The following is a 71,415-nucleotide window of genomic DNA, read 5'->3' on the forward strand; positions in this document are numbered from 1 at the left end:
CCTGTCAGAATGGCTAAAATCGAAAACACAAGAAACAACAAGTGTTGGCGAGGATGCAGAGAAAGAGGAACGCTCATGCGCTGTTGGTGGGAATGCCAACTGGCGCAGCCACTCTGGAAAAGAGTATGGAAGTAAAATACAAAAATACTACGTCAAAGGGATACATGCACCCCCGGGTTTATAGCAGCATTACGTGCGATAGCCAAATTATAGGAGCAACCCAAGTGTCCATCCATGGATGAATGGATAAAAGGATATACGTATAATGGAACATTATTCAGCCATAAAAAAAGAATGAAATCTTGCCATTTTTAACTACACGGATGGATCTAGAAAGTATAATGCTTAGCAAAGTAAGTCAGAGGAAGACAAACACCATATGATTTCACTCCTATGTGGAATTTAAGAAGCAGAAAAAATGAGCAAAGGAAACAAAAAGAGAGAGACAAACCAAGAAACAGACTCTTAGCTATAGAGAATAAACTGGTGGTTATCAGAGGGGAGGCGTGTGGAGAGATGGACGAAACAAGTGATGGGGATGAAGGAGGGCACTTGTGACAAGCACGGGGCCACGTACGTGACTGTTGAATCACTATATTGTACACCCGGAACTAATACAACACTGTGTGTTAACAACGCTGGAATTTAACATTAAGTTAAATTAAATTAAGAAAAGAAATCCTGAGGGGGAAAAAAAAAAGAGAGGACCTGTGCCCCAAAGAAGAGGAATTATATGTTCTGCATATCACACAGTTCAGAAATATATGAAGGGGGCGCCCGGGTGGCTCAGTCGGTTAAGCGTCCGACCTCGGCTCAGGTCGTGATCTCACAGTTCGTACGTTCAAGCTCCACATTGGGCTTGTTGCTATCGGTGCAGAACCCACTTCGGATCCTCCTCCCCTCTCTCTGTCCCTTCCCCACTTGCATACAGTCTCTCTCTCTAAAAAAAAAACAAAAACAAAAACAAAAACAAAACAGAGACAGAAACATTTAAAGAAAATTGAGCCCGGGGCGCCTGGGTGGCGCAGTCGGTTAAGCGTCCGACTTCGGCCAGGTCACGATCTCGCGGTCCGGGAGTTCGAGCCCCGCGTCGGGCTCTGGGCTGATGGCTCAGAGCCTGGAGCCTGTTTCTGATTCTGTGTCTCCCTCTCTCTCTGCCCCTCCCCCGTTCATGCTCTGTCTCTCTCTGTCCCAAAAATAAATAAACGTTGAAAAAAAAATTTTAAAGAAAATTGAGCCCTCCAGATATTTGTGAATAGTGCTGTAATAAAGCCCATGCAATGGCTTCGGTAACCATGGCAACATGGGAAGGGATCTGGAAGTGGTCCAGGTGGCCCTTCCAAGAGATGTCAGGCAACGGGGGCAAAAGAGAACCCAGTCAAAACCATGGGAAAGAGATCTAGACCCAAAGGAAACTCGGCAATACCAATAATGGCGAGAGACTGAAAAACGACCTAAATGTTCCCGGATACAAACACCGCTTGTCTCGAAACAATGTGATTCAGGTCACTGTTGTTTTTTCTTTTTTAAAAAAATATTTTTTAAAGTTTATTTATTCATTTCAAGAGAGAAAGAGTGAGAGGAAGAAGGGGCAGAGAGAGAGAGAGAGAGAGAGAGAGAGACAGAGAGAGAGAGAATCCCAAGCAGGCTCCGCACTGTCAGCACAGAGCCCGCCGCAGGGCCCGAACTTGCCAACTGTGAGATCTTGACCCGAGCAGAGTTCAAGAGTCTGAGGCTCAACTGACTGAGCCACCCAGCCCCTCCAAGCACACATTACTTTTAAAATCAAAGGAAAGTGAAAGCTACTTAAGGTGGGGGAAGCTTCTTAGAGGAGCAACCTTAGGGTGGATGCTTACAAATTACATGACAGGTTTCCACTCAGCACAAATGGTCTGATCTGCAAACCAGTGAGTGTGCACTGTGGCCAACATTGATTGCTTCCCCATCGGCCGTCTTCTTACCTTCCATTTCTGACGGTAGAACTTGCGTCCTAGTAAACACCCGATACTTCCTTACCAGCTTCCCTTGTGGTTATGACATGGGTAAGCCACACCATCCTGGCCAAAGAGAATTGCTGAAAAATATGCTAAGTGGCTCCCAGGAGAGGTTGTGTGTGTGTGTGTGTGTGTGTGTGTGTGTACATGTTTGCATGCATTCGTCGCATGAGGAGAAACGTCAGCCTTCCAGGGTTTGACGTGGTCATGTGTGGATGTGGTGTTTGGTGCAGTGGCAACCATTTTATCACCATGAGGAGCGAACCCCAAGGTTGCCATCCAACACTCTGTGATGGTAGACCAGGAGGACAGAAAGGGAGGGGTCCTTGATTCACTGAACTCTAACCATCCCTTCTCTGCATCTTTAGACTTCTGGAGAACCATGTACCTACTAAGGATTCATTTCTAGTTCAGTATCGCGGCTCCTAACGGTTTCATCCTCTCTAAAATATTCCCACAGAGGCCTGTTGGTGGCATTCCTCAAATTATCTAAATGTTAAGTCAGGCCTGAGAACGTCTCTGCGTTCCTGAGTCGCTGGGCTCTAAGTGTCTCAATGCAAAGCCTTGCAGCAAGGGGCCAGATCGCTGTTTTAAAATTTTTATTATTTCGTGTCATTAGATTTTGTTGCTTTAACTATTGGGGGGAATAAAGGCATTTTAATGTGACTCGCTGCCTTCTCTTTCGCGGGGTTGTTGTCATCCTTTCTGGCGCCCGGCTCCGTGGAGGACAGGGATAGAGCGTGGCGATTCCCATCCGCGGGGCGTGGAATGCCCATTCTCTGCACGTGCGGATTCGTGGGCAGGTCTTGGGGATACGACAGTGTTCGCATCTCCTAGGCGGCAGAGAATAAAGGTAATGAAATAGAGTGTGGGGGTGGGGAGCGCTGGCTCCAGTGCACGGGTTCGTATCCCGGCTCTGCCCTGACCGCTGACAGTCTTGGGCAGGTTGCTTACCACATCTCATCTTTTCTTGCTTCATGGGTATCGTGAGGGTGATGTTCACATGGTAGAGGTCATGAAGGTTAAGGATTGGAGGTAAGGTCTTTAGTGATGAGGGAGCATGAGGGTCAAATACAGGCTGCCCCCCACACGCCCCCGTAAGTGGAATATGTGCGATATTCCTTGGACACACTCTCAGCTACCCAAGAACAAAGGAAAGGCATTTAAGTGCTTGCCATGGTGATGTGGGAAACTAAGGCAAGAAAAACTTAAATTCCCTTACTCCCTGCAGCCCGCTGACAAGTCCTTGAAACCAGCAAAGTGACCTCCCTCTAGGAGCTCAGCTGCCTGGATAATGGCACTTCGCTGGGGGCAAAAGAGAACCTTAGCTTAACGTTAGCCCAACCTTGAGGACCCTGTAAGTCTATTTCCTTTATCTCAACTGCCCCCAGGTACATGCTGGCAACCAGACTCCAGGCTTATGGCCCCCTGATCTACATCTGAAGGGTCTCATGTCTGAGGTTGTATTAAACGGTGGCGTTTCCCTAGCAACAGCTAGCCCCTCCAGGTCCTGGAAAGGTTTCTTCCAAAATCCCTTAGGGACTTCCTCTATCCGTGACCCCCTGCCAACCTGAGGGTATATAATGAGTTACCCGTCGGGACCCCAGGGCAGCTCTTCCTATGCCCGTGTTTTAATAAAATCACCTTTTTGCACCAAAGATGTCTTCAAGACTTCTTTCTTGGCCATTGGCTCCAGACCCCATGAACCCCCCCATCACCCAAAACGCCATTGTTTAGCACCGCGCCTGGTGTGCGATGTGGGCTCAACACATTGGTGCTGCGGTTCCCAATTCACGCCAGCGAGCTTCTGGTTTAATGGGTTTGGGGCAAAAACCTGGGCATTAGCACAGTAATCACCCAGGTGATTCTGAAGCTCAGAAAAGGTTGAGAGCTACTGGGGAGAAGAAAGGTCCAGAGCTGGGGTGTAAGGCACACTCCTGAGCTGTGCTGGGCTACAGGTGGCCTTGCCATACTGGCTCCGTCCAGACACAGGGCTGACGTGAACAAGGTTGGGAAGGAGTGCCCCAGAAAGGTGGTGAACAGAGAATTTGTTAAGGAAGGAAATGCCAAGGCCCCACCCAAACCCTCTGAATGGAAATCTCCGTAAGCCTGGAAGTCTCCATTTTTTTATTAAAAATTTTCTTTAATGTTTACTTATTTTTGAGAGACAGAGAGAGACACAGCATGAGCGGGGAAGGGGCACAGAGAGAGGGAGGCGCAGAATCCGAAGCACGCTGCAGGCTCTGAGCCAACGGTACAGAGCCTGACGCGGGGCTTGAACCTGCGAACTGTGAGGTCATGACCTGAGCCGAAGTCGGACGCTTAACCGACTGAGCCACGGGTGCCCCTGGAAGTCTGCATTTTAATCAGGCTTCCCACGTGATTCATATGCACACTCAAATTTTAGGATCATAAGAAGCTATGTCTAGAAAGTATCACAAAGACAGCACAGTAATGATTTTAAGGAAATGCATTTGGGGATGGTCCCACTCAAATTGACTGGAGTCCGGAGGGTCACAGGCGAGGAAGGGGAACGGGAGCCAGAAACTTCTTCCTTAATCACAGAAACTTCCCTTTCCCAGAGCCCTCTCTCTCCTCTTATTTCAGAACACCACACCTGCAACCACTTGCCTTCGGAACTTCCCCAAACCTCAGGTTACCGACCTTTAGGTAGGCTACAGTTCATCTCTTGCGGTAGATAGGATCACTGTTCTCAGTTCTTTACTCCCTCCTACCCTGCGAACTTGCCACCAACAGAAGAGGAAAGAGCCACTTTCTCTGCAGGCCAGCAGGTAAGAAACATAGACGGTGGCCATGGTAAAAGCTGGCAAATTTTAGAGCAGTTTGTTACGCGGCATTTTTGCGGCCGCCGCTGACTAACGCGTTTCTTTTTTTTTTTTTTTAATTTTTTTTTTCAACGTTTTATTTTTTTATTTTTGGGACAGAGAGAGACAGAGCATGAACGGGGGAGGGGCAGAGAGAGAGGGAGACACAGAATCGGAAACAGGCTCCAGGCTCTGAGCCATCAGCCCAGAGCCCGACGCGGGGCTCGAACTCCCGGACCGCGAGATCGTGACCTGGCCGAAGTCGGACGCTTAACCGACTGCGCCACCCAGGCGCCCCACGCGTTTCTTAAAAAAGACAAAGAATTGGGGGTTGTCGCCGTTCTCCCTAAAAGACTTAAAAAGCAAAAACAAAAAACGAAAAGCTTTTCCAAGGAGAAGGGGGCTCACCGTGGTGGCGAGGGCCTGGAAGGGGCTGAAGATCTTCCCAAGCTGGTAGCGCTTGTGCACGTTGACGTCCCCAAAGCGGCTGCGGCGTTCCTTCCGACCGGCCAGTCTCTTCTCTGCCTTCGTGTCCACAGAGTGCCAGAAGGGGCCCTGCGGGGGCACACAGGCCACCGGCACCTGCAGTGAGGGGCCGAGGTAACATGTGGTTACCAAGCACCCTGGGCTCGCGCCGAGACAAAGAATACTTTTTAAAACAGACAGCTCTTGTCCATGCCTCTCGCTTATCAGTTGGACTTCCATTTACCTTTCTTGATTTTCCGTGGCCTCGGGAGGCAGATAAAAGGGCCCTCCCTTCCCTTTGTTGCTGGGAGTCTGGCACATTCGAGTGAGGTCGGGGCACTGAACTCTCCTTAGGAGCTTGCCACTCACTGCAGGACCTTGACTCCCCACCCACCTGGAAGGCCATGACTTTACAAGGTCCCTTTGCAGCCTCGAAGGGGCCCGGTGGCTATGAAACTGGAGAGTCAAGCTGGCTACGGGTTGAAGGCCATCCTTCCTGGAGGCAACAGGCAGGAGGCAGAGTGTGGTGTGGGCCGGAGGGTCCTGTCTCGTGATTCTAATCTCGCTTCTGTCAGAAACCGAGGTGCAAAGGAGCCCTGTCTGCATTCTGCTGGGAGAGACACCGCCATGGGTGCACGGTGGGTTTCCCAAGCCTGAGTTCCCTTCCGTGCGCCCTCTGCCCGGACCCAGCCCTGTTTGCAGAGGAGGCTCAGCAAAGTTTTAGATGGGGTGGCCAGTGAAGGCCTTGCTGAGGTGAGGCTTGAACAAAGACACCTGAGGTGAGGGAGGAACAGAGCAGTCTAGGCAGCGGGCATAGCAAGTGCAAAGGCCCTGTGGCAGGACTGTGGCTACCATTGTGGGAGGGGCCACCAGGAGGCTCAGGTAGCTGAAGTGGAGTGGCAGGGGTACTCTATCTGCATCGCGATTCCTCTCACACCCCCCAGAGGCAGGGACGTGGTCGGCCGCATGGCCGAGGGTGCCCTCCTTTCTGGCCGACAACACCTGCGAGGGTGGGGGTTGCCGCGGAGTGGGCGGCTGGACAGGCCGCAGGAACCTCATCCCAATTAGGGGCTTCGGCCATTTCCTGCCTCCCACACAGCAGGAAACAAAGATGTGTGTTGTTTTATTTCTTCCAGCCCTGACCGTAAGGAGCCAGAAGAACGCGGCGATAGCAGCTCTGGAGGCGGGCGGAGGAGCTGACAGACAGCAGCGGCCCCTAGGGATTCCGGAAATCAAACGTCCCGCTTCCTGGATGGGCAAACTGAGACCCCCGCCGCGTGAGAGGACTTTCCTGGGGGCCTTCCGTTACCTTCTCGAGCATAAAGTCACTGCGTAGCTTCGGGGGGGTGACTCTGCTCCAAGGGAGTCCACCTTGAAGGACGATGGCTTGTAACCCCTGGAGCTTAGAAGGAGCCGGGCCACCCCGAGTCCTCGGGACTGGGCCAGAACCTCCGGACGGCAGAGTGCATCTCCTCTGCGCGATGCGAGGCCTCCAGCCCGGCCTCTTCGGGCTCTTCTCCTGTCCCTGACTTGTCACGTTGCTTTCCTTTGGGAGAGCCAGCATCACCGGCCTCATCATCACGTCTATAATACAGTGGGCGTGTGCCTCCTTTTCCGCCTGGGTGTCTGTCCCCCACTTCCTGTCCTGCCTTCCCACCCACCCCCACTTACCCCCATCCATCTCTCAGGGCCCCGATTTTGGCTGCCGGCGCAGTGCACCTCCACCAGAGCTAAGTCCCAACCCCTCAGCTGCGGTAAAGGCCTCCTCTGGGTTTTCCATACACGGAGCCCAAGGGTCTGTGTCCCCCACTTGACTTCCTGTGAGTGTCTCTCCCCTCGACCATGTCCCGGCTAGGCACTGAGATCCGTGAGAACAGGGCCTCTGTTTCATCCGTCCGCACGGATGGTCCATCTACATGACCACGTGTCCTGCAGTAAGCGTGCGACAGAAGTTTGTCACGTGAGCAAGCAGTTACCTTTGGGAGAAGGCCATTCCTGGGTTTTGAGACAACAGGGGTAGGTGACCCCCAAACCTCTCAAACACGTCTCACTCACAGAGCAAAACGAACCCGTTAACCACAAGGTAAGGTGTTGAGGACTCACATCTTCCACGGTGGGGGTGTGGTAGAAATTCGGGGCCGGGAGGAGGAACAGAGGTGCCCTGGGGTGGAAAAGACCACTCGGAGCATTGGAAAACTGTCCGATTGGGAGGGTTGCTTGTTTTGTCTCTTTGGGGAACCCTGATGAGGTCATGATACGTTATGACCTGTGTTTCTCTCCCTGCACTGGTCTTGCATGGTGGCAGAGGCGAGGGGGGGTGGGAGGGAGACGGCAGGGCACAGAAACCACTTCCTCCTGTCTTTGTCAGGACCTTGTTGGCTCAACCCACCCCTGCGTGGGGCATTCTCTCACTTCCCAGGGTGCAAAGGGTAAGGAAAAGGGGGGACCCTTGGAAGACTCACATCAGGTATTCGTAAGCTCTTTGCCATCAGAGGAGTCAAGTCCCAGCTTCGCCCCACAGCTTTGGTGGTGCTCAGACTCGAGATTAACGGTGGATAAACGGGTCCCAGCGGGATCGGCAGCTTCCAGTCTGTTCCAAGGAGGAGAGGAGAGAAATGTCGTGCTGTAGGATCCGTGCGCGGTGCTGGCCCCTTCCCCGCCTCCACCAGGGTTAATGTCTCTGTGTTTGACCCCGACCCATAGATTATTAACAAGGGAGGTTCTCGCCGCAGAGAAGGAAGCAGACCCTCAACCCAGGAGCCAAGAATGAAAGTGCTCTTGTTTTGGGAGACTCATCGAACCTATACGATACTCTGATTTGCTTTCTGGAATGTGATCGGCATGGTGGGCAATTCTCTGTGCTTGGTGCATCCCTGGCAAGTTGTTTTGCGGCTGCCACATGAGTCGAGTTAATTACTGCCGTGGGGGTTTAACTGAGTAGAGAAGAGCATCCTGGACTCCCAAGATGGTCATTTAATTAGGTCAAATAAAGACTGAATTATGTGACCCTCTCACTTTTTTGTATTTGTGCAGAATTATTTTTTACGTACTAGTGTAGAAGTCGGCAAACTTTCTCTGGAAGGGCCAGAGAGTAATTATGTTAGGCTTTGAGGTCCATGTGATCTCTGTTGAAACGACACAACATGGCTGTTGCTGCACAAAAGTAGCCAGGGGCGCCTGGGTGGCTCAGTCAGTTGAGCCTCTGACTCTTGGTTTCGGCTCAGGTCATGATCTCACAGTTCGTGAGTTTGAGTCCCGCACGGGGTTCTGCACTGACAGTGTGAAACTTGCTTGGGATTCTCTCTCTCTCTCTCTCTCTCTCTGCCGCTCAAAATAAAGAAGTAAACTTAAAAACAAAAAGTAGCCATAGGTAACAAGTTAACAAGTAGGTGTGGCTATAGCTCAATAAAACTTTATTGATGGGCAGCAAACTTACCTTTCAGATCATTTTCATGTATCACAAAATATTATGCCTCTGATTTCTTCTTTGCAACCATTTCAAAATGGCAAAACCATCGTTAGTTTGCGAGTCACACGAGACAGATGGCAGGACAAATTTGGCCTAATGGGCTGTCGTTTGCCAACCCCTCCATTAGTGGATGCTTCAATACACCCCCTCTTGCAAGGAGACAATTTCCTAAGGCAAGCACTGATTTCCAAAATAGAAATGAGTGTTCTGGAGTTTTCTCAGCGATTTCAAAATCCCGATGCAAGACAGACATCTGGCCCGTGACCAAGCCTTCAGCAAACCGCGCCTGGGCTGGCTGGCCTAACTCAGTGACAAAATCTAGGGTTCCCAGGGTCTTCGACGTCATCCAGTTCATACTCTAGCCCTTATGTGTGGGCTCCCCAGTGCTAGAGGAAGCGATCTCATCATCCTGACCCTTAATCACTAATTTTCGCACTGGCAGCTTTGAGGCACCGGGAAGGCAATTCGGCCTCCACCTAACCTCACTTCCTGATGTTGGACGGAGAGGTTTATTCCCCCCCACGCATGCGCCAGAGGCATAAATAATGGCCGGACTCCATCTCTAGGTCGCCGAGCCAGCCATGGTCTTGGGGTCATTTCCCTTTCTCTAGATTTTAGGAGCTGAGGTTGTGGACAGCCAGGGTGGGAGGCTTGGGTCTGGCTGGTATCTTCTCGTGTGGTTCCTGAAAGCTTTTAGCAGCAGCCCAGGATGCTCTCACTCTTCCAACAGAATTTAAAAATAGAGAAGGAAGCAAGCTTGACATAGCCATTTCCCCAGGATGCCAGAGTAGGTATAAAGAAATAACTCCGAATGATTCTTTCTGGGGTCCGCCATGATACTTAATCCTTAAGACCACAGCAAGGTTGTGATATTTGATATTTGAACACCTTTCATGGTGGAAGGAGGCTGGGGGGGGGGGGCGGTTAGCCCAGCCCAGCCCAGGGTCTTGCCCATAGTAAGCTTTCAATGAGTGTTTATAAGGGGGAAGGGGTTTTGAAGGCCATGGATGCCAGCTGACCTCCCTCTCAGGTCTCTGTAGGAGCATATGTTATTCTGGTTGGGGGGGGGGGGGGCAGGGAACGTTCCCCTCTAGACCCAGGCAAACCACAGCCAGTCCCGATTTTCCAACCCCAGGCTGCCACGGGCTCAGTGTTATCTCAAACGAGGAATCCAGCTTCCCTGGGCTTTGCCAAAGCCTCCCCAGTCCTCAAGTGCCTGCTTTCTGCCGCATTGGCAATCAGTCCTGCTGGAAGCAGGGATGGCTCAGCAGGTAGAAGGAGCCAGCCCCGACCCGGCTCGGGATGCGTTCCCGTTCCCGGGGTTCTGGAGCACGCCCCTTTGTACGGGAGAGAAACCCTGGAGGGTTAGAAGTGATGGGAAAAGAGGAAGCTGGGGCTTCAGGTCGCTCTTCTTTTCTTATGGAATAATTATGCCATTTTGGCAGTTTTTACGTTCCTCTCCTTGATGATAATTACTTGGGGGTGGGGGTGGGAAAGAATGGCTGCCAGGGGGGTGGAAGGGAAGTCAGAAAGAGGCTGCTCCCTGCAGGGATCAAACCCTGGAGAGAGATACGCATAGTCTTAGAAGACTGAGAAGGCTTTTAAAAAGATTATTTACAACAGAAAATCTGCCTCCAGGCCCTCGATCCAGAAAGCACTCCTCGTCTGGTACAAGAAGGGTGTGTTTGCCTCTTGGCATTAGACTCTGAGCTCCGGAAGGCAGACTTTGGTCTTTGAAGTCCCAGCGCCCCGCCTGAAGCTGGGCATATAGTAGGTGCTCCATATATGCAGGCGACAGAGCCAATAAGCACTGAACGAGCATGAGGAAGACAAGCTGAGCACCTTTCTTGGCTACGTGGGCAACTTATTCTGGGCTCATCGCGACCCCAGGTAGTCCCCACCCAGGGGTGGGCTGTCCGCTAAAAGGAACAGCAGCCGGGACCTGGGAGAGCCCCTTGGAAAGGTGTGAAATGTGTTGAATTTCAATGTTGGCTACAAGTAAATGGGAGAATGCTTTATCGCTGCTCACATGTCTGGTTGTCTTGTCCTCGGCGGTTTCTCTTTAAGGGGAATTTGGCTTTCAGACCCTGGGAAGCTATCAGACTTGGGCTCCCGCCGAAGTTCTCATTCCTGGCGGTGTGTTGGGGTGTCCTGGGGGGGCTTTAAAAAATTCCAAAGCAAGGGTGCACCCCAGGCCAAATGCATCTGCGTTTTGGCAGGTGGGACCCCAGAAAAAGCCATCTAGGGGAGTCAGTCGTGTGCAGTCCAGGCTGAGAACTACGGAAGGACCAAACCAGTGCGGGGGGGGGGGGGGGGTTCTTAAGGGTAGAAATAATAATCCTTATGGATTATGGTATTCTATTGAAGTCAGCACTTTTTATCTTTGACAGTGGCTTCAATAAGTGAGCAAAACCCCTGAGTCTCTGTATCCAAAAGTCATTTAGCTGGATTTGAAAGCTTTTTTGCTGTTTGCCAACTTTTGAACGGGGTTGGGGGGTGAGGGGAATATTAGAGACACGCCATGATTGTTTTTTCTTTTTTTTTTGGACCAAGGTCTACGTTAGTGTTTTCTGAATCCACAGCTCCTAACGTGCGGCCTGCCGTGTAATAGACACTCAGAAATGCTACGTGTAATAGATACTCAGAAATGCTAGAGTAATTATAGCAGCTGCGGCTTATAGGATGCTTCCTGTTACATTCGCCATCTCATTACATCTTCAAAGCAACCATATAAGACAGGTCATATTCGTGTCTTCATTTTATAGGGTGTGGTAGGCAGACTTCTAAGATGGCCCGAGATTCTGCCGCCTAATATGTATGCCCTGTAAAGTCCCCTCCCCTAGAGTGTGCGCAGGACCTGTGAATATGAAGAGATACAGTGCATCGTTACGTCCCATTGTGGCCAAGATGGAGGGATCTTTGCAGATGGAATTAGGTCCCCAATCAGTGGAGTAGATATGAATGAAAAAGGAATTTCTCTTGGGTGGGCCTGGCCTAATCAGGTGAGCCCTTTAACTTTTTTTTTTTCAATGTTTTTTATTTATTTTTGGGACAGAGAGAGACAGAGCATGAACGGGGGAGGGGCAGAGAGAGAGAGGGAGACACAGAATCGGAAACAGGCTCCAGGCTCTGAGCCATCAGCCCAGAGCCTGACGCGGGGCTCGAACCCACGGACTGCGAGATCATGACCTGGCTGAAGTCGGACGCTTAACCGACTGCGCCACCCAGGCGCCCCGGAGTGAGCCCTTTAAAAGAAGTTCAGGGGACTTGAGACTCAAGTCACGCTGACCGTACAGAAGCCAGCCACCCTGATTTCTAAAGCTGCAAGCAAATGGGCTCAGGCGACAGGCCTCCGATAAGACCCCACGCAGAGGACCCAGCTAAGCCGGGCATTGTTTTAAGCTGCTAAATTTGTGATAATTTGTTACACGGCACCAGAAAACTTATACACCAGTGAAGGAATAATAGTGCAGAGAAGTCATAGGACTTGGCCAAGGTCACACGTTAGGAACGGTGGAGCCTCCAGGGGAACCCCACCATTTCTGACCCCTGGCTGTTTACCTGTGACATTGCCATCAGCTTGCGAAATAAGATTCATCTGCAGGAGCTCACTGATTTTCTGTGAACTATGAATGGGACAAAACCTAGGCGGACACCGAGGCCTGCTGCTTTGTGACACAAAGTGCAGTCAGAAGTGACAGGGATTTGCCTATGCCACATAGGGTTTTTGCACATGGTAGGGATCAGGGCCACAGGCACGGAAAGCGTGTCTTTTCAGACTCACACTCCAAGCCATCCCCACAAGTAGACACATTTGTAAGTCATGCGCAGGAGAAGGGATGATGAAAACTCTGTTAATCAGGACCGGGAGCACAAAAGCCAGTTTACCGAACATCCAAGAGACCTCAAGAAAAAAACGAAAGACATAGCCGTGGTCACATGGTGATGCCCATCTGTTTTGCTCCCGTTGAGAGGGTGCTGACCTGCTTTTCTGAGTTTAGACCATCATGATTGTTAGAGTTTCCCTTCTTTAAAGAAAAGCTAGTCTTTACTTCTAGTAGTAATGCACGTTTGATTCCAGCTTTTCCAGTGTGTGTGTGTGTGTGTGTGTGTGTGTGTGTGTGTGTAAAAGTCTGTTGGTGGAGAAGGGGTGTCTTGGAAAGTTACTGTGTTGGTCCAGTCAGCCAGAATGTATCTTTCTCTCTTCTCTTCACTAACATGTCCTCTTTCCGCCTGGCTTGTGAATGTGATGCACAGAGGCGAGCAGCCATGTTGTGAACATGAGGATAAGGAGACGTAGATTATAAAAGGCTTGGGTCTCTGATGTCATCATGGAGTTCCCTACGGTCCCGCACTGCCTTCCTCTGGACATCTTGTCATATGGGGGAAACCCACTCCTCTCTCTGTTGGTGGAATTTTTTCTTTTTACCCCTTCAGGGCAAGTGCAATTCTGTTTGACATAAAAATCTAAAAAATAAAGCAAACTCCCCAAGCATTTGAAAAACACTTGGCCAGCTGTCCAGTGTCAACACATGCAAGGAATAATTCGACATTTTTATTATAATTTAAGAATCCTTTTCTGGAGTTGTAATCGGTGAGGGAGGGGGGACTCCGGGATGCCTCCTTCCTTCATTACTGAGTCATGGGAAGAATGCACAATGGATAATGGTGTGGGATGGGGAATAGGGTGGTTGAAATAGAATTCAACCACAATAACGAATCACTCATGGGACCTGATGTGTTTAATTTGGTCCAAGGCACAGAGGACCCAAGAAGAAGTTGCTCTTTGTCTTTGAGTAACCCTTCACGGAGCATCTGTTTGGGGTCTAAAAAGTACGTTCAGGGACAGGGTCTAGAACAGGAAGGGGACAGACCCACTTTTCCCCTCCTGGTCCGATCACAGCCACGTCACTGAATTTGGCTCAGGAGCACCCAGACTGCAGCTCATTCACAGAATGATGATGACGATGGTGCAAGAATTAAAACCCTAAAACTCTGTCGTTTGGGGCGTGGCCGAAGGAGGTGGGAGTGCTTTGACTGAAGAACCCAATGGCAGGGGCGCCTGGGTGGCTCAGTCGGTTAAGCGTCCGACTTCAGCTCAGGTCATGATCTCACGGTCCGTGTGTTCGAGCCCCGCGTCGGGCTCTGGGCTGATGACTCAGAGCCTGGAGCCTGCTTCCGATTCTGTGTCTCCCTCTCTCTCTGCCTCTCCCCCGTTCATGCTCTGTTTCTCTCTGTCTCAAAAATAAATAAACGTTAAAAAAAAATTAAAAAAAAAAAAAGAACCCAATGGCAGAACACGGCAGTAATCTTCACCTCTCTAAAAGACTGCCCGGCCGAAGAGTGATCAAACCCATCTCCCCTCCACCCCATCCCGGCTCCAACGGCTGGACTTGGGATGAGCAATGGAAGCTTCCAGAAGGCAGTTCTGGATTTGGATTTGCTTACAACGCTGACAGTCACAGCTGCCAACGACGGTCACGTCGCTGCTGGCATTTCAGAGCGAACTGTTCCTTGCGGGGCTGCTGGGCCGGGGTCCCCGCATTCACGCGTTGGCTCCTCTGCTCAGTGATGTCACTGACGAATTAAGAAGGAGTTCCTTAGTGTTTATTATGTGTCAGGCTCTTAGCAGTCAGACTACAACCTGGAAGGCCTCTCCACCTTGGTGCTTCTTGGGTGCTGTGAGCACCAAATCTCCCCAGATCTGCCCCACCTCCCCTGAGCGGAGGCGGGTCGTGGGCTAGGGCTGTGGTTCGGATTGCATACAACACATGGCATTCCGACTGGGGAGTGGCTGCAGATTCTTGGGATTCAGTCACCCCAGCTACTCTCTGCCCTGAGATTCCAAAAATTGCTGTGCAAACCACACATTTCCAAGGGAGCCCATTTCGCCCGTTTCTTAAACATTTATGAATCTCCCTCCCTCCCTCTCTCCCTTTGTCCCTCCCCCTCTGCCTCGCCCATGCGTGCACACACACACACACACACACTCCACTGTTGATCTTTATAGCCCACACCTATGGGTGTTTCCTGCCAGGATCCCTCGCCTGGCAGGCCTCCTGTGGCTTTAGGACTACAGCCTGAAGCAGCGGAAGGTGGCCTCTCAGTCCCAGCTGGGCACTCCTCCCTCAAGCAAGCGGGACCATTCGGTTCAGGCCCTTTTACTTCTTAAGGCGTCAGGCTTGCGCGATGTAGTGAGAGCAAATTGGCGGCTGTGCAGGACTGTCTGACGCTGGTGAAAGCATCTGTTGGAAAACTTGCTTTGTAATTTCCTGAGCCTTTTGGGGTCAGAAGTGGGTACAAACCCCCAGCCCGATTACTTTCAAGTGGGAAGAAAATCAGAAACAGAAGGGCTCACGTGGGTGCAGCCTGTGGATTCCGAACCTCAGGCTCCCAGGATAAATGTTTCCGAAGCTTCCAGAAGCACTCCTTTCTTAGGGAGCCAAAAAGCCCTGGCATTCTCCCGAGGGAACCGATTTGGCCCAGACTGGACCGTAAGTGGGTGGGAGCGCGGCTCGATTCACCCTCTGCCAACGCTGCTCTGTGAGGCTTGGAGACGAGCTGGAGCGCAGAACGAGGCCCCTTAATGCACTCGCTGCATTAGTGTCTTTGATTATCTCTATCGGTTTTATTCACCGCGGTATTTTCAGCACTGGAACAGAGCCCGCCTCAGAGCGGGAGCTCAGCAAAGATTCAGGGAGCGAAAGAACGAATCCATTTTTGTCTCCCGTACACTCCCTGAAGTTCTTGTCACTTAGCTGACTTGGGATAAATGGCTGCTGTGTGAGACACTAAAGTCCAAAAGCAAAGGGGGCTCTGAGCCCTCAACAGACCCGGAAAGGAACAGAAATTGGGAAGGTGGGGAGTGTTCGGGAATGTGGAGGTGTCTGGAGAAGCCCTGGGCTTCTGTGCATGCCCTCAGCAAGCATCTGAGCTCAGAGATGGGAGGAGGCCAGGGGCTTCTCCCACACGCCTTTGAACTTGGCAATTTATTCTCAGCTGGGCCTGCAATGAAGATTTTCAATTTGTTTGGCTTCCAGGCTGAGGCCTTTATCCCAAAATAAAGGGTCTCCTCTCTCTCTCTCCTACTTTTGCTATATCTCTTCTCTTTCCTTACCCTACAATTCTCCTTAATTGCTAGTTTCAGTCCTGGGGAGTAAGACCAACCTTTGCAAAAAAAAAAAAAAAAAAAAAGAAAAAAAAAAGAAAAAAAAAGAAAAAAAGAAAGAAAGAAAGAAAAAGTAAAAATTTCCTTTCCAAGTTCTCTCTTATCTGGCTCAGCTGTCACAGCTTTTCATTGGCCCCGAATGGGACTAAAACCAAGAAGACTTTTAGGGAAGCGAAACTATGATTTAAAAAAAAAAAAAAAAGCCATGTCTGCATAACTAGAACCTTTTCTGATTCCGCGTGGATAGGTCTCTGGAGGTAATTAGGAGAATTTATGTATCCCCTTCTGGCAACTGTAATTTGTCACTCTGTTGAGCTCGTGGAGTGAGTGATAGCTCCGTGTTAATGATCAGAAAAGGTCGCATCTTCCACTTAGGTGATGATGAGGCTTAAAGGTAACTTTTCACCTTAAAAACACCCCCTTGCTTTTCCGTCCCCTGTCAGTGAGGCACGCTTAGCAGAAATGCCACGTAGATGCATTTGCAAGAGGTTTGACTTCTTTAGCTCAAGAGAGAGTCGTGGAAGGAAAGATGACCCACCCCTGTGCCTTCCCCAGCTCCCTGGGTGCAGACAGTGCGGGCTGCTCTATTTGACTCAAAGTTGGTAAATTAGAGCTGGAGAGCCACAGGCAAGGACAAATCACTCCTTGGGTAATAGGTAGGTGAGGCAGGGGAGAAGGGACAGAGAGAGGGGGAAGACAGAGAATTTGCCAAAGGAGAAAACAAAGGAGGCATGCTTCCTACTGGCGTAGCTGCTGTTCCGTGCGTGGATCAGCACCGTGGCCACTGCCTCCTGCTCTGAAGACGCCTACCACTGACACTAGGGTGATTCGTTCCTCATACGACCGCAGTGGCCAGCGTCCGGGGCTCAGGACTGCGCTTTGCTGGGCTTAGAAGCAGCCCAACTCGGCAGAAGTAAAGGCGATGGTCGAATGGGAAAAGGGTTGCGGTCCCTTGGCCAGAGAGCAAAGGCCATCCTTGGCCGTCCCCCGGGGACGCTGTGCTCTGTGTTTCCTCCCAAGTAGCATAGCGGATCCTGTCGCAGAGAAGATGAGGTTGACCCTGGGACCCACAACACGGGATGCGGCCACCCAGCTGATAGGCACACACGGCCTTTAATTCCAATCGCTGCAACCCCTTCGGCCCCAGACAACACCTAAGTGTGCCAATTAGAGCCTTCGAGCCAGAAGTTCGGTCCTATTCGTGACAGCAGCTCTGCAGACCCTCTGTTTCCTACCCCAGCAGCCCTACCCTTGCGTGAGAGGCCCCGGCTCCAGGACCCCACCGTATAAACCCAAAGGGTGTCTGCAAAATGCACGGGGACCGGGTCGGTAGCCCTGGGCCGGCCTTACCCTTGGCGTCTTTCCGCGGTTCTGTTTTGCCGAGAGGCGGGCCTTCCCTGGTAGCCTCATCATCGGCTGTGTCCTTAGCGATCTGGACACCTTCCCCCCTCGGCCGCGTCCGCCCATCAGGCAAGGGCTGGTGTGCAGGCAGGTCCTCCTCCTTCCTCTCATGGGGGACTCTAAGCGTAAAAAAAAAGAGAAAAACCCACCATCAGGTGTGAGGTTCTGGGTGACGCGGCCCCCAGATGGGTGGCCGAGTGTGTGGTTGTCAGAGGAAGTGGCTGAACCCGAACTTCCGAAGTGATGAAAACTCATTTAATCCGGGAAGAAAACAAATTGACTCTGTCGGCTTATCGTTGCGTATTTGCTTTAGAGCAGTAATAAGGGTAGGGTGGGAATACCCCCCAAGCAGTGGAACGATCAGAGAACAGGTGTTATGCTTCCAGGGATGCCGATGAAGAATTATACACACACACACACACACACACACACACACACACGTGTATTACAAAGAAAACGGTTCTTACAAGGATGAGACATGGGAGGTTGGGAAACATCCAGAACATCTGGTATTTTTTTAATATCAAGCAATATTCTTTTTTTTTTAATTAAAAAAAAAGCTTATTTATTTTTGAGACAGAGAGACAGAGTGCGAGCAGGGGAAGGGGGAGAGGGAGAGGGAGACGCAGAATCCGAAGCAGGCTCCAGGCTCCCAGCTGTCAGCACAGAGCCCGACGCGGGGCTCGAACTTACGAACCGGGAGATCGTGACCTGAGCCGAAATCAGACACTCAACCGACTGAGCCACCCAGGCGCCCCGATACTCTTTTTTGTGATAATTTTAAAAATTTGAGTATAGCTGACACACAATGTGACCTTGGTTTCAGAAGTACAACGTAGTGATTCGACTTCTCTATACCACAATTGTAGCTACCTTCTGCCACCATAGCAATTTCCTCTTTAGGGGGTACAATGAATATGCTGCACATCAAACTGCGTTTTCTGTTTCTTCCCCCCACCCCCGCTTCCCATGATATTAATTTTTTGTATTTGGGGAAATCGGAAACAGTTGTTGATTTTCAAGCATCCTAGTGCCCCCCACTGGACAAGACCCACAAGGTCCTTCCTGATCTGACCCTGTTCCCTTCTCCATTTTCTGTTTCACCCCCTGCCCACCCCCCTCCACCACCACCACCCCCAACCTCCCACCCAGTGCACTTTCACCAGGTGAGCCATCCCAGTGCCCTGGAGATGCTTCTGGCTCTCAGGCCTCTGCGATGGGCTTGTCTCTCCTCCTCTGTCTGGAATGTAACACTTCCCCTCCTTCCTTTCCTCGTGCTCCCCGCCTCCCAGGGAACGCCTACTCATGACTTCCTCTATGGGGCTGTCCGTGACACCCCCCCAGTTCTCACCCTTAGATGTAGACCTGCCCTCCCTTTGGTCCCTGGCATCTTTGAAGTATCTCCATGTTAATAATGACCAGTTGCGCAATAAATGGTCTGTTTTCATACCTACTTCCGCTGTTCAATTTCATGTTCTATGAGGTCATAGACTCTACCTTGCACACGGACGGCTCCCCAGCACGTAGTGCAGATCTAGCAAGAGGCAGATCCTCAGTGCCTGTTGGATGGGTGCCTGGATGGATGGAGGGTGGGTAGGTGACAAAGCATTGGGTAAAGGTAGAGAAGGACAAAAGACAGTAGACCCAAAATATGAGTCGTGTGGAAGGGAACGTCAGGGCGGGAGGGGCGTGTATAATCAAGCTCAGATCCGCAGTGACGACCAGGGTCAGAGTTAGGAGCAGAAAGTCAAGGGCGGTGCTTCTGTACCCATGAGGGTCCCAGCTGAGCCTCGTCAGGAATGTGCCCCTCCAGGAAGGGCTCGGAAAAGCAGAGCACGATTTTTGCTTTGGCGTGCTGTGGTTAGCGCTACGTGGCAGCATCTCGGGTGGGTTTCATTTTTTTCCCCGAAAGCCAAAATAATTTAATCTGAAAGCCAGCCTGCCGGAGGTGATAATTAGAAGACAAGGGTTACAGAAATAGAAATGACAGCGTCTACACTTGGAGCCTCATGTTAGCGCCTGTCATTGAGCTAGCCTCGCTGATACTGGACAGAAACCTAAACATTTTTCCGTGCCATCCACGTTTTAAAAAGGTGCGTCATTTTTCCTTCGTGAGTTCCTGAGGCTTCCAATCGCTGAGGACGCTTCCCTTGCTGCTCTCCAAAGATCTGAGCTGTTCGTCTGCTGCCTGGTTGCAAATAGCTGGGCAGTTTTGCGGGAAAACCAAATTCTTAAGCTGAAAAGAACATCTGCTCTGTGTCTGATCACTAGAGATACCTCCAGCTTTTCTAGCAAGTTGTAACATGTGTACTGACAACCCTCAGGCATATTTTGGCACATTAAGGAAACCTACACTCAATAAATATGTTATTAGACGTGTCTCCAGTGCCCTATTCAAGGACCCTCACGTGCCTCACTCACTCTGAGATGCTTGTTTATAAAGTTGTAGCTGTGCCCTTACCAGGTAGCTATGCAAACGAGAGCGGGTCCACAGGACGCAATTAAGCCTTGTCTTGTCCTCGGTGACTGCGGGGGGAGCTGGGGATGTCCTCCATAACAGCACTTTCTGGCACTTAAAAAACATGCTCACAAAATGTCGAAGAGAAGAGAATACTTTTTAAAGGGCCCCACGTCAAGGAACCAGTGACCAGATCTCCATCTGTTTCATATCAAATGTGTTTATTATCCTTGCATCTCATTCCACAGCTCTGCATCGTCGGTTAGCAAATATCTTTTGGGATCTTGACTTATGCTTAAGAGCATGTTTTTATAAGTGTAACTGGATGTTTGCTCTCACACAGAGACGGTGGTCTCTCTTTCTTCACTTTGACTCTGTGCTTTATCGAAACTGTGGGAGAGTGCCCGTGGGCTCCATTCATTCAACACTCAGGGTTTTTTTTTGTTGTTGTTTGCTTGTTTTTTGGGTCCCCCACCCCCCCAACGATGTCCCAAACTCTACCTTAGAAGTTGAGCGGAAACAAGATAGTAAGTAAATATATAAGTGAAGTAATTGTGGGTTGTGAAAGGTGCCAGAAGGGAAATAAACAAGGGAGCCAGTAACTGTCAAGGACGACCCTTTGGACTGGGTGGTCCAAAAAAGGCTCTCTGGGCAAAAGAATTAGGAGCTGAGACCTGAAGGGAAGAACAAGCTGTTCAAAGAGAAATTAGGCGATGGGCACCCAGGCAGAGGGAATGGTGACTGTGAAGGCTTTGAAACAGTCCAGGACTTGGCCTATTTGAGGAAGAGAAAGCAAGCCAGCATGGCTGGAGAGGACAAGGGACAGGGAAAGTGGCATGAAATGCAGCTGGAGAGAGGCCAGAGTCGGTCAGGCAAAGCCCCGTGGGAAATGTTCAGGGTTTCAGATTTTATTCCAGAAGCGACCAGAAAGCCAGGAGACAATGCCATGCGTGGATTTGCATTTTGTGAGGATTAGGCTGGCTAATCTGTGCAGAAGAGTGGGGAGAGAGGGGACGGGGAGGGGTGAGGCTGGAAGGGAGATGGCTGCATCAGCTGAGGTGGGAGGTGTGTCGTGGGAGGTGGGGAGAGGAGGGTGGGATGGAGAGGTTTGGGGGGTGGGCTTGACAAGCCCCCCTGGCTGGAGGGAACAAGGGACAGGACGACTCAGAGACCCGCTGGTGATCTGACCCGAGCGACAGGGGGGTGCCAGTGTTACTTACAGGGAAGGGGCGGTCTCAGGGGAGAAACGGCTGCTTTGTGGAAAGGTGGGGACTGGAAATCCATTGTGAATGTACGAACCGGGAGACCTGTCTCTCAGCTCTGGGTAGAAATGAAGAAGCCTCTTGGCAGTAAATCTCTCGAAACGACAAAGTTTGGGGCGCCTGAGCCTGGGCGGCTCAGTTGGTTGAGCATCCGACTCCTGGTTTCAGCTCACGTCATGATCTCATCGTGTGTGGGTTTGAGCCCCGGGTCAGGCTCTGCACTGACAGCATGGAACCTGCTTGGGATTCTCGCTCTCTCCCTCTCTCTGCCCCTCCCCTGCTTGTGCTCTCTCTCTCTCTCTCTCAAAAATAAATAACAACAACAACAACAACAAAAGAAAGGGTAAGGTTTATCATTTATCGTTATAACTTTAGAAGTAATGAGACATTTGGAAGAATGGGCAGTGGAGCTCGAGACAACTCAAGCTGGGGAGATGAGAGATGGCTCCAGAGTTGACAATAAATCCAGCGAGTGGCAGAGTGCATGGAAATACGCAACCAGGAATCTTCTCCCCCGCAACTTCTCGTTGGATCAGACTTCATTTCTGTGCTGGAACAAAACCGCTAGGTGAGGAGTGGGTGAGGGGAGAACAAGAGCTGCTTGTGCTGAGAAGGGTGGTGGAAACATCTGGAAAGGAGGATGAGAATCATGACGTAGACAGAAAGAAGTACTCGGAGCTTGAAAGGCATGCCTACGGGATGATACAATCGACGTATTTTAATAGTGTCCTTTGAGTTTCAGTGAGTGGAACTCCTTTTTTAAAAAGGTTTATTTATTTATTTTGATAGAGAGTGAGTGTGAGCAGGGGGAGGGGCAGAGAGAGAGGGAGAGAGAGAATCCCAAGCAGGCTCTGCACGGTCCTTGCAGAGCCTGATGCGAAGCTTGAACTCACGAACCCCGGGAGATCATGACCTGAGCTGAAATCAAGAGCTGGATGCTTAACCGACTGAGGGGACCCGGAACCCATTTTTTAATACGGCAACCCTACAAATGATTTTCTCTGAAAATCACGGATGAGAAAACATGAACCAAGGCATCTGTTAACATTTCTTCAGCTGCGTCTCTGTGTTCCTATTAATTTTCAGCAGATTCTGTTTGTTTTTCCACCAGCCTGCCTATTTCCGAGTACACGCAGTCCCACTCTTTACTTGGCTTATCTCCTTTTCTGTTTGCTTATCTCCTTCTCTTTTCTGGATGGTGCTTTTAAGAAGCACAATATTTGGATCATGGGGGAGCAGCCTGCAGTGCAAAAATGCATCATCTGGAAGTTCTCACTGGCACCCGACTTGCAAGGATCGATTGTCCCTCTGGGTTTCTGGTTTGCGTATCTACAGTCTCAGAGCTGTGCAAGGGGAAAGTCTTTCACTTCGGATAGAAGAAGCCTAAGTTCTGGACTTTGAGAGGCCTGAGGTGGTCCCTTAGTTCTGTTGCTTTCTATTTTGCGACTTCAGGCTTGTGACCTAATGGGTCCCAACCCAATGTTTTCACCTATAAAATGGGTAGTGATATATGCAAGTTGCAGGGTTGTGGAGTTTAGGCGGCATGACTTAGGTGAGCTGAGGTGAAGTTCTTATCGTGGTAAGTGCTTCATGCTGGTAACCCCAAGCAGCCCATCATATCGTTATTGCTAAGCTTCCAACAAAATGGTCGTCGGTGTGATGGAAAACAGTGTGGGTGGCCTGGAAAAGCTGTTGACAGGCATTACAGTGGGAGTGGAGGGTGCCGGGGTGCTGGGTGGGGTTTCTCTGTCACCGTCCAACAAAGTCTGAAAACTGGAAGCCTTGTAGTGTGTTGAACTCATCCATCGGTGAAACTGGCTAACAAATTTGAACTGAACAATTCAACTTAAAAAAGGGAGACAGGGGCTCTGTCGGGTGAAGCGTCCGACTTCAGCTCAGGTCATGATCTCGTGGTTCGTGAGCCCCCTATCAGGCTCCGTGCTGACAGCTTAGACCCTGGAGCCTGCTTTGATTCTGTCTCTTCCTCTCTCTGCCCCTCTCCCGCTCAAACTCTCTCTCTCTCTCTCTCAAAAATAGATAAACATTAGAAAACAAAAACAAAAATGAGAAATTTTCCCATGCAACGCGGATCACAGGCAGCTCTTGAGACATCAGAGCTGGTGACGTGGGATCCCCACCATTCCAGACGGTGACTGTCAGCTGTGACTTGGAAGCAGCTGATGCTATGATAGGAGGCGCCCTTTTCAGTTCCCAATTGTGCCTTCTCAGCTTTCGGCCCCTCTTAGACAGACTGGTCTTAGATCTTATATGGACTCTTGATTAGCTTGTATAACCTTGGACAAATTCTTTCACTCTTCTAGCCTCAATTTTTCCCACCTGTAAAATGGAGACGGTAATAATGCTTACCCCAGAAGGTCCTTTTTTTTTTTTTTTTTAAGTTTATGTATTTATTGAGAGAGAGAGAGAATCCCAAGCAGGCTCCCCACTGTCAGTGCAGAGCACGATGCAGGGCTCGAGCTCATGAAATGTGAGCTCACGACCTGAGCCGAAATCAAGAGTGGGATGCTCAGCAGACTGAGCCACCCAGGTGCCCACCAGAAGGTTCTTTTGAGTAGTACATCCCATCAGCAAAAAGTCTTTCCACAGTCCTTGGCATACAGAAAGCACTCAGGGCTAGCTATTGTTGTCATCAGAACGCTTTGAGAATTTGTGGGCTTCTAATGGAAACACACTCTTTGACGGACACTGACGGAAGTTAAACCGTGGGTAAGACAGACTTATGTCACAGGGACATAGTATTTTTGAAAAATGCCACGGAGATTTTCTTTTGCATATACTCTCGTACTTTATTTGCTCCCCACTCTCCTTTCAGGGATAAGCTTTGTGGGTAGATATCCTCTGTTATCTCCATCCTCTACTCGTCCCCATCCTGGAGCTGACTGACTGGGTTATATCAATGGACTCTCTTGCCTCTGGGGTCTAGGTAGGTTTGGCCAATGGGATGCTCCAGTTGGGGATCCAAAGAAGGAAGATAAAGATCCTGGTATGTATTCCTCTGGCTGGCTCCTTCCCTAAGGGTTTCGCTTGACCTGCTAGGACCCTACCGGAAAGTCACTGGTTCTCTCTCCACACTTTCTCCTTCAGGATGTCATAGGCCTTCCCTCAGGTCATCAGGCCTTGGGTCTAGGTAATGACTACACTGTTCCCCTATACCTCTCCCATACCTTTGCAACACCACTTTGATTTATTCTATGAGGTAAGTCACTGGTTGACGTAGCTTCTGCTGTCTCGGAGAAAATTAGAATCCTTACAGCAGAAAGCGAAGAAAATGGAGTCATTTCTAGGGTCCTAATTTCAAGATGGCACTTTGCATCCACGGCAATGGAGAAATCAAGCTTTGTGAAGAAAGAAAAGAGTTTTCTGCATTTCTCGGGGTCTCCTTTAACATGGAAAGAGTGAGGCTAGATCAAAAGAAAGCCAAAGTGCGGAATGGCAGAGGAAAAGATTTATGGGCGATTTCCACCAGACAGGAAGAGGAAGTAGAAAATGTTGCTACAAGAGATAGGAGGGCGATTCTGAGACGGTAGAACCTGGGTGTGGTCCACAGCTTGGTCACTGAGAAGCGCCTGCCTCTTCCCCTCAAGCTTCCCCTTTCCCCAACCCACCAGGCGTAAGCAAAATTGGGGTGATGAGGTGTTAGGAACCCTCACAGAAAACCACAGATGGTTTGAGGGGCACTCAGCACATCTCGGCTCACCCCCTGCCCTGTGCTTTCCTGCTGTGCCTACCATGGTCCGCAGGTGGTAATACAGCCAGCGTAGAGGGGTCCCGGAGGCCCAGAGTTTCTGTCTGCCCTGCTGAGAGGACGCCAAGGAGTAAGAGTAGCTGTGTCCTGCCACCAGGCTGTGGTCAGAGCAAGGAAGAGAGAGGCGACAAAGCACCCGGACCCGGGGATCTGAGGGACCCCCAGGGACCCGAGGTGTCAGCAGCAGATGCCAGCTGGACACCCACAAAGGACAGTGAGATCTGCTACACGTACGGGAACACCAGCCCAGGACGTCCAGGGACGAGACCAGCTGGTAGCCGAGAACGCCAAGGACCCGACCGAAAGGGTGTGTCGGCTTCCCTCTGCACCCAGATACCATGTTGGAGGGAGGAGGAGCGGCCAGTGGCCCCTGGAGAGAAGGAAGAATCTGCCTTTGAAGTGGCAGAGTATTTCCCCAAATGAGGCTGAGTTTACCTCAAAGCGAAAGGGTTCAAACAGGATTAGAACAAGTTACTCTCGACTGACAAACTTGTTTTCTCTCCGCCATCGAGGAGGAACGGGAGCTCCAGAGTAAGAGAGTGGGGATGACCCACAAGGAGCTTCATTTTTTCATGCCTCCGAATGTGTCGTGTACATTTTGATGCCCTGTCCTTGACTTCCTCAGAAGACTGACCCTTTACATGGGACCTTGGTGTCAGAGGTGCTGAGTCACGTGAGGGATGGTGAATGCATTTAATCTACTACAATTGACTTTTTCTTATTAAGTCATCTCAATATAATAACATTCAAGGAAAATAATACAGAGAAATATCCATATCCCCTCTACCTGATGGTGAAGACGTTCACTTTTTTTTTTTTTTATGGCTTCTTTATCCATGTTGTTAAAATATCGGCTAACAGATTGACCGAACCCCGCGTATAAGAAAGCCAGTGCTGTTGACAGCCAGAACTTGTCCCCGGTGACGTAAAGGAAGAGAGAGGTGAGCTGGTTACCTGACATTGTCATATGGCGTCAAGCTTTTGCTTACTTGGGAGACCTTCCAACTAGTGAAGTGGGGCATTCTTAGGATGGTGTCCAGATTCAACAGTGTTGATAGAATTTCACACTTGATTTCCCGCTCCTTAGCCTTTGCCCTTGTACAAAATCCCAGGACTCATGGGCATCCCTCTCCATCCTTTCTCTGGCATCCTAGACCCTGATTCTGGGGCTCTGGCCTCCTTTGGAATGTTGACATTATGATGTTCATGTTAGAAGGTTGTGGGTGGAGTCCCCAAGCCTGTTTAAACAGGCTTCCGTCCTACAGAAGGGATTTTAGCTCTGCTTACCTCTGCATGTTTTCTCCCTTTTGTGTTCTAATGCACGTGCCATTTTAAGGAGGCGTTTTACTTGGGTCGGGGAGTGCGTTGTAAAGCAAAATACATCCCCCTGTTCTTATGGGTATCTCCCTGACCTGGAAGCAGGTGCTGTTCTAAATAATTGCCTATTCATGTACCTCCATTGACTTGGAACTCTAAAGAGACACAGATCTGCCCACATCCATGAGCAGGGGAGATGCCTATTTATTTCAGCAAAATGGCAGACCAGGGTTGATGTGGATGTGATATTATGGATTGGGAAGCTTGTTTGTGAGAGGTGAAAGCAGCTGATATTTTGAGATGTCATTTGGTTGTCTGTGTAAATACTCCCAAGGGTGTCTTCTCAGCAATCCCCACGGTTGGCAGAAAAGCCTCGGGTGATGACAGCTTTGGGGTCACTTGAGAAGTATTCAACACAGGATGATGCATCTGTGGGCTTTTCAACCATGAAGGAAAGGGGGCTTCTTGGATGAATCCCAGGGAATAAAATGGAGGAAATACCAAATCAAATCTAGACACAAGATCTGTGGACAAATGGGTGCAATAAAGAAACTGTGTAAGACTTTATAGTTTTTGCCACTGACACCCAGGCTTTTTGGTTCCCGACGCCTACCGTATCAGTATTCCTGGCATTGACAGATGCGAAATCACAGCAACTGAATAAAATGGGAAAAATCAGACCATGACAAATCAGCTTGGCATTATTTCTAACTTCTGTCAGGATTTCCTCTTCGACCCATGAAGAATTGAGAATCACTAAGTTTCCAAACATACAAGGGTAGTCCTAACTGTTTTTTGTTTTGGTGGGGTGGGGGCTGGGGGTTGTAGGTAGGGAAGAAATGACTTCTTATCTTCTTGTCTTGTGGTCAGACGATAGCGTCCATATGCTTTATCAATGCTTTGATATTATTTGAAATGCCCTTCATGGCCCAGCATGTGCTCAGTTTTTGGAAGTATTCCCTGTAAATTTGAAAGGAACGCAGATTACCTAGGAGTTGAGATAAAGTTCTAAACATGTGGATTTTATAAAGTATCTTACTCATGCTATTCAAATATCCAACATCATTATCAATCTTTTGATCACGTCATCAATCATGTTGTAACAGACGAATGTTAAAATCATGCTTTAGGAAATTCAATTTTTCCTAAGTCTGTTATGATATCACTTTTACTTTACTTTACTTTTACTTCATATGAAATCACGCTTTCGTACATCCATCAAATATTGAGTTTCATATGGCTCAACCTAATATTTTGAGGCTACGTGGCTGACGTTTGCTGTCTCTGGTTTCTTATATCTTTCTAATTTATTATGTGCTAACCTTCCTTGTCCTTATATAACATCCGTTAAAGTTTCTTCCACCTGACATTTATATGGTAAGAACATCTTTATTGCGATCAGAACTTTTCTAGTGCAATCCATGTATCTGTATACTGATGAAGTTCTATTTGGATTAATGTTTGCCATGTTCTTTTTTCTATTTATTATACTTTTTCTTTGCTCTCTGCCCCTTTCCCTTGCCTTGTTTTTGACATTTTAGTTAAGAAAATTGTCTTCAGTCTGATTATTCCCTGTCTCTAAGTCTTCGGAATTCTAAGTCTATATATTCTACTTCTATAGTAGTCTTACCAACAGACTCAACTCTGATGACTTCATTTTTTTCCAGGGAAACCCTTGGACTCCTGGGCGTGTCCAGGAGTCGAAATATCCCACACATGGATAAACACACCAGTTTCTCCAGAAACCAGGATGCTTTTACTTGGTCACTTGTCAGCCACACACATATATTGGTGGAAAGGAACATAAAACGTCCCTGAGTGTAGTGGAGATCCAAGACCACTGAGGTCCGTCTCCTCTGGTGATGGAATTTAATAAACTGAGCTCTGTCTTTCTCTTTTTTTTTTTTTTTTTTGAACGTTTATTTATTTTTGGGACAGAGAGAGACAGAGCATGAATGGGGGAGGGGTAGAGAGAGAGGGAGACACAGAATCGGAAACAGACTCCAGGCTCCGAGCCATCAGCCCAGAGCCTGACGTGGGGCTCGAACTCACGGACGGCGAGATCGTGACCTGGCTGAAGTCGGACGCTTAACCGACTGCGCCACCCAGGCGCCCCTCTGTCTTTCTCTTATACTCTCCTCCGTGGCTCTTGCCTGGTCTCTCTTTCCTGTCCCCAAAACTCTGTGCCAGGAAAGACTAGAACTTGTGTGCGGAATTGCTACGATGTAGCGGTTAAGAGTGTGGCTCTGGGGAGCCCGGGGTGGCACCGTTGGGTAAATGTCCCACTCTTGATCTCAGCTCAGGTCCTGATCTCACAGTTCCTGAGTTCGAGCTCCGCATCGAGTTCTGTGGCGATGGCCTGGGGGCCGCTTGGGATTCTGTCTCTCCTTCTCTGCCCCTCCCCTGCTTGTGTGCCCCTCCCCTGTCTCTCTTTCTCTCTCTCAAAACAAACTTAAACAAAAATAAAAAAAAAAAGAATGTGGCTCTCTTGCTTGATGGCGTGGAGCTAATACCCTCCATCTGAGTGGCTCTGGGGAAGTGACTTAACCTTTCTGTGCCTTGAGTTCTCATCTACAAAAGAGGGATCATAATGCTTCCTGTTTTGTGCCCCTGTGAAGTTTCAATAAGCTCAAGGCGCTGAAGGAGGTAGAAAAACACGAGTAAGATGTTCAGTAAATATGAACTGACATCCCCGGATCAAAATCTCCGTTTTCTTTAATTTGAAAGGATGACAAGTTGAAAGACGCTCGTCATAGGTGATTGAGTAACAAGAGATCACAAAACAATAAGTGTAATGTAATTTCATGTTGTAAAAATAGCATCTATATTTACACATGCAAAGGAGATACGTAGAATTTCCTAGATTATGGGTTATTTATATCCTCCTTTGTGCTTTCTAATTTCCCTAAAATGAACATATATTCTGTGTAATAAACTACACTGTAAACACGCCTTGAGTACGCCTGTTTATATTTTGCTCTGTGCAGTGTTTAAATTAGTGAGTTACAACACAGAGACTGTGTATACATGTGAGAAGACCACCCTTTGATGTGGTCATTTTGATAGGGTTCAGGTTGTGGGGAGACAGCCAAATTAGATGGGTGATCTCAGAGAGCTTTAGAAATTGGAGGGGCGCCTGGGTGGCTCCTCTGGTTAAGCGTCCGACTCCGGCTCAGGTCCTGATCTCGCGGTGCGCGAGTTCGAGCCCCGCGTCGGGCTCTGGGCGGCCAGCTCGGGGCCTGGAGCCCGCCTCGGATTCTGTGTCTCCCCCTCTCTCAGGCCCTCCCCATGCTCATGCTCTGTCTCTCTCTCTCTGTGTCTCTCAATAATAAATAACCGCTAGAAATTGGAAACTGAGGCGCAGAAACTGAAGCAGTTAGCCCTGGTTGGGGGAACGGAAAGGTCACGCGCTGCAGCTCGAGACGAGAGTCATGAGGTGCCGTGCAGGTGAGTGAGTGACTACAGAAGCTGGCCCCAAAACAAGGGCCGTGAGGCAGTGCAGCAAAAACAAGGTCACACACGGCCCCGCCGAGGGGGGGACAGAGAGAAGTTGCCCGAGTTCCTGACGGCTCCCCAGGCTTCAGTATCCGCGCCCCGGGGATGGGGGTCATGTTTCACAGATGGCAAGCAATGCCCGTGGACACCCTCAAATCCTTTCCCCACTTTGTGAGCTAGCTGGAGTGAGTTTCTGTTTCCTGCCACCAGATGCCCCGGGAGTTTCCGCTGGCTGCTTACCAGGGAGCACCTGCACCCATCATGCAGCCATTATGCATCCACCCAAGCACCCATTATGATCAGCCACTCCTCCGATGTACCCGGTTGTTGATATTTGAAGGTTTCTGCCCCGTTCTCCAGTCGCAGAGTGAGGGAGAAGGGCCTCACCGGGTTAGCTCTAGGGCAGCTCTGGCTTCCGGCAGTTACCAAATAACCACCGGCCTCAACCCATCACCATAATCACAGCATCTGAAGACACTAGAGCATCTCATCAGGAAGCTCAGCCTTTCAGAAAGATGCAAAGTCAGGACATGAGCCTCTGTGACAGGGCGCGAAGGCTCCAAACAGTGAAGTAACGAGACCAGGCCTGGTCCGCGTCATCTTACTTCATCTCCAACTATCCGCGTCAGGCTGTTGAAACAACCCAAGAAACCTAAGCCTACTGCACCGGGTGGTGGTGACTCCCTCCGATGTCGCTTAAAACCCTGGGGTTAGAAGATATATATATATATTTTTCTAAATACAGAGGAGGAAGTTTTCAGTTAATGATGGAACTGGACCTAGAATTTTGGTGTCTTAATTCCAAATTCACCATTTCAGCTACGCATAGGAAGGCCACCCGCGTCCCCTTCCCTCCCCCACCCCCAGTGCACCCTTGTGCCTTGAGGCCATGCTTATCTGGCACCATATTTCTTTCTCTCCCCAAAGATGCTCCATCCGTGGAGAGGTTCCGAACTGGAGCTTTGTGGGACTCCAGCCTTCTTCAGGGAGGAACAGGCAGAAGGATGCTGGAGGAGACACCGCTTTCCCACAGGACACCGTGTGCTAAGAGACTACGGAAGGACCCCCTGACAAGAGGTTTACAGAGCAGCCGTTGCTCAACTGGGGAAGCAGCTACGAGTGCGGGGTCTATAAGAGTGCACACATCCGTCCCGCGAGATGATGCCCTCTGCCCGTGGGCTGGTCCTACAAGCGTAAGTTGGGGATCATTGGTTCTTATCTCGGTAGAGAAATGGATTCCGATTTAAACACAAAGCATTAGGCACGACACAACTTCACGTAATTCACAAACTCAAGAGTCGTAATTATGTGGACGGAGAAAGGCTGATGTTTGCCTCCATCCTCTTTATTTTGAAAAAGGGAGAGAACGGGGCACCTGGGGCTCAGTCAGTTAAGCGTCTGACTCTTGATTTTGGCTCAGGTCATGATCTCAAGGTTTGTGAGACAGAGCCCCACGTCGGGCTCTGTGATGACAGTGCAAAGCCTCCTTGGGATTCTCTCTCTCCCTCTCTCTCTGCCCCTCCCCTACTCACATTCTCTCCCTCTTTCTCTCAAAATAAATAAATAAACAAACAAACAAAAAAAGAGAGAGAGAGATTGGGCCCCTGGGTGGCTCAGTCGGTTAAGCATCCAACTCTAGATTTTGGCACATGTCAGGATCTCATGGTTGGTGAGTTCGAGCCCCACATTGGGCTCTGCGCTGACGGTATGGAACCTGCATGGGATTCTCTCTCTCTCTCTCTCTCTCTTTCTATCTGTCTTCCCCCACTCATGCTCTCTCTCTCTTTCTCAAAATAAATAAATGAATAAGTAAATAAATATTAAAAAAGAGAATAAAGAGAATGAGAGACGCTTAAACGAAAAGAGTAAATTTTTCTTCTACTTAAAAAATAGCTCCTTGGGGCGCCTGGGTGGCGCAGTCGGTTAAGCGTCCGACTTCAGCCAGGTCACGATCTCGCGGTCCGTGAGCTCGAGCCCCGCGTCGGGCTCTGGGCTGATGGCTCAGAGCCTGGAGCCTGTTTCCGATTCTGTGTCTCCCTCTCTCTCTGCCCCTCCCCCGTTCATGCTCTGTCTCTCTCTGTCCCAAAAATAAATAAACGTTGAAAAAAAAAAATAAAAATAGCTCCTTGTAGAAGATGATCAATATGAAGATTCAATATTATTACTCCTTATGCATTAAAACAGGTTTCCCAAGTAGTACTTCTTGAAAGAAACTATTAGCGCCAATGGAAATGACTTCACCTATGTAGAGAAAAGAATCCTCACGAATTTCTTAGCTCGTATACTTCTCTAGATGCCTAGATAACCTCATTCATGTGTTTAGTCATTCAACCAAAGCATATTGAATGCGAGCGTTGCAGCGGGCTTTGCACCAAGTCCAAAGTAGCGGGGTTTCTTTCATTGTGTAATAGAACAAGTCTGGGATGTCTCCATGTGATAGGGCAACGGAGAACCAGACAAGTAGACAATCCGGGGAAAGAATAAAAACACCCAGGGATCCCGGCGAATGTCTTCATACTGAAAAGGTTTGGGGAGATCTGGAAGCATCGCAGGCAACTGCTGAGTGATTTTTCTTCTAACTGATCTTATCCAGAAGGGAAAAGGGGAACCTACCTTTAATGGGCGTCTGCGTGAAACAGTCACAGTATTGGATCACACACACACACACACACACACACACGCATGCACACTTCCATATGTGCAGATATTGATAACACGCATACATACCAGATGATACACAGTATGCATGGGTGTATCCATAATATAATATCTTGAAAAATGTAATAATTGAAAGTGTAATTAATTACATAGTTATTTAAAACGCACTTATTGCGAAAACTTGTGATGTAAGTATGACTTGCCTGTTTGAATAATGAGGAGTTGGAGATCAGAGTCACTGGTGTAAAGTCGTACATAAGAGGAGGAATGAGGATTTGTGCCAAAGTCTACTGAATTCCAGAATCCACTATTTTTTCCATGTATGTTGATATCCAGAGAATAAGTCAATTAGAAACCTTAAAACTCAAATTTTATTTTAATAGATGCCATCATTTCCTAGGCATGTGACCTTGAGAGGATTCCTTAAGCTCTCTGGGCTTCATCTGACCATTTGTAAGATGCGATCAAAGCAATCTCACGGACGAATGGGAAAAGAAGATGTGGTATACAGACACCATGGAATATTACTCGGCGACCAAAAAGAATAAAGTCTTGCCATTTGCGACAACGTGGATGGAACTAGAGTGTATTATGCTAAGCAAAATAAGTCAATCAGAGAAAGATAAATATCATATGATATCCACTCATATGTGGAATTTAAGAAACAAAACAGATAAACATCAGGGGACTAGAAGGAAAAACAAAGTGAGATAAAAACAGAGAGAGGCAAACCATAAGAGACTCTTAAATACAGAGAATAAACTGAGAGTCGCTGGAGCGGAGATGGGTGGGGGGGGGGGGGAGGGTTAAATGGGTGATGGGCATTAAGGAGGACCCTTGCTGGGATGAGCACTGGGTGTCATATGTAAGTGACGAATCACTAAATTCTGCTCCTGAAACCAATGGGACACTATATGTTAACTAAGTTGAATCCAAATTAAAAAAACAAAATGGTTGCTGAAAACCTCAATGAAATAAGTCAAAGTACTCAGTCAAGTGTACGAAGCAATATGCAAAATGACGTTGTAAAAGTACGATGCAAAGGGAAGGACCCGCCGTCGTATTTTTATGGTTGTGCAAGAACACCAAAGGCAATTACCTGAATGTAGCCAGTGGGGTGAACAAGATCAAAAAGAACGACAAAACGTTTTTTATCGCAACTTAAAGAAAATACAAATGAGAAAGGTTTTTTGTTTGTTTGTTTGTTTAGAACAGTGGCACGTTGATAACTGTCGAAGCTAAGTGCTTGGGTACAAGGGATTCTCACTACTTTTGTGGATAAAATTTCCATCTTAGCAAAAGTATAACAAATGCTTTCTTGCTTGGCTATTCAAGAGTGGATAGGTTGGTGGATTCGGTGGCCAGAATGCCTGGTTTGGAATCTTGTCTCTGACACTAACTAGCTGTGTGACCTCAAGCACGTTACTTGACCACTCTGTGCCTCGATGGCCTCATCTGTAGAATGAGGCTAGTATAGTACCTACATCATAGGCTCATACAGAGAATTAACTAAGTTGATATTTGTTAAGTACTTAGTAAATTATGTGTAAGTACTTGGTAACATAAAAATCTTCTGGGTTCGGACTAACAGGGAAAGTGAGGCTCAGGTCAAGCAACCCACTCAGAGTCCCAGACTTAGGAAGGGTCTGCGCTTGGGTTTGATTCTGGGTCGGTCTGACTCCAAAAGCTTGGCTTCATGTGCCGCGCTGTCTCCCAGCAGGGACCTACTGTAATTCATCCAGGTCCGAATTTGGTAAATGATACTGTATTTACCCTGGTATTGAAGGGTGTGTCCGAGGTCTGGAAGGTTGCTGGGCAAGTCTGTTTGCACTAGGGGACCCCCTAGACTTTCTGGAAGGGCTTTGAAGGAGGTCAGAATTCCAAGGTGCTAGTCGAGTCCACCTCACTCTGCACAGATCCCATAAAAGCTACTCACGTCCATGATGCTTCCCCTGTTCCGGGCGTTGTTCTAAGTGTTTTATGCATCGTGCATTGGGAGCGCAGATATTTATCTGGATTCCCTCAGATGGCTCATGAGCCCATCCTACACGTATGAAAAAAAAGTGCTGATCTCACATGATGTCCGAAGGACAAATGAACACGGAAGAGGGTTACAATTTGCCCTTGTTCCTTAAGGAAGACGTTTTAAAAGCTTGGCTGCTTTGATACAGAGGGAAGTACTCATAAAAAGAAGAACGAGGGCACATATATTATCCAAGGATCTTTCACCCTTTTGGTTTAGCCGAAGTACATTTCCAGGGTTCAAAGCTCAATGGTCAAATGCCACATGCTATGACATTTTTGTAAAAGTTTATTTATTTTGAGAGAGAGAGAGAGAGAGAGAGAGAGAGAGAGTACAAGCAGAGGAGGAGCAGAGAGAGAGGGAGAGAGAGGATCCCAAGCAGGCTTTGCACTGGCAGCCCACAGCCCAACGTGGGGCTCAAACCCATGAACTCAGAGAGCATGACCTGAGCTGAAACCAAGAGCAGAATGCTCGAGTGACCGAACCACCCAGGCGCCCCAGCCACACCGTGACGTTTTGATGAACGCGGTGGACTTGCGTGGAAGCCTCGATTTGGATTTTACGACCCTCTCCAATCTGGTGGCCCGTCCCCTGTGACCACGGGGAGGGTAAAAAATCCGAGCATCAGCACCGCGCTTCACATGCATACATCCCTTCCTTCACAGAAGAGACCCTTGGGCATTTTCCCATGCGATCTCCTCCACAATTCTGTGTGGGATCTATAGTAACCTCCCTTCCAAACACGGGAGAAACTGAAGTCAGGGAGCCGACGGGAGCTCATGACATGACATGAGTCAGGGAACTCATGTTATCGCTGCATAACTGGTTAGTGGTGAGTCCAGGATAGGAGCCCAGGTCCTCTGTGCCATTGGGGACACTTGCGTTCTATCCTACTGTTGCTGATAAAACATTAACAAGCGTCTGCTAGAAAACTTTGCTGACTTTATCACAGAATACCATGGGGTGGGGGTTTATAAACAATTATTTCTTTCTGGAGGCTAGGAAGTCCAAGATCAAGGCACTGGCAGATTCGGTGACTAGTGAGGGACACTTTTCGGGTCCCAGCTGGTTGTTTTTTTGCTGTATCCTCACACAACAGAGGGGGCAAAGGAGACCCGTGTGGTCTTTTTTTTTTTTTTTTTTTTTTTTGCAAAGCACTAATCCCATTCACGAGGGCTCAACCCTCATGTCCTCACCGCTTCCCAAAGGACCCCACTTCCTAATACCGTCACCTGGGGCATTAGGATCTCCTATATAAGTCGGGGGAGGGAAGCACAGTCTACAGCATTGATGGTCATAGAAACAGCCACAGCATGATATTGAAACTATGAACTCACAAGGCAGTGCCCCCTAAAAGTTTAATTCACGAACTTATTTTAGAAACAGGAATCCTAGATCCTTAGGGGATTATACATAGCTTTTGCAAAGCTGCTCAGGGGTATGGTTTAAGAACAGATTTTTCCAGGTTTTGGGGCCACGCCGAAACACTGCCAAGCTGTATCATCTGAGAATTCTTGGGCTAGTCAAATATACGAGGGAGAGCCTGCTGATTTTTCGAGTCCGTTAAGATGACATTGCAAGAAGAAGTTAATAAGCATCTTTCATATACAGTGACATTTTGTGAGATTTATGTAAAAATAGTGACTATAAATGATTACGGGGAAGACAGCTTATTAGCGGAAAGGTTCCTTTTTTCACGTGATCACCAATGATTGTAACTTGGGGGGGAGCCAGCGTGGCATCTCCTAACCTTCCTTTGTCATTGAGCATCTCTCTCTGGCGGGGGGCACCCACCGACTTTGTGAGATAGCAAACGGCCAGCTGGGTCTCCATGTTACACACTTCCTAGCAAGGAGCTCAAGAGGTGGACAGTCATCCACAGCTAAGATATATTCGGCGTTGGATTTTCTTTCCTTCCAAGAACAGCAGGCAGCTACGAGAATGTTCTGGAAAGAACCATAGAGGGAGGGAGCCCGGGGTGGATTGCCAGAGAGGATAGGCGACTCTCACGTGGTAGGCTGGTGGATATTGACAGCCCCATGCTCCTGAGGGAGGTCTAACAAGTCTAGAGCCTGGCTCTGATCCCCAGCCTTTCCCAACAGTGAGAATGTCGCTTCGAGGTCTGCTCCAGACTGCGCTCTGGGGCTTTCTTCTCCGGGTACTAATAACTAGGTGAGGGAGAGACACAACAACCAGTGTCTTCTCTCCCAGTGATCTTGTGGTTCGTTTCTCCCACCTAACCCATTCATTCCTCCCCCTCAACATACTCTTGGAATTACTGTATTTTTCTCTGCGTGTTTATGCTGATTACATATTTGTTGGTCTTGTCTCCTATACACCCTCTTTAGAGGGTGGGGATGGGACCCTTCTCCACTATCCATTATCTGGGGTGTTCTCCTTGCAGGACTTGGTGCCCGGAGGGGGGTGCGGTAAATGTGTGTTTACCAGCTGCTCAATTTCCACCCCCCCCACCCCGTGCCCTGGCTCCTGCCCTGGGAGCTGGTCTCCCCAAACCTTCGATGGAGTCTGGTCAAGGTAGTCCGGGTCAATGCCATTCACAGGTAATACGTTTCTCCTATGGCTGAAGCACGGGGAGAGGCTCTTGAAGAAAGTAGGACGTAATCGGTGCCTTGCAGAGCCTTTCCAGCCAGAGAATTAGTGCAACAGTTTGAAGCCTTGCTCTTAAGACACTCTGGTGGGTCCGATTAGTTGTGAAAGGTGTACCAGCGATTTGTTGCTAATGAGAAAGTACTGAGTGGGGAGCGTTTATTTTTAAAAGTAAATTTGAGTGGATCCAGGCCTATTGTTATAATAACCCTTCATCATTTTTCCCGCCTTATTTATGAGTGTGAAACTTGTTTTTTTTTTTTTCCTGAGGCACATGCCTCACATGCGACCAGCTGACCAGCTCTGACCCCACGCATGGAAGCTTATCTGAATGCAAGTCATTAGGGTAACGTTGTCACAGATACCGTCTAATTACTGGGAGAGGGAGGGAATTCTGATGGGGAGGGAAAGGGAGTGGGTGAAGTGTGGTAGGACAGATCCAAGTTGGGTCTTAGAAGGCAGCCACAATTTGGGCAGATAGCTCTGGGGTGCAGGGGTCGCCCAGCGGTAAGATTTAGGCATAGTTGCCAAAGAGGGAAGTCTTGAAAGTGTTCGGGGTCCTGTAAGTGGTCCAGCAGGGAAGATGGAGAGAAGGGTCTAGACTAAGTTGGCGAAAATCTTGAAGGGTTACCAATGGAAGATGGAGGTGTTTATGCTGTATGTAGTGGAGTATCGTCCACGTTTTTCAAATCTGACACGTTAACATGTCTATTTCTGCGTGCCGGGCACATAGGCTAGTTCTTAAAGCATCCTGGAAGGGTTTAGACATAATCTGCATAGTGGTTAAGAGTCCTGGCTCTAGAGCCAGTTAATCTGGGTTCCAAAACTGGCTCTGTCACTTATTAACTGTAGACCTGGTTCACCGTGCCTCCGTTTCTTCATCCGTAAGATGGGGATAAGAAACGTGTCTCTTTCACGGATTTGTTACTAAACATTAAATGGATTAAAATGTAAGTGCTAAATATTGAGTGGGTTAAAATATAACTTAGCCCAGAATAAGCACTCAGAACCTGCCAGCTGCCCATACGATTATTGTTATTATTACCTTCGCTGAGTAACTAGGTGGGTGTTCTCTGGTTATTTCCTGATGACCTGGGTGAAAATGGGACACATCTTAACGAATCAACCATATTTCTTGAGTGATCATTGTGATCCCTGTGTTATGTCCCCCTGTTCTCTGAGAGATATAGAGAAGGGAGCAGTTCACACAACCCTCAAGAACGTTCCAATCCAGGGGCGCCTGGGTGGCGCAGTCGGTTAAGCGTCCGACTTCAGCCAGGTCACGATCTCGCGGTCCGTGAGTTCGAGCCCCGCATCAGGCTCTGGGCTGATGGCTCAGAGCCTGGAGCCTGTTTCCGATTCTGTGTCTCCCTCTCTCTCTGCCCCTCCCCCGTTCATGCTCTGTCTCTCTCTGTCCCAAAAATAAATAAACGTTGAAAAAAAAAAATTTTAAAAGAACGTTCCAATCCAATGAGGGGAAAAAAAAAAAGACCAAGCGTGGAAACGCTGATCAACAGCAAAGCAAAGCTGTACCAGTGTTCTAGATAGCACAACCCTTTGCCAGACGGAGTATGTGACGGCACGCTTCTCCAAGGGTTTGGAGGGGAGGTGATGGCATGTAGGTTGGAGTGCATTGGGCCATCTGTAAGGATTGAGCAACAATTTGACCAGGGGACTTTAGCTTGGGAAGGAATTAGGTATCTGGGGAACAGGAGGGGGTGCGTCTGATACCTTTCTGGGTGTTTATTTGCCGCTTTCACACTGTTTCAGTTATGCATTGGTTGGTGGGTTAAGGTGTTCTCTAAATTTTCTCAAGCTCCACGTGTCTATACTTCTTTATCTTTCGGGCATTTTCCCAGTCCCCACTGTGGGGCTCTGTATGCTTGTGCACTCAAGAAATGATCCTTCTGATCCTTCTCCACTTTTATAAATTGTAAATATGTCCATCGGGTTTATCTCTTAGAGGTCAGTTAACTTGCATATACACGGGCGCCTGGGTGGCTCAGTCGGTTGAGCGTCCGACTTTGGCTCAGGTCACGATCTCCCTGTTTGTGAGTTCAATCCCCGCATCAGGCTGGCTGCTGTCAGCATGGAGCCTGCTTTGGATCCTTTGTCCCACTTTCCCTCTGTGCCTCTTTCTCTCTCTTTCTCTCTCAAAGATAAAAATAGGCATTCAAAAAATCTGCACATACAGATCTTTGCATATGTTCTGGTTTTGAGAAACACTTTCTGTTCATCGGTCAGTGGCCACTGGTGAGCAAATCCCCATTCACTCTGCCATCTGATTTTTTTTTAAAAAAATGCCTGAAAAGCTTTGGAAAAGAAACTCCACTGACTTGGCCAAAAGAGGGGGAGGAACGGGGGAACGGAGCCAAGAAGGGGATGCCACTCGCTCAGTTTTCTCAATAACAGAGACCGGGAAGCCAAATATAAGAGAAATGGAGCTCAGGAATACTTGAAATGAAATGTGATCGTCAACAAAACATTACATTCAATCTTTGCTCTTTGTTGCTCATCAATGTTCTTATTTGTACTCGTTCTAATTTCCTCTGAAGGGGACAAACGACACGGAGGGAGGGACTGTCCAGCATGTGAGACAGGTGGCCTTAAGCGTATGTAAATGTCTACTAGGAGCCTAGGCCAGTAGAAGCAGGGGGAGCAGAGTACAGACAAGGACAGAGAGGGTCATCAAGATGGCAGCCGACAGCAATGGGAAGGAAGCATATGCAGAAGATTCCATGAGCAAGCATCTCTGGGGATTCATTCCACAGTGCTGAGTGTTTCAGTGACCAAAGGCCCCCGGCAGAGAAAAAACATTAAGATATTTGGGAGAGGGGCGCCTGGGTGGCTCATTCGGTTAAGCATCTGACTCTTGATCTCAATTCAAGTCATGATCTCATGGTTCATGAATCTGAGCCCCGAGTCTGTGTGCTGAATGCAGAGCATGGTTGGAATTCTTTCTCTCTCTCTCTCTCTCTCTCTCTCTCTCTCTCTCTCTCTCCCCCTCCCCCCTCTCTGTCTCTAAAAATAAATAAATAAACACACACAAAAAAGATATTTTTGGGAAATAGAAATTAGTGGTTCAAGAATCAGGGGAATGAGTGGGAGAGAACTTTGAATAAAGCAGATTGCCCTCCATAATTTGGGTGGGCCTCATCTAATCAGTTGAAGGCCTGAATAGAACCAAAGGCTGACCTTCCCGGAGCAAGAGGGAACTCTGCCAGCAGATGGACTTTGGACTTCATCTGCAACCTTGGCTCTTGCCGGTTCACCAGCAGACTGTTTTAGGACTTGAACTGGACTCTCCAAGCCTCCACAAGTCTGTGAGCCAGTTCTTTAAGATAAATCAGTCTCGGGGCGCCCAGGCAGCTCAGTTGGTTAGGCGTCTGACTCTTGATTTCCGACTCAGATCATGATCTCACGGTTCATGATTTCGAGTCCTTTATTGGGCTCTGCACTGACAGCACAGGGCCTGCTTGGGATTCTCTCTCCCTCTCTCCCTGCCCCTCCCCTGCTCATACTTTCTCTCTTTCTCTCAAAATAAATAAATAAACTTTACAATGTATACACACATGCTCCTTAGGACCCAGGGCGGGGCTTTTGCAAGCCTAAAACTTGAATCACTGCCTTCTGGTCGGTGTGAAGTTTCTAATGGAACCTTACAGGAGACCTCACAGAGGCTCAAGTAACCGGGCTCACTGCCTCACTGGGCTGTGCTGTACAAAACGCAGCTGGCCTTCAAGGCTGAGAAAACACAGCCTCGGGTCCTTGCCAGCTTGGGCTGGCTGGAATCGGGGCGACCCGATCCTTCTGAGCCCTTACGTTTCAGTGGAAGGAGAGGTGATGTTTCTTTCCATCACAGGTGCCTGGAGGTTCCGCTGGGGAGTCCATTATCCCATCCACAGCCTGCCCAAGAGGTTCTCTGCTTTCCTGTTCCTTCTCAGCATTTCCTGGCAGCAGACCCCCCTTAGTCCAGCCCATCTGGGTTTATACCGGGGACCTGGACAGTGCAGGGGGCAAGGAAGTGAATTCAGGGCCCGTGACATAGGAGAGGGGCTAGTGGATTGAGTGAGGAACGGCACGACTCTCCCCTGTTAATCCCACCCCCTGCTTAGGACGGAGAAGTAGATGGTCTACAAGCAGGAGGCAATTTTATCATGAGTCCTTTTCTGTCTTTTGGCAGCTTGAGTGGCAGGACTGTAAAACCAGAGCAAGGTTTTCCAGTTGCTTTGGGCAACAGAGTGAGTCCCCACTGTCACATGCCTGAATTCTCCACTTCTCGAAATTACGGTCAGCTGCTGGACAGCCAGAAGCTAAGAAAGGTGGGGGGAGCGTAAAAACCCACCACCCAGCTGACTTCGGGCTCCTTTGAACGTTGGAAAAAGAAAGGAGGAAGGGAAGCATAGTTTCTTCTTCTTCTTCTTCTTCTTCTTCTGTGGTTTTTCTTTCAAGGGCATCAGTGATGTAACTGTCGATAAATGCGAACGATCTTTTAAATATTCAGCACACCAAAAGTTACACACCCCAAGGAGTGTTTACACATATCGAGCCCTATCGATGTAGCCATCTTGACCACATGCGTGTTCTAAATCTTTGCTGCAGTGTTGGTCTCTTCTGCAGGCGAGCCCTTGCCCTCAGAAGCCCAGGCTTTCATCCCAGAGGAAGCAGATTAAAATGAATCGTATTGCGTACATCAATAACCGTAAATGGGCTACACATCAGAATTTAAGAAAATATGGCTGGATTACAGAGTAAAACCCAACTATAAGCTGAGAAAAGAGACATGTTTAAAATAAAGTGACTCATAGAGATTGACCGTAAAGAATGGGAGAAGGCATGCCAGGCAAATATAAGTTAAAAGAAAATGTGAATCTTCACTTAGTGTCAGACAATATTAAAGCCAAGGCAAAGAGCATTAAAGGAAACAAAGAAGGGTATGTTACATTTTTAAAGAGAACCACATTTATGATGTAACAAATATGTTCCACGGTCCATGGGGCCAGGAAGATTCTTTTTCTTTCTGTTTTCCTTTTTCATCCAGTCCGTTGGTGAAAAAAAAATAGTGTTTATTTTTTTGAAGATTTTATTTTTAAGTAATCTCTACATCCAACGTGGGGCTTGAACTCACAACCCCAAGATCAAGTGTCACATGCCCTACCCACCAGCTGAGCCAGCCAGCACCCCCCACCCCCGCAACCAAATCAGTGCTTATTGAAATATTTTAAAAATCAGGTGATTTCAAATTAAAAGAACACTCCTTATTTCCAGTTTCTCTTGTAAAATCAGAAAATCCAGCAATACTGGGCCTGAATGTTTATGTCACATCTGTTAGCCAGGCAGGAGTTGGCAAGCTACATCCCGCAGACCAAGTCCAGCCCACCCCTCAAAGAAATCCACGCCAAAGACATTTATGCCAAGACACATAATATAAGGCCAGTATAGGAAAATCAATTATATTTCCATGTAGTACCAACAGATAATTAGAAAATACATTTTTTCAAGATAATATTTTTATGTTAGCATCAAAAACGTAAAAAAAATAGGAATGTATCTAACCAAGATGTTAATATCTTTACATAGAAAACTACAAAAACTCTGTTGTATTAGTTTCCTAGGGCTCGCATTACAGATGACCAAAAACTGGGTGGCCTAGAACACATTATGCTTGTTAAGAAACAAAATGTAGTCCCCCGCATGCAGACTCTTTCAGCCTGGGTTCCATGAAAGCATTAATCCCTACGGAAAATGCTCTCAGTACAGATTTATGACCATGCTACATGCAAAGGAGAAAAGTTAATTCATCACCTCCAGTAGATGCTTCCGGGTATCAGGGCTTAATTCCCTGCGGGATACCTGGTTGAGAAGGGTTATACGATGGGAAGTCGAGAAGAGGGTGGACATCCTGCCCTGTCCCCCAGCCTGGCCTTTGACCCGACCCGCATTGACAGTGATTTATTTCCAGGTACTAGAGAGTGAGTTCTCAACACCCAAGAAGCATTCGTGCCATAAGGCATAGTTGTGTACTTAAGAGATTCTTTTTGTCTCTCTTCTTTCTCCTCAGAGACTCTTTGAGACGTTGGCTCTGCTTGGATTTCCTTTTCTCCATCCGATAGCACTCACTTCTGCCACGGGATAATGTTTCCTATTTAGGAATCACAATTGAAGAAGTGTTGAGCCACTTGGGCTTCCAGGAACTGTTGTTCGAAAACTTCAGATGAAGGCGAAGCTACAAAGAGAATCACGAGTGGGCTAAGTGTTTGCAGAGTAGATGTCCGTAGCAGATTGCTCGCGTCTGGGCATTTATGGACTTATGCAAGGATGATAGTCCCTTTTCGTTCACCCCACTCTTCCTTAGACCCATTGCTTAGGTCAGTAACGGACGATGTAATTGGGGAGCAGCCTAGAGACTAAATCTACTCTTACCATATGTTCTGCATGACTCTAAAACACTAAGAGGTTTTAATCACAGTATAACCTAGTGGTAACTGGTTATACGAGACCCACACAGTGGGGTCTTGGTATAGATCGGCTCTGTGATGAACACGAGCAGACCAACACAGTACAAGAGACCAGAAGAAGGAGGCCAGGCTGCTGGACACACGGAAGGAGGGTCTCCTTTCTCTGGAGGGTGACCCAGTGAGATATAAGACTCCTTCAGTATTAATAGTCTGTAGGTATGCATGACAGAGAATGTCCTAGATCTTCATCACCTAAAAAAAGAAGATAAGCCGTCATTTCCATGGAGTTCTGGACTGTGTTAGCGTTAAAGCATCCCACGAATGTCAGTCAGTGTTATGCAGATTGGGTACCTACCCATCTGTGTTCCTCTGCTAATGCCTAGTGAAGATCCTAACTCACTTCTAAGAGGCTTATGTACCCACAAGGCTCTGGACATTAAATATATAATAGTGGGTTGGCTGTGATTCATTCCCATGACGATCCTTTTAATTTGTTGGCCAAGATCTATGTGTGGAATGGGGATAATGTTTCAGAAAGAGCCTTATGCTGATGCAGGCTCGGCATGAAGGAAGGCAGGTGCTTGTTTCTGGCAGTTGTAGGAGGCATGAATCCAGAATGGATTTGCATCTTATCTTTGTGTGTATCATTTAATATTTATTGAGACCTTCCTAGGTTCTGGGGAATATGAAAACAAATATAAGCTGAGCCCCGGCTTCTCGCCGGCCAGTCAGTATTAAGGCTCTATTTCTAAGTCACATCTACGATTTTTCTTTTCTTTTTCTCTTGTTAAAAGATTTTATATTCGGGGCGCCTGGGTGGCGCAGTCGGTTAAGCGTCCGACTTCAGCCAGGTCACGATCTCGCTATCCGTGAGTTCGAGCCCCGCGTCCGGCTCTGGGCTGATGGCTCGGAGCCTGGAGCCTGTTTCCGATTCTGTGTCTCCCTCTCTCTCTGCCCCTCCCCCGTTCATGCTCTGTCTCTCTCTGTCCCAAAAATAAATAAACGTTGAAAAAAAAAATTAAAAAAAAAAAAAGATTTTATATTCAAGTAATCTCTGTGCCCAACGTGGGGCTCGAACCTACAACCCCGAGATCAAGAGTTGCACACTCCACTGGCTGAGCCAGCCAGGCGCCCTTAAATGCCGGGTTTTTACACTGTAGAACCTTGACTGTGAATTTCTATTTTCAGGAGAAAAGAGAAGGCAGATTCTCTTCCGTGATACACCCTCATTTGTTCTCTGTATCATCTTCATTTGCATGTAGGACATACAACTCAAGGGTGCTTCACTCTGGAGCCCTGGAAGTGATCTTCAGGAGATGATCAGATGATCTTCAGAGGGTGTAGCTTGAGTAGGGGTGTATGGGAGTGTTAACAACGGTAATAGGAGTGTCTCTTTTGGAGTCAGCAGGACGCCGAGGGCTCTGATTGCTGGGACCTCCCAGACAAGCCGAGAGGGCCACACCAGGAAGGTAGCCTAAGTCAATTTGGGAGGAACAGAAGGTTTCTGATCTTTTCTATTCTGCCTCGGTCTCGAACCCCCGACCCTCCTGTGTTCTGGCAGAAGATTGTACCAGCCTGAGAGGTGAGACCAAGAACCACTGTAAACCCACTTAGACCATAATTTACTTTCAGAATGGGTTGATGGCATCAGTCCGTGCTTCAGGAATTGTGAGGGAAGCTGTCTCAACCAGAAAACCCCTAAAGGCGTTAAGATCGTACTCATCAACCAGCCCATAACACCCTTGTGTTTAAGGGCAATCGAAGAAGTGTTGGAATTATATTTTTTTCCTTTTCCTCTTCAGGGTTTTAAAGACTGGACTTACCCAGGTAGAGTTTTGTTGTGTTTTTTTTCTTCTGGTTTTTTTTTTTTAATGTTTTTATGTTTTTTGGTTTTGTTTTTAGAAATGGAGAGAGACCAAAAACTTACTATGTGACCTTGTATAAATTGCTTAATCCCACTAAGCTTTTGTAAAGTTTTCTCAGTTTTGAGGACAATAATGGTAGCTTCCTGAAGAGTTTTGGAAAGGGTTTTATGAGAAAGTCTACGTAAGGCCTAGAACGTAGCAAAAATGTGAATGGGGTGTCTGCGTGGCTCAGTCAGTTCAGCGACTGACTTCGGCTCAGGTCATGATCTCAGTCTGTGGGCTCGAGCCCCACGTCAGGCTCTGTGCTGACAGCTCGGAGCCCGGAGCCTGCTTCGGATTCTGTGTCTCCCTCTCTCTCTGTCCCTCCCCTGCTCTCACTCTGTTTCTTTCTCTCTCAAAAATAAGTAAACATTGAGAGAAAATTTTTTTAAAAAGTGATCAATGCTGAACTCTTATGAGGGTTTCTTTTCAAAGAGAATCTTTATCAATTGATTGTGATTCTTTGATCCTGCACCCTTCACCCTGTTTAAAACATCTGATTGACTAGATTTCAATTTCAAACCTTTTAATCTCCTTTAAGGGCAGTTGAGTATAAAACATGGTTACAAGGGCACCTGGGTGGCTCAGTCTGTTGAGCAACCGACTTTGGCTCAGGTCACGATCTCATGGTTCGTGGGTTTGAGCCCCACATGGGGCTCTGTGCTGACAACTCAGAGCCTGGAGCCTGCTTCGGATTCTGTGTCTCCTTCTCTCTCTCTGCCCCTCCCCCACCCATTCTCTCTCTCTCTCTCTCTCTCTCTCTCTCTCAAAACATAAACACTAAAAGAAAAAAAAAACCATGGTTAGAAAACTAAACTAGGATCTCTTCTGCACGAGCGCCATGTTCCGATAAACCAATCCAAACTGGACTGCTCCCCAATCAGGATGATGAGCCAAGAGCTTGGGAATCCTGGCAGGAGATCTGTCCCTGGGTTGCTGCCGGTGGTATAAATAGCTGTGAATCTCCAGGTGATTTGCTAAGGGACCACACCCTCGAGGAGGAAGGTGTGGGGGTTTCTCTGCTAAGGGAAAGTAATCCAAAGAGGACATCGTACTCTCTCTTCACTGTGGGGAGAGCGCCAGGCGTGTTCCATGGACAGCAAGAGCCCGTGAAAGCAAGGCTCACCCTTTGCGTCCTTGGAATGGCTGGAGAATCTGCCCAGGAGCTTTACAGATGGCGATTCCCAGAAGGTCTCTGCAATGTCCTCGGGGAGTGGCTGTTGGGTGACTGATGAGGTAGGATTCCACAGCTGGACAGAGCCATCGTCCCCTCCCAGGGAAGCTCAGAGACTTGCACATGACCCCTCAGAGAGTGAGCTGTGACTCGAAGATAAGCAAATAGACAACGGGCACTAGAAGAATGATTCTCTCCCACTGGCCTTTCAAAGATACTTGCGATAGACCTCAATCTCACCCTCTTAACACAGCATTTGGAGTTTTTCTTTTTTGGTCAATGCCTACAATTATTATGAATGCTGGGAGACTGGCAGAGAACAAATGTTCTTCTGGGATGCACGGTGTTGAGAATGGCTTCATGACAGAGAATGGACGTGGGGTGACAACTCAGAAGTTGGCTGTGGTTTTTGTTTTTTTTTTTTTTTCTGTCCTGGTTGGGGGTGGGGGTGAGAAGACGATGAGACGATGAATAGTAAATGCTATTTTTATTGAGAGCTTACTATCTGCTGGGTATTTCCCAACGTGTATTGGATGCATTATCTCGGTTAATCCTCACGACAAGTTACAGACAAGGGCTATGATTACTCCCATTTTGTGGATGAGGAAAACAAAATTTAAGGAGGTCAAGTAAATTGTTCCTGGTCACAGAGCTGGCATATGGTGGAATGGGATCTTGAACAGGGTCTGGTCCTGGAGGCTGTACTCTTAAGCACTAAGCTAAAATAATGTGACTTTCAGCCTGACGTAGAGAAATATTGGCTGAAGCATGTTTCTTCAGGGACAGCACCTGTGTCTTTGAAGAACGTCCTTGACTCTGAGTACCTGGCTGTTGGGCTGCACTTGATAACTGATAAATGTTCATCAGCGGAACTGCCTGAATCGTTGAGTTCCATATGACAGCTTCTGAAAGCTAGACTTGCATTCTTGCAAACCAACAGAAATCATGAACCTCTCTCAAGATGGGGATCCGATTCAATTAAAAAACATGATTTATTTATTTCTGGCAAGATGTTGAAGTTAGAAGCACTGCCCTTCTCTCCATCCATTTGCCATAAATTATTAACTTGTTTGAGCGCGGTGCCTGATGTGAATGTGGATGGTATTGTGTGACTGCGGCTTAAAAATATGTGTGCAAACATGGAAGTGTTCTCCACAAGATTTGACGTAAATATGTAAGGAGAAAGGATTGCTAGCTGCCGATGCAACGTCAAGGGAATCTGTTTAATGTGGGTTGTCATATTCGGGCAGTTATCGAGCCCAGAAGTGGATTGGGACAGAACTCTGACCTTTATCTATAATTGTGCAAACATCAGAGGGTCCTGATCAAGAGGAAAGCGTGTTTCTCCCAGGGGTGTGCTGGTCAACGTCTAACGGAGAGCTCTCTTGAAAGTGAAAACAGCCCTAGCTGGTCGCATTGGCCAGTTTGTGTGATGTAATAGTCTGTGATAGATTTTAATTCCACTGTAGATGGAACTGAAAAGAGAGATATACAATCGTCTCTCTTGAGATGATTTCAATGGGCTCCAACATATCGCTTATTCCTCTAGAACCTCCACCCTGGTCCATGTGGGAGTCCCTACTCGCCATCTTGCGTACAGACGGCTGCGGGGCTGGTCCCATGATTGTGGCTCTTGTCTACTGAACATTCCAACTTCACAGGCCAGATGCTTAGCATTAGGCTCCCGATTCACAGGCTTGTGATGTTTTGCCATGGACAGGGTAGCAGCTGGAAAGTCCGCGAGAGCCCAGACGGCCCAACAAAGACTTTTCAGATAAACTGTCACGGGGATGGTGGGAGCAGACTATACTCAGTCCTCCTGGTCGTCTCCCCACCGTAAGAATGAACAGCTCATTACGCACTGAAGGTGGGGGAAGGAGCCACGTCCACCATCAGATGCAGGCTGAGTCGGGAGGGCGACGGGTTGCCTAGATGAACTCTATGGGCAGCGTCTGTCCTCTCCCATCCTTGAATCCCCAGAATCCTTGGCCTAGAAGGTTCAGTTTAGTTTAGTAAACCATTAGGCGCTAGACCCGCCAGGGTGAATGACTCCTAGACCTTGTGCCGAGGAGCAGGGCATCATGACTCTGTGCCACACGCACTGGTGAATGGAGATCTATCCCTGGTGCTAAGGGCTCAGAGAGGAGCTTACCTAGGAGCTGTCTAGAGTGGTAGTCAGGAGGGCTTCCTGGAAGAGGCAGGCCAAAGTGAACTCTTTAAGAGATGAGTTTCTTCCTCCATAGCTCAGCTGGATAGAACTCAAGTCATTCAAGTTAATTGGATTCTCACCTCTTAAAATCTTCACAAAGGAGTCTTTTTCATCTGCTTTGGACCCCGAGCTTCAGGAAGGAAGAAGTATTTGGGTAGGATCGTCTCTAGACGCAGGTTCTAATCGTCCTGTGGATATAATGGGTTTTTGTTGGGGGGTGGGGGAGAGTTGGGGAATTTATTCATTGTTAAAGGAATATATCTGATCAAAAGAAATCAAGTTTCTACCAGAAAAGGGGCTGAGGGATGATCCTATGAGGTCCCCAGGCCTTTCAGGCTTAACAGGTGTAATTGTTTGAAGAACTAAGAGTATTATCATCATATGAATGTTGTCTCCACGAGCCCCGAAGCGAAGACAGGTCTTCTCAAGGCTCGTGGAGAAGCCAGAACGAAACGTCCAGCATGGGACGGCCGTGCTGCCCAGCAGATGTATCCCTCTAAGTCAGCATGTTTTTCTGAGATGAGCCGGGAGACTTCCACAGAGTTTCCAAACTCACACACACGCATGGCTGTGAGGTCTCTGGCTACCAAAACACGTCCACGTAAGCACGTGCCCCGTCCCAGCTCCTAGGACTAGGAAGATTAGCAGGGACAGTGTCACAAGCCTGGATCTGGTACAAAGCTGCCCACTCTTTTGGACAAATCAAAGGGATGAAGGGTGTGTTCTTAGGGAGAGTTAGACTTTTATCACTGCAGAAAAAAGGATGACTTCCCCGGGGTTATGGCTTTGGTTTGGGGAGACACGAAGAACTGAGCAGTTTATTTATTTATCTATTTGTTTAGTATTTATTTATCTTTAATGTTTATTTATACTTTTGAGAGAGAGAGACAGAGCATGAGCAGAGGAGGGGCAGAGAGAGAGAGAGAGAGAGGAAGACACAGAATCCGAAGCAGGCTCCAGGCTCTGAGCTGTCAGCACAGAGCCCGATGTGGGGCTCAAACTCCCAAGCTGCGAGATCATGACCTGAGCCGAAGTCAGATGCTCAATGGACTGAGCCACCCAGGCGTCCCAGAACTGAGCCATTTTTTAGGAATCGCCTTGTTCTCAATTTGTCTTTCAACTTGTCTCGCAAGAGACTGAAGGTGGCCTAAATACACAGCCAAAAGACTAGGAAAGGGAGGTCCCCAGTGATGCCAACAGAATGGCCTTGAGTAGAGATGCCTGTGCTGTTTGAAAGGATGGGATGGGTCCATTGGAAGTAGGAGAGAGTACTGTTTAATCGACTCTATTCCATAATCTCAGTCTTGGAAAACTGCCACCGGTCTTGGCTTTTGTCAACCATCGAGATGCCCTAGGAGACCCCAAAAATTCAACCAACTCTGAGAAAACAGGTTCTGTGAACTTTAGAACTCCTCTCAGTTGAGAGGCATTGCCCGACACTCCCAGCTCTATGCTGCAAAGAGGTGATAATTGTTTTCAGCATTTCCAAAAGGCAATTCCAGGGAATATTATTCCAGCAATTATGGAAGGGCACCGCGAAAAGAAAAGTCACCTATGTTCATGCAAGTGTGGAAAATACATAGTTAAATAGAGTGAAGCAGTTTATTTTCTACAGGTTTTTTCAGGGCTTCTCAAAATCTGCTATCCTGAATTGTGCATCTCTAAGAGGGAGACCGTGTGTATATTTTAGAAGTCAGCCACCCCTGATGGAAGGTCAATTGTCCCTGATTCTTTAAAAAAATTTTTTTAATGTTTATTTATCTTTTGAGAGAGAGAGAGAGAGAGAGAGAGAGAGAGAGGCAGAGTGTGAGCAGGGAAGGGGCAGAGAGAGAGGGAAACACAGAATCCGAAGCAGGCTCCGGGCTCCGAGCTGTCCGCACAGAGCCTGACGCGGGGCTCGAACTCACAGATGGTGAAATCATGACCTGAGCCGAAGTTGGACGCTTAACCGACCGAGCCACCCAGGTGCTCCAATTGTCCCTGATTCGAATTCTGAATTCCTGGGTGACCCCTGCAGGATCGCTCCACACATCCAGTTCCGTTTCCACACAGACACGAAGCAGAAATTTCAGTAAAGTCATCTCAGACTTTTCTTACAAAATATCGTAAGGATTAAGCAAGCCTATGCTGTGAAAATGTTTTGAGCTCTGCGGTCAAGTACACGACCTAATGACAGGGTATCCGGCCCTGACCACCAGCAGGGTTAACCGAGGGGTTTGCAGGACAGGCACAGAGTCCTCTGGCAGGACAGGGGAGGGCTGACACCCGGGGATCGGGAAGAGTCATGCCCCGTGTGCACAGACAGGTAGATAGGCATGCTGCGCCCTTGGGGGACAGTGGCTTATGTCCCCAGAGGAGAGGACAATCCCAAAGACTTGAAAAGACAGAAAACCTAGAACGATAAGCAGGTGGCCTCTCTTCTGTGACAGGTGGTCACAGCCAGTCGACCTTCAGCCAACGCATAGTCTCCTTTTCGATTAGCCCTGGGGTCTTCCTGTTCACTAGTCCTGGGGGTGGAGGGCGGTTATGGGACTTGCCCAAGGGGTTATTTGCGTAGAGCCGGTTAAACACTCCCAAAGGACCAGACTTCCAGGAAAGGGCTCATCTAAAAAGTTTATTTATTTATTTTTCCAGTTGGTGGTGACGGCAAGCCTGTGAACACTGGGCACGTAGGCAGTATCCTTCGTCCAAGTTTTAGGATTCCTCATTCCCATTGCTGAGTCATCGGGTTGTCTTGGAATCTGAGGGGAGAAGGGCTGGGAGGCGGGGCCGCCGCGGAGAAGCCGGACCTTTTTGAGCAGAGCAGGAGCGCCACCTTGCGTTGCAAGTGAGCGCTGCAGGCCCTGCTCGTGGGATTAGCAAGTTCGGAGTTGGGAATCGGTTCCCTTTGGCAACAAGCTGACCAGTAAGGCCTGGGTTTACCCCTGTGACACCCTGAATTATTTTTCTAATTTTTAAAAAGGTATTTATTTATTTTGAGAGAGACAGTGACAGCGTGAGTAGGGGAGGGGCAGAGAGAGAGGGGGAGAGAGAGGGAGAATCCCAAGCAGGCTCTGCACACAGCCCGGGATCATGACCTGAGCTGAAACGGAGAGTTGGACGCTTAACCGACCGAGTCACCCGGGCGCCCCATATTATTAACAAAAGGTGGTGTATTGGGGCACCCGGGTGGCTCGGTTGGTTAAGCATCCGACTTGGGCCCAGGTCATGATCTCACAGTTTGTGGGTCCAGCCCCACGTGGGGCTCTGTGCTGACAGCTCAGAGCCTCGAGTCTGCTTCCAATTCCTTGTCTCTCTCTCTCTGCCCCTCCATCACTTGTGCTCTCTCAAAAATAAATAAACATAGGGGCGCCTGGGTGGAGCAGTCGGTTAAGCGTCCGACTTCAGCCAGGTCACGATCTCGCGCTCCGGGAGTTCGAGCCCCGCGTCGGGCTCTGGGCTGATGGCTCGGAGCCCGGAGCCTGCTTCCGATTCTGTGTCTCCCTCTCTCTCTGCCCCTCGCCCGTTCATGCTCTGTCTCTCTCTGTCCCGAAAATAAAAATAAAAATAAAAATAAAAATAAAAATAAAAATAAAAATAAAATAAATAAACATAAAAAAAAAGTAGTGTATTGGTCACAATTGTTCAGAGGAAGACAACCAATAGAATATGTATGTATCCTGTTAAGACTTTAAGACTTAGCTCGCACAGTTGTGGGGGATGGTAGGTTCGAAATGTGTAGGGAATGCCAGCAGCCTGCAAACTCGGGCAGGAGTTGATGTTACGTCTTGAGGCAAAATTTCTTCTTAAGGCCTTCAACTGATTAGACAAGGCCCACCCACACTAACCAGGGTAATCTCCCTTACCTAAAGTCAGCTGAGGGTGGATGTTAACCACACCCCAAGTTACCTTCACAGCAACACCCAGGTCAGTGTTTGATTAAATAACTGAGCATTATTTGACACTTAAAACTAACCACCGTGATGAAGGAGCGTGGGGCAAGCTGAGGGCAAAATACAGGCTAATAGCACCCCCCCCCCCCCCATGGGGAATATGTATGACGTTCCTCGGACACTCCCAGCTACCCAAGAACAAAGGAAAGGGGTTTAAGTGCTTCCCTCGGTGATGTGGGAAACTAAGGCAAAGGAAAATCAAGTTCCCTTACTGCCTACAGCCCATTGACAGACAAGTCCTTGAAACAGGCAGAGTGACCTCCCTCTGGGAGCTCGGCTGCCTCCGTGAGGACGCTTTGCAGGGGGACAAAACAAGAATCTTAGCTTCACATTATCCCAACCTCGAGGATCCTGCAAATTTACTTGGACATATAAAAATTCCTTTGGAAACTTCCTTTATCTCAACTGCCCCGAGATATATGCCCGCAATCAGACCCCAAGCTTACGCCCTCCCCCCACCCCATATACATCTGAAGGGTCCCGTGACTGAGGTTTGATTAAATGGTAATAAATGGTGTTTCCCTAGCAACAGCTAGCCCCTCAAAGTCCTGGAAACCTTGCTTCCGAACTACCTTAGAGGCTTACTCTATCCCTGACCCCCTCCCAACCTGAGGGCCTGTAGTGAGTTACTCGTCAGCTCTTTCTGCCCACCGGTCCTGTCCCCGTGCTTTGATAAAATCCCCCTTTGGCACCAAAGGCGTCTTCAAGAACTCTTTCTTGGCCGTCAGCTCCAGACCCCCCCCATCACCCCAAAAATTCATTAATCATTAGGTAAAGGGGAGTCTCAGTTAACAGCTCTCTTCCGGGTACAGGCTCTCCTTTCCAATGCAGATTTTGGCAGTTGAGGGGGAGGCAGAGAGCCTTTCCTGCACCTGCTGGGTTTTGATTACTTTTTTTTTAATTTAATTTTTTAATTTACACCCAAATGAGTTAGCATATAGTGCCACAATGGGTTTTGTTTACTTTTAACTTGAAATAATCTTTATGCCAAAGGGGCCCATCTTGGAGCAGCCTGCCCTTGACCCCTATGGCAACATTAGCAAGACGGGGGAAAATGTATTTTTTAACATTAACAGTATGAATTACTCTTCACTTGTTTCATTGTCATACGAAGTCAGCAACACTCAGGTCCCTTTAGGTACATTGCCATTTCTAGTTATTCCTTGTAACATTGCATTAGATTCTTTTTTTTTTTTTTTTACGTTCATTTATTTTGAGAAAGAGAGAGACAGAGCATGTGAGCAGAAGAGGGGCAGAGAGAGAGAGGGAGAGAAAGAGAATCCCAAGCAGGCTCCACGCTGTCAGTGCAGAACCCGACGTGGGGCTCGAACCCACGAACTGTGAGATCATTGATGAGGTTTTGCGGTGACGGCGGGGTTCATGGGGCTCAGAGCTGGCGGCCAGGAGAGAATTCTTGAAGATGTCTTTGGTGCAAAAAGGTGATTTTAGTAGACCACGGGGACAGGACTCATGGGCAGGAAGAGCTGCCTGGACCCTGTGGAGAGACAGGTTATATATTTGGGACTCGGGGGAGGTAAAGCCCAGGGGGAGTTTCCAGTGGGATTTTCATCTGCTAAAGAGGACTCACAGGCTACTGGAGCCCCAGCTGTTGTCAGGCTAAGGTTGTTTTTCCCTCTGGCAAAGCATTAGCGTTAAGACCGTAGGGAGTTCCTGGACTTCAGGCCATTGATGGGATTGCCTTTATCTGGTAGACCGTTGGGCAATCTGCTCTGTTTAACCAGTGGTTTTGTTGTCCTTTCTTGTTTTTTGGGGTAGCGGGGAGTGTCCAAGGAGTATCACACATATCCCACCTGGGGACATGCACATCAGCCTGTCGCATGCTCCTTCATCCATCCCATGGAGTGAACTGGTTACCCCGGGGAACTCTCGCATTTGACTCTGATGAGGGAGCGTGAGACAAGCAGAGGGCAAAGCCCAAGCTAGCAACATCCCCCCGACTCCTCCCCGCCCCCCCCCCCCCCCCCCCCCCCCCCCGCCCTCCACAACAGTGGGTTAAGTGTGATATTCCCCAGGCACTCCTAGCTGCCCAAGAACAAAGAGAAGGGGAAAAACAGATAGTCAACTGATAGAGATTCAGTCATGCTAGGCTCCATCAGTTTACGAATACCTTAGTAAATTACAAGAAAAGGGCAATCTTCTCAACAGCCTAATTTCCAGAAACCTGTAGACTCAGTTCCCTGGAGCCCCTGATATCACCCTCTCCTCCTCAGTGATGTGGGGAACCGAGGCCAGAAGGAAATGGCAGGTAACATTTCCTTATAACCTGCAGCCCATTGGCAAATACGGAGTGTAACTAACGTTTCTCTAGGCGCTCCCTGCGGTCTTAATGCTAATGCTTCCCTAGAGGGAAAAACAACCCTAGCTTGACAATAGCTAAGCCTCCAGGAATCTGTTAGCTCTTCACATATGGAAATCTCTTTAAGAAACTTCCTCAGGGCTTTATCTCCACCAGCCCCCAAGTCCCAGGTATATAACCGGTCTCTCCTCCGGGTCCCGGGGAAGCTCTTCTTGGCCCGATCCCTTCCCCGTGCTTTAAGAAAATCACCTTTTTTTTTGCGCCCAAGACGTCTCAAGAATTCTTTCTCGGCCTTGGCTCCAGAACCCCCATCACTCCAAACCTCATCAATTGTTAAAAAAAAAAAAAAAAAAGAAAGAAAGAGAAAAGGAGTCTACAGTTTTGATGGGTTATTACCTCCTATGATGCTTTAAATGAGGCATTTGCAGGCCTGAACACTAAGAATCCCTCCTGGGGAGACCCTCAGGCAGCTCAGAGGAGGAGGACAGGAGACGAACAGGAGTCCCACGGTTGGTTCTTACTGGAGAGAGAAAAAGAAGACATTGGATCCTAGTTGGGGCTCTCTGGCCAGCCCGGAAAGTCCCACAGGATCAGCTAAGAGAGAAGGCGGAAGTTACAACCTTTCTACGGATCATCATTAGATCTAATTAGAAATAGAAGTAGAAATAATTAGTAGAGTTGCCTGCTAGTTTCTAAACTCCTCCCCGAATCGTGTCCCCCCAAATTCTTATGTTGAAATCCTGACCCACCCCCCTCCGGATACAGGAGGGTGTGACTGCAGGCCGACGAGGCCTTTAAAGAGGTGGTTAGCTTGCCACGAGGTCATGACGGTGGGTCCTAACTCAATGACTGGTGTCCTTGTCAGAAGAGGGGGTGAGGACACAGACGGACGCAGGGGAAAGGCTGTGTGAGGACAGGGAAGAAGAAGACGTCAAGGAAGCCAAGGAGAGAGGCTTCGGAATTAACCGCCTCTGCCTACACCTTGATCTCAGACTTCCGGCCGCCAGAATCGTGAGCGAGTTACATTTTGGTCGGTCGAGCCACCCGGTGGGTGATCCTTCACCACGGCAGCCCTGGCGAATTAATAAGCGAGGTAGCTCAGCGTGTCCTGAACCGTTATCTGCTTCCACTCGTGTAGGCTGGTAGCATTGATGAGGATTTTGGTGGCCTGGCATTTAAAAATTCTCTTAGGTTTCTGTGACTATGGGGTTTAACGGTCGCGTGATAGGGTTGAGGGTGCATGACTAGCCCACGAAGTTGCAGGAAGCCTTTCCGAACTGCCCGTAGTGACACCTGTATTTACGTCGTTACTAAGACACACGCATTCCCGCAGATGTGGTGGCAATTTCCATTCCAGGAAGCAATGCTTTCCTATATTAAAGACTGACCGGGATGCCAGTTTAGAACGAGCGTGTTCATGGTTACCACTAGTAATGTGGGTCGGTGCTACCGGCTACACAGGGCTTGGGGTAGGTCTGTAGGGCTTCTAGAGCTTCCCCTGGGTGACTGCCACTAAGATACGATGCTCTTAGTCTGCTCAGATTCCTACAACAGACTACCACAGACTGGGAGGCTTATACACCGCAGAGATTGATTTCTCAGGGTTCTGGAGGCCGGGAACTCAAAGATCAAGGCACCAGCAGACTCGGTGCCCGGCCAGGGTCCTCTTCTGTGTTCACAGATGGCTTCTTCTTGCCGTGTGGCCTCACATGGCAGAAGGGGCGAGGGAGCTCTCTGGGGTTCTTTTCTCTTTTTCTTTTTTATGTTTATTTATTTTAGAGAGAGAGGGAGACACAGAATCCGAAGCAGGCTCCAGGCTCTGAGCTGTCAGCACAGAGCCTGATGCAAGGCTCGAACCCACAAACCCTGAGATCATGACCCGAGCCGAAGTCGGACACGCAACTGACTGAGCCACCCAGGCGCCCCATGCAAGGGCTGCGCCCTCATGATCTAAATACCTCCCAAGGGCCCACCCCCTACTCCCATCATATCAGGCAATGGGATGTCACACATGATTTTCAGGAGGACACAAACATTCAGTTTATGGCAACTAAAGAATAAGCCATTGAGTTTATTAAAATATAAAGGATAAATATAACAAATGTAGTTATTAACACTTGCTTGGTGCAGATTTTTTATGTTTACTTATTTTTGAGGGGGGTGGAGTGGGGAGGGGCAGATCTGAAGTGGGCTCCATGCTGACAGCAGACAGGTCGACACGGGGCTTGAACCCTCAGACTGTGAGAATCATGACCTGAGATGAAGTCGGATGTTCAACAGACTAAGTCACCCAGACGCCCCTACTTTCTGTGTTTTAAAGAAAGAATAAAACTTGCAAAAACAATAGTGTATTTTTGGTTACAATTATTAGCACAACCCCGGTCCTGCCTGGGCAGAGGACCCAGACTGACCATCAGAGACTCAGGGATGAACACATACGTCTCTCTCTTCCCCTGTTTCCAGACGGGGGATTGCACACAGCCTTGTGCTCAAATCCTTTTCTTAGGGCTATTCTTGGCTCTTCTGTATTTGTCAGACTTTGCCATTTGGCTCTCTGTTCGAAACTTACATTAGCACCGTTGTCTTTCAGAGAGAAAACCATCCTCCCTTTTCCAATTCTCTGGCTTCTCCCTGGCCGTTTCCACCGTGAAAACACTGCCTGAGTCAGAAAGGGAATGACCGTGTGGCATTGCCATGCAGAACTGCCTTCAGGAACATCCACGGGGTCTCCCGACCTTCCCTGTCTTTGGAAGCTCGAAGCTGCCCCTGTCCCTGGGTGTTTGTGGGCTGTGTGTGGAAAATGCCTGCCTTGTGTGCCTTTCCTCTTCCCGCTGACATTGCCCTGCCCGGGGAGCCTGTGAACCAGGATGTGATTTCCGAAACGCCTTCTTAAGCATCCCCATTCATCAGCTCATTGATTTTCTTCCTGCAGGCTTTGCAGGTAAGGAAGGAGTAAGGAAGAACCGGACATGATGAAGAGGCTCCCATCCGCTGGGAAGACAGAATGAAAAGTACCCCGGCCTCCGGAAGCTGAGGTCAGAACCTGAAGAGAGGGGCTATCTGTCATATGTGTAGCGGAAGACAGGGAGCGAGTGACAGAGCCCCAGCTTGAAAAGGTCGACAGCTGAAGAAGAAACCAGGCAGGTGAAGGAAAACCTTCTGTTTGGAAAAGCCCATTAATTACCAATCGACAGAGGAGTCTTGAGATTGACATGTGACCAGATGTCCTTCTGTTTCTGTTAACAGAACTAAAAACTCCCTGCTTTAAAAAAAAAAAAAAAAAAAAAAAAAAAAAAGGCAGGAGGGTTAAGAGAGCAAGCTTAATAACGGGGATTGAGATTCCCTTGCCTCCCCCATAATACCAAGGGGCCCCAAACATTCTCAGGCCCACCTGATTTGGGAAACTGTGTCGATCAGCATTTTATTTTGCAGAAAGAAAGGGAGTTTAAGAATGTCTCTCCTTGGGGCACCTGGGTGGTTCAGTCGGTTAAGCGTCTGACACTTGGTTTCGACTGGGGTCGTCGTCTCACAGTTCGCGAGTTTGAGCCCTGTATCGGGCTCTGTACTGACAGCAAGGAGCCAGCTTGGGATTCTCTCTCTGCCTCTCTCTCTCTCTCTCTCTCTCTGCTCCTCTCATGCTCGCTTGCTCTCTCTGTCTCTCAAAAGTAAATAAATAAACTGAAAAAAGTCTCTCCTTTTCCACTTGAGCAATAAATGTGTGCAGAAGTCATTCTAGTCAATAAGACTGTCACCGGCTGCATTGACTTCAAAGTCAAAGACAAGAATGAACAATCCATAAGAAAGGAATATGCTTATGAAGGATAGCCTAGAAGACCCTGAGATTCACACGCCCTGGAGAGGGCAACGTTTCTCCTTGCCTACGATGTCTATACTCTTTCAAACGCATCAAAAAGGCAAAGTAGTTACAGCCAAGGAGATTGAGAAAAACTTCTGGGTCCAGGCGTGACTGCAAATGCCCCCTGGAAGGGAGAAATCGTTGATGATACACTTGATTATTGTCAGAATTGGTTCCTTTATGTTCCTCGGCTGGCGTTGAGGCTTCTTCTTAAAGAAGAATGGGACAGAATGAACACGGGGAGGATGAGAAATGATAGACACGCCGTAGGAAGAAGATGAGAGAGAGAGAGAGCTGGGAACTCAAATTCTCATAAGGCCAAGCAACGATGGCAAAATTCCCTGGGCCAGAGTTCTCTTCCGTTCCGCAGGGTGCCTGCCCCATACTCCATATGCCGACAGAAGGTTAGATTTTAAATCTTGGGGAGAATGAATACCTTGTTGAAAAGGAACACTGGCGATCCCCATACTTCGGATCCCCATACTTTGAGCCAAGTTAGGTGAGACAGAGCACCTCTGGAACCCCTGGAGAGTCCACATCCTAGGGGGATGATGTGACAAGTTTACTTGGGGCAATCTTGTCCCAGGGCATCCCCTCAGCTTCTGGATCCTGGGCTTGTTTTGTTTGTTTGTTTGTTTGTTTGATTGATTTCAGGATCCTAAAGAGAAAAGCAAACAGAGCCTCCACGCCCTGCAAATGACAGATGTTTAACTCCTCTGAGGCTTTGTTCTTCACCTTAATCACAGCTACACGAAGAAAAACACCAGCAAAGGCATCATCCGTGAGATGAACCCATTGACCCTCTGGAATATTTATAATTACACAGGTACCTGGAGATGGGGGTGGGGGTGGGTGGGAACGGGACTCACCCCCTCCTCCCTGCCCACTTAAATTTCTTATTTTGTCTTGCTGCATGGTAGTAGCAGTTTGTGATCAGAAATCACCCAATCTTTGGGTCAGTGTGGGCAGAAGTGACCATGGATACCCATTTGACTGCGTCCATGCAGATCTTCCCAGAGTAGAGTGGGAAAAAACTAAATGATGGCCGTCATTGGCGTTTAGTGCAATTGCGAACGTTTAAGAAACCCAGAGTAGGTATTCAGGGCATGGTGTTTAATCCCTTTTGTTGTTTGTTTTTTGTTTTTGTTTTTGTTTAAAGGAGCAAAATCCAGGGAACCAAATCCACAGGAAGTCTCTGTGGGAGACGAAGGTCAAGTGGAAAGGGAAAAGTGGCCACTTGATGATGTAGTGCTCGAGAGAGGCAAAGCAAATTGCATTTCTCCAGGGAGATTTGCTTAACCCTCAGCAGGTTCAGACAGGGAAACCCATTTGCAAATCCCCAGACAATGATGGTGGAATGTCCTTCTCCCTCCCCCATCCAACCAGGAAACCCAGTACCCTATGCTGGGAACTCAGAAATAAAAAGTACTTATGTCTAGTACGGCAAACATACAAAGGTTTCCGTACAAATTTAAATTTCTCAGAAAGGCAGCAAAGAGGACACCATAACAGATCTCTTTTTCACTGTTCCCTTGCGTTAAGAACTCTTAAGGCTGGAGGGGACTTTGTGAGCCACCCCAACCCGTGTCATTTTACGCAGAAGAAGTCGAGATCCAATCCTTTTTGGAAGAGCGATCTCTAGTGCAAGAATCGTAGGGGCTTTAGTCGAGCCAGAATGTTCCAACACTCACGTTAGAAGCAGCCCTGCACAAACCACTTGGTGGAATTGGTGACAGGGACGCGGATTGTGTTATTGTTGTTGTCATAGCTACAAGCTGTGCTGTCATTTCCTGGAACCCGGGGAGTTTTATGGGCAGAGCTTAGTGGAATAATAGAGATGTGTCTTCAGCAACTCACCGACCCATTGGTTGAGTCTCTCCTTTCTGCTCTCCGATCATAGAGTTGTTTTCATTGTCCCATGGCAACTGCGTGGTGGTCCCTTTACTGAGCCCCGTCCCTCCTGGTTCTGGGAAATCATCATCATCCACAACCAAACTCTGACATACCCGCTTTGTTTTATGAGCCAAATTTCTTATGGTGTGTTCTTTAGGGCCCTGGTTCCTTGACATCTTGTTAGATGTTCCTTAACATAAGTACCTCTTGGCCCATGAGGTCTGAACATTTCGATGTTAAACGAATTTTGATCGGTATAATTTTGATGTGTATAAACATGTTTGCATATTATGCTCCTCTTTAAAAAAATGTTAATTTATTTTTGAGACAGAGACAGAGACAGACAGAGCGTGAGCAGGGCAGGGGCAGAGACAGAGGGAGACACAGAATCCCAAGCAGGCTCCAGGCCCTGAGCTGTCAGCACAGAGCCCGACGCGGAGCTTGAACTCACGAACCGCGAGGTCATGACCTGAGCCGAAGTCGGACGCTCAACCGACTGAGCCACCAGGCTCCCCTTAAGTATGCTCCTTTTGAAAGCATCCATAGTGATATGTTTCATGGAGAATAACTCATTCATGCTGCTATTTGCTGAAATATTTGTCCCCCCCCACCCCCCAGATCTCAGCCATGTTTGGAAGCGTGGGCTTCGTATCAGCTCTGGGTGCCAGAACAGCCTGACAGATCGTGAGGTTCCAGCCGTTCGAAAGACACCACTTTCCAGCGTCAGCTGTAAGTGTGCCTTCCAAGTCCAACCTATTTCAGATTCCAAACGTGCTGTGACTTTTGTTCTGGTGAAAGCTGCTGGTCCCAGGAAAGAATGAAGCATGTTCAAGCATCCCTCTTTCCTTCGCTCCATCAAGATGCGCGCCGCACGGGGAGTTCTGGGGGCATCCAGGGGCTGGTTTGGAGGGGCTCCGATCCGGGAGCCCCTCATATAGTGTCTCAGGATGCAAAGTCCTGGGCTCGACTCCTCAAGGATTTGGTCTTCCAGGAAGCTCGAGAAAACTTCTGGACACAGAGATGTCTCCCTCCTGGCTAAACCTGCCTTCTCTTGCCTCTGTTCCATCCTGGGAAGGCTGGGACAGATGATTTAATCTAGATTTTTTCAACTTCAGGAAGAAACTTTGTTATTTTGGGGACCCTTTCACCCGGGTTCATTTTTCCTTGCCTTCTCTCCACGCACATTGGCTTGAATTAAGATGCGAGTCCAAAGAGGTCATTCGATCTTCTGACTTTTGGGCTCAGGGCAGAGGCACAGATGGAGTCCTGGTGGTTCTTATGTACGAAGGGTTTTACATAGGGGTTTGGACCCAAAGGTTGTGGTGGTAAATGACGGATTTTCTCTAGAATGGCTCTTCTGCACGTGTCCTGGGTCAACCTTCAGTCATAATAGAAATCGCAATAAAGTGAGTCAAATGAGTATTTTTGTTTCCCAGTGCATGAAAGTTATGTTTACACTATACTGTAGCCTATTAAGTGTAAATAGCATTATGTCTTAAAAAAAACAATGCACTTGTTATTTATTTATTTATTTATTTATTTATAGTTTATTTATTTTGAGAGAGAGAGAGCATGCATGCAACCAGGGGAGGGGCAGAGAGAGGGAGAGAGAGAATCCCAAGCAGGCTCCACACTGTCAGCACAGAGCCCAATGTGGGGCTCGATCCCACAAACCGTGAGATCATGACCTGAGCCGAGATCAAGAGTCGGACATACCCAACTGAGGCACCTAGGCGCCCCCCAATGCGCATGTTTTCATGAAAAAATACTTTATTGCCGGAAAAGGCTAACTATCTGAGCTTTCAGTCAGCTGTAATCACTGATTACAGATCACCATAACAAATATTATAATGATGAAAAATTTGAGATGTTGCGAGAACTACCAAAATATGACACAGAGACATGAAGTGAGCAGACGCTATTGGGGAAATGTCACCAATAAACGTAGACAATGTAGGGTTGCCACAAACTTGCAATTTGTAAAAAATGCCCTGTCTGCCAAAGTGCAATAAACTGAAGTGTAATAAAACAAGGTATGCCTGTAAATAGATGGGGAATTTCAGATTCTGGATCCCGGATCCCTGGATCTCTCCTTCTCAGGGACACAACAGTGGTTTTGAGTGTATAAGCCAAAAACAAATGGCTTATACATCTGATGACGTTGGCAGCCAAGAGCATTTTAGAAGAGTCCCCATTCAATTTCCCTTTCCAGAGGTTGAACCTACCTCTGAATTTAATGGGTAATTATTTATCAGTAGGAACATGTACTTCCAAATAAATAAGCACTGAACTTTTGAAACTGTCCCACAGCTTAATTGGAATGCAGTTCAAGCTGTCATCACCCAAGAGGCCAGAATTAAATTCTAGGGAGATAAGCATTTCCTGTCTGACTTCCCTCATGGAGTAGGCTTCGTGCTGTGTGAACAGCGGGAAGGAACGGGCAATGTTGGTTTCTATATTTGACCAGCAGATGGCACCATCTGGAAACCTATCTCCACATCTCACTAGAAACAAGGAGTTTCTGTTTTTCACAGGGAGGTCAAAGATGCAAAGCAGAGCTGGAAAAAAACCAAATATCGTAAAAGACCATAATTCATACAGTGAAGCTTCTTGCTGTCCCTGGGTGTATTTCTTTGGGAGGTCCCGAGGCCGGGAGGGTTGGTGGGCAGGGGGAACAGGCAAAAAGAAATCTCGTATGAACATTCTGGGAATTGAAGAGACAGTTTCCCAAGTTCTTTTAGAGAAAGGTACAAAAAACCAAAATGCTCTTATGTTGTCGTAAATAACAGACTGGTGTAGGGAGTGGGGGAAGGACTTTTCATTCCTTTTCTAGAAAGAAACTGCTTCACGATTCCAGTTCCATGACCTTTCCTGCTGCCCCAGAGGAATGGAAACTTCCTGACTTGTACAATGAGACCACTTGATGGTTCTTACTCTCATGGTATTTAAGAACTGGGGAGGAGTTTTGAGGACATTTGGTCCAAGTTTTATCCAGCACAGGAATTGATGTCGTAAGTAGATAGTAGAAATGCTGTCTATTTGCAAAGCTCACTGGGGACAGAGTCACACATCTGTCAGTTCATCGTCGGACCCGCAGGTCAGGTTGTTTTAGTTGGACTACGGCCAGCTAACACTCCTAATGCTGTTTCTTGAGTACTTTATTCATTCACAATCCATTCATTAAATAGGTAGTCACTTATTTAATTGGTATTTACCCATGGCCAGGCACTGAAAGAAATAGGCTTATATCCCTTACCTTACTAAATGCTACAACCGACACCTGAGACACGTTCCATTATTTCCCGTTCACAGGTAAGGAAACTGAGATCAGGAAGATTAGGTAACTTGTCCAAGGGAACACAGCTAGTAAGTGATGGGGGTCACGGCAGGGAGCTTGCTTTGAACCGTCTGATGAACCCCCAGTTCATACACTGAACTACAACGTTCTCATGCTCCCAAAGTGCATGTGGGTGGCCCCTTAGGGACCCTGTCGTCTCACCCTGCCACCTAAGCATTTTTATTTGAACCCTGATGGGCACATCTGCCTTACAGGGCACTTGGACTGATCTTCAGCTCCTCAATCTCACGTCTGCCCCTTCGTCCACATGATAACCCTGCAAATGTTTGCGTGTTATGAGCCTATCCTAGTATTCGTGCTTAACAATTTTTTTTTTTAAGCGAAACAGACCCAGTTTTCTAACTTTTCCTTAAAAGAGATAACTTGTACCCTCTTATTACCCTGCTGGTTTTCTCGGTAAGCTCCTCCTTTGTCAATGTTTCTTTTTTTAAAAATGCCTAAAATGGCGTGACTGGGCTAGGACACAGTGGGTGTGATTGCTTCCCTTGGTCCGCACCGTGTTCTGTCCAGAGTGGGAGGATATGGGCTCTGATGATATGTCTAAAGCCAAACCCGCTACCATTTGACCCTGTGTAAACCATTTAATCCCCTCTGGATTCTGTTTCCTTATGTGTAGGTCTCTTTGCATCCGCTGCAACCTTCTGAGACTCTCCATTGTTCATTCATGGGATATCTGCCTTCCCCGCTAGTCTGTCTTCTGTGAGGGCAGAGGCCGGGGCCATTCTGTTCCACCCTTAGAGCCTTGCTCTGTTCCTGGCACCACCCAGCTGTTTAACTGGCAAAATAATGCATCTGCCACATGGGAGTAATTAAACCCTCTCTTCCTCCTTCACGGGATTGTTGTGCAAAACCAATGAGAGAATACATATAAAAGTAGTCTGCTAAAAACAATGCCATGCCCACTGCATACGCTTTGTGTCTGACTCCATTGCATACGCTTTTTGAAAAAGTCATGTGATTGCTTTGCAGGGAATACAAAACTCCCAGGGCATTTTTTTTCCTTTCTCTATTCAGCTGTTCATTCATTCTTTCTTTTTTAAGACCCTACTAGGTGCTCAGACAGTGTATTTTAGTTCAAAGTACTACGTACAAAGTCAGTCAGAGAAAGACAGATATCCCATGTTTTCACTCATCTGTGGATCCTGGGCAACTTAACAGAAGACCGTGGGGGGAGGGGAGAGGGCAAAAAAAGAAATAGTGACGAACAGAGGGACAGAGGCAAACCATAAGGGACTCTTAAACACAGAGAACAAACTGAGGGCTGATGGGGGGTGAGGGAGAGGGGAAAAGGGGTGATGGGCTTTGAGGAGGGCACTTGCTGGGATGGGCACTGGGTGTTGTAGGTAAGCGATGAACCACGGGAATCTACCCCAAAAACCAAGAGCACACTGTAGACACTGCATGTTGGCCAATTTGACAATAAATTATATGTAAAGAGAAAAGACAAAAAACCAAAGTACTATTTATAAGCTCAGCAAATTCCTTTCATCTAGTCGAGTTGCACGATTTTCCTCGTTTAATCCTGGTGGTCCTTCCATTGTTCCGTTGACTTACATCACTTACATGCGTACAGTCTAAACCTCTTACTGTTACTGTGCAGTGACTGAGCTGGGTTTCTACTGCATTAGTTAGACACATAAATTCCATGCGTTTGTTTTTTACTTATTTGCTGGAAAAATCGTATGGGCAGAATGGGCTCTAGGGGCTGTTTCCAATATACGAAGGTGCTGACGTGTTTTAATTCATTTCTACTGATGGAATAAGAACAATAAAACATGCCTTAAAGGGATTTACTTACACCAGGGAAAATCTTATCTTGATTGAAGGTTATCAAGTCCCTAGAGTAGCTTGCCCATTTTAGGCTGGAAGGACTCTACAAACTAAGGATCTTCAGAGAAATTGATACCAGGGATAATAGTGTATTTTTCTTTTCCGCTAGAAGTCTTTTAAAGTCAGTGAAATTCCTTTTTACTTTGTAAGGTTTCCTACCAATGTGTTCCATGGAACTTTCTCTAATTAGATGCCTCACAAAAGACTTGTCCATGACGAGCTCTTCTGGGAGATTTATGACGTACAGAGAGAAACCAACATAACTTCGTTTAACCCAATCTTGTCCAATCTTGACTTTAGAATCCTTTGGTCACAGACCACCCCGTTTATCATCTTGGGAAATGCATGTGTGGAATAACGGACAGATCTGCCTCTAGTGGTCTTTGCCTTCTAGACGATCTGCTTCATTTGTAGATGTACGCTCTTTGCACAACCCTCAGCAAATACAGAAGAGTGGAAAAAAGTCTTTCCTTCCTGTAATTTGAGTTTGAGGTGCAAGTATCAGGTGAGGCTTCAGAATTCTCTTGCAATAATTCATAAAGGTCGGTGTAAGACCTGACCAGACTCCAAAGTCTTTCGGTGTCTCAGATATTCCAAGCACATCCCGTAGAGTTGTCTTCGAGCCATGAGGGCTCTATCCATTATGCTGTGGCCAACACAGTCAAGGGAAAGCCAGCTATGCTGAGAGAAGTGTTCCTTCCATTCCAGACATTGGGCTTTGGTCCTCTCGGAGAGGGTATGGCGCTCGGTGCCATAACCGCCCAAGCCCCAAACCCTGGAGATCTCACTCTATCCAACACTCATGATGTTTTAACTAAAGCATCTGGCCCAGAGTCATGCCAAAGGAAAAGGGGACTTACCATTGCAATCTGCATCATCTTTGCTATGGGGAACTCTACGATTCTATCCTGCTTCTCCCTTAAGGGATTCTCCCAGCAGGGGCTGGTAGTCCTTTTTCCTGTCTGTTGCACCATAGACCCAGGGTCACAGACTCACTCCCTAACTCCTCCAGGATCAGAGCCCAATTTTACCCATCAGCCGATAAGAAAGGTTTTCTTTTTGAGCACACACTGGTGGAAACCGGCTCTTCCTGCTCCTCAGCCAGCAGCCATACAGGTGTTGGTATAACCTTGTACTTAATGTTCTGTTTGAGGCAGATTTGCTAGGTCATGTGGTAACTCTATGTTTGACATTTTGGGGATATGCCAAACTGTTTTTTACAGTGCCAGAACTTTTGCATGCTGAATGGGAATGTATGAGGCTTCGGATATCTCCACATTGTCACCAGCACCTGTTATCTTCTGTTTGTTTGTTTATTTGCCTTTTTTAGCTATAGACATCCTACTGGGTGTAAGGTGCTATCTCATTCTGGTTTTGACTTGCACTTCACTAATGCCTAATAGCGTTGAGCATCTTTTTACGAGTCTATTGGCTATTCGTAGATCTTGTTCAGAGAAATGTCTCTTCAAATCTTTGCCTTATTTTAAACTTGGGCATTTTATCTTTTTATGTTGGGTTGCAAGATTTTGTAAATATATACTTTGGATACTAGACTTTTGTCATGTTTGATTTGCAAGAATTTTCTCCTTTCTGTGAGTTATCTTTTTACTTTATTTTAATATAATTTTTCTAATGTTGATTTATTTTTGAGAGAGAGAGAGAGAGAGAGACAGAGCACGAGTGGGAGAGGGGCAGAGAGAGAGAGAGGGAGACACAGAATCCGAAGCAGGCTCCAGGCTCTGAGCTGTCAGCACAGAACCTGATGTCAGGCTCGAACCCATGAACTGTGAGATCATGACCTGAGCTGAAGTCGGACACTTAACTGACTGAGCCACCCAGGCATCCCTCTTTTTACTTTCTTGATAGTGTCTTTTGACACACAAAAATTTTACATTTTGAAGTCCAAATTATTAATTTTTCCTCACACTTTTTTGCATAGTATCTAAGAAATCATCGGCTGATCCAAAGTTGCTAAAGATCTATAACAAAGACACCTCATTTTATAGCTTTAGGTCTTGTCTTTGGTTTTTGATCCATTTTGGGTTCATTTTTGTACATGGTGTGAAGAAGGGGCCCAGTTTCATTCTTTTGCATGGGAATATCCTAGAATGTACTCTTGAACTTCTGGGTTGGAGTAAGACCTAGTCAAATCTCTGCAATTATGCAATTTCCAGATCAGGAGACTGGCTACTCGATTCCAGTTATGAATATGTGTAACCGGAACTGTGATTTGGATGCCAACCGTTCGGAGCCAGAACCTCATTCTAACAAACCCCAAGGGACTCTTAAATTATCATGCTGGCTTTTCTATGGAGAGCTTCTCTATAGACCCATGAGGCTTCAGATTATGTTCCAGTGAAGAGGACCATTTTCCAGGACGGAGACATCTTTTAGGCAGATGGAGATTTGGGTGGTGATAGCATTTGGTTAATGGCATTTGGCTTGCAGGGACCTTGCCACATTGAGTCCTGGGACTGAAGATGGATGACACGATGACAGTGTCAGTTCATGGCCCAATTTCAGGGAAGACAGCAGGATTTTTTTCCAGGGAGTGTTCTCTCTCCCTCTTTCTCTTTTTTTGTCCTGTATGCCATCGGCTTCTCAAAATATGAGACATACCAGGGGCGCTTCGATGGCTCAGTCGGTTAAGTGTCCAACTTCGGCTCAGGTAATGATCTCGCGGTCCGTGTGTTCGAGCCCAGTGTCGGGCTCTGAGCTGACAGCTCAGAGCCTGGAGCCTGCTTCGGATTCTGCATCGCCTTCTCTCTCTGGCCCTCCTCCACTCACTCTCTGTCTCCCTCTCTCTCAAAAGTAAATAAACATTAAAAAAAAAATATGAGACATACCAGACCCAGAAAAATGCTAAAAATCCCACCCTTTCACAAAGGAGATTCAGAGACTAAAATGAGTATCATCAAGAATTAAACATATTTTTTTTAATGTTTATTTATTTTTGAGAGAGAGAGAGAGAGAGAGAGAGAGACAGAATCGGAAGCAGGCTCCAGGCTCTGAGCTGTCAGCACAGAGCCCAACACGGGGCTTGAACTCATGAACTAAGAGATCATGACCCGAGCTAAAGTTGGACGCTTAACCGACTGAACCACCCAGGTGCCCCTCAGCAAGAATTTTTATTTCTGCTCAGCAATGGATAAGCTAGTTTGTTTTTTTTTTTTTTTTAACCTTTAATGAAAAGTCAGGCTTTGTAACGCTTTCATTGCTGGAATTGGGGTGGGGGAGGTCTTCACTCTTTGAACCATCTCTCTACTCTTAGATTTGATTAATATTAAGTGTCCAGGGGCGCCTGGTTGGCTCAGTCGGTTGAGCGCCCGACTTCGGCTCAGGTCACCATCTCACAGCTCATGAGTTCGAGCCCCGCGTCGGGCTCTGTGCTGACAGCTCAGAGCCTGAAGCCTGCTTTGGATTCTGTGTCTCCCTCTCTCTCTGCCCCTAACCCACTCGCATTCTGTCTCTGACTCTCTCAAAAATAAATAAACATTAAAAAAAAAAATAAAAAAAAAATTCAGTGTCCAAAATTTTAATTAGGATCAATGCTTGTGACAAGTTTCCCCAATCTCTCCCAATGAAACAATCACCACTGGAGAGCAGTTAAAACGTGAGGCCGCCTTGATCCTGGGTTCAGGCAAAAAGGTCCCACACAGATAGATCGTTTGACTGGGTTCAGGGGTTATTTGGAGCTCAGAGTTGCTGTGTTTCTCGTGAAACAAGCATGGATTGTCATGGCCAGTGTCAAGGGTCTGGAATGGCATGTTGGGTCACCCCTCAGGAGTTGGGCTCCCGTCTGGTGAAGAGTGCCCATCTTTGACCAAAGGCCAGCTCTCAGGATGTAACCTTCCTAGAGAAGGGACGGCTTGTTCTCTTGGCACGAATAAAGCTCATGCTGTGTTTGTGTACCATCATGTGCCAGTTCCCAGCAGCGCAGAAGGGACTGAAACATACCACCGTAGGACAGAATCCAAGATGCCAAGGGCCAGAGTCATGTGACCATCCTGTGAATGCAATGGCTTTAAACACTGGGTGGAAAGGGGACAACAGAACGAAGAGCCAGGGATTGTTTTTTCACACAGGGCGAAAGGAAGCCCCATCCCTCTCAGAACTTGTCCCTGTGGCATGAGAACATTGTTTCCACTCTATTTATCTCGCTCACTTATTTGCTCTTTGCAAGTAGCTTAAGCAGAGTAAACATCTGAGTGGAATTTATTCTGACTACACTTTTGAATTCCTGGTGGAAAACACAGAATTATAGCTTTAAGAACCTCCCTGCCATGAAATACATATTCATGATCTTTATTCAAGTTACTGGGTCGTGACATGCAAACGCGAATGCTGGTCGTCCCACTGCTTGCCATTTAGAGCAGCAAGAATAATAGTTCTGTTCTCCAATTGAGTACGAACACAATAGCAATTTGGACTAAAACGTACATTCACCACCACCGTCCGCCCCAAAAAGCAAGGTGACTTAAGAAACAACCATGTTCTGAGAAAGGAACACATTCTTTTAGAAATAGGATACTCAGGGCACCCGGGTGGCTCAGTTGGTTAAGCATCCGACTTTGGCTCAGGTCATCATCTCGTGGTTCCTGGGTTCAAGCCCCGCGTCGGGCTCTGTGCTGCCAGCTCAGAGCCTGGACTCTGCTTTGGATTCTGTGTCTCCCTCTCTCTGCCCCTCCCCCACTCATGCTCGGTCTCTGTCTCTCTCTCTCGAAAATAAATACACGTTAAAAATTAACAAGAAATAGAAATAAGATACAGAGATAAAAATGTAGACACAGACTGATACTGTAGTTGACATGAAGCAAATCTTCACTGATCACATTAGACCTTTAATCCCTATTCCTGTTAGTTTTTTAACATACAAATCAGAGGGGGTCAGGTTTTTCTCATTTCTCTTTACGATTTAGACTTTTACATTCTGTGCTACAGTTTGCTGCTTTAGAGCTACTAAAGCTAACTAAGGTTAGGGCTAACTAAGATTTACAGTTTGCCCACTTTATTATGTACAGCTTGAAATGCCTGCCTCCCTTCTGTTTCTTCTGTTTTCCTCTACTTAACCGAACTAGATTTATTAAATTAAATCAAGGCAAATTACAAGTAGCTGACAATGAAGAGATACAGTGGAGGCAGTCTGCAAGCGGTCATGTCTATGATGATGGTATGTCAACAGTAATGATATTTCTGTAGTAAAAGCTTTTAAGTGTCCACGAATGGTCATGAATTGTTGTTTCAAATGTGGGGTGATAATGATGATGGTGGTGCTTTCTCTAAGATTTACCGAGCTCTTCTGAGGATGCCAATATGTGTTTGTAATAGGCTTTCTGCTCATTTCCTCACTTAACTATTGCAATTCGATAACGAGAAGGGGACTCTTATCAACCATTTATTCCATATGAGGAGACCGAGGCTTCATGGCCACAGGAACTTAACCCAAAAAAGCAAGGCAAGTCCATCATCTGTGAAGGACTATGGCTAATGACAAGCCCCCACCAAGAACAAAGGTCCATGCCAACAGCCAGGGAAAATCCTAGTTCAGTCTTGCATTTGGGTTTAAAGATTTTAAA

At 47.7% G+C, this 71,415-nt stretch overlaps 1 protein-coding gene across 1 annotated transcript; it reads right to left on the reverse strand.

Annotated features, from left to right (window-relative positions):
* Positions 1–2,596: 2,596 nt before the first annotated feature.
* Positions 2,597–25,970, reverse strand: LOC125151216 (uncharacterized). The gene is made up of 5 exons (XM_047831845.1): positions 25,763–25,970; positions 17,272–17,441; positions 7,747–7,874; positions 5,228–5,401; positions 2,597–2,827 (listed from the first exon to the last, which is right to left on the reverse strand). Exons 1-5 carry the CDS (start codon positions 25,828–25,830, stop codon positions 2,597–2,599), a joined length of 771 nt encoding a protein of 256 aa, XP_047687801.1. The 5' UTR covers positions 25,831–25,970.
* Positions 25,971–71,415: the final 45,445 nt, after the last annotated feature.

This window comes from Prionailurus viverrinus, chromosome E1 (genome assembly GCF_022837055.1).
Source record: "Prionailurus viverrinus isolate Anna chromosome E1, UM_Priviv_1.0, whole genome shotgun sequence".
NCBI lineage: Eukaryota > Metazoa > Chordata > Mammalia > Carnivora > Felidae > Prionailurus > Prionailurus viverrinus.

Coding starts and splice junctions, on each gene's coding strand:
- LOC125151216 (XM_047831845.1), bottom strand. CDS start 25,830: ATGCCCCACTTCACTAGTTGGAAGGTCTCCCAAGTAAGCAAAAGCTTG. Junction 5,402..7,746: donor AGAGCTTACGAATACCTGAT/GTGAGTCTTCCA, acceptor CCCTCACTGCAG/GTGCCGGTGGCCTGTGTGCC. Junction 2,828..5,227: donor TCCAGGCCCTCGCCACCACG/GTGAGCCCCCTT, acceptor TCTGCCGCCTAG/GAGATGCGAACACTGTCGTA.